Source organism: Cetorhinus maximus, chromosome 8, assembly GCF_964194155.1.
Source record: "Cetorhinus maximus chromosome 8, sCetMax3.hap1.1, whole genome shotgun sequence".
Classification (NCBI taxonomy): domain Eukaryota; kingdom Metazoa; phylum Chordata; class Chondrichthyes; order Lamniformes; family Cetorhinidae; genus Cetorhinus; species Cetorhinus maximus.
The window spans coordinates 54,547,114-54,619,202 of record NC_135886.1 but is presented as its reverse complement, the minus strand read 5'-3'; the positions used below and the strand labels follow the sequence as shown (position 1 = coordinate 54,619,202).

The window sequence follows — 72,089 nt, the reverse complement described above, 5'->3', positions numbered from 1 at the left end:
AGTATAAGATAGCTTTGTAACTTGTGTTATCCTTACAAATCTGTATATATCTGTAAAGGTATAGCTGTGGGTGAAGGAGTACTGTAATATAGTTCATTTTTTTCTTGTTTAATAAATGTTTTATTCTTTTGTTAAAGGTTTATCAGCTGACCCCTGTGACTCTGTTCAGTAGCCAATCTCCAAGTATCTAAGCAAAAAAATAAAAGTTAGAATCTAATGAGCCGGGTTTCATCTTGGGATTTGGCTTGTCCAGTGGTAATATTAGCTGGGATCATAACAAAGCTGGGGCTCTTCTGGGTTATAAGGTGGGATCACTTGTGGGATTAGAAATCCTTGACATTGGTGGGATCTGTGAATCCTTAAAAAAATGAGTAAGTAGAGGTACTGAGGTACTGTACATAGGAATTGGAGTTGCTGTGAGGTATATTATACAGGTTGGCGTTTGAAATGGCATTGGAAGTTGCCAAGACTTTTTTACAGATGGAAGGTGTACCCCTGACTGATTTACAAAAATTGTTCAAGAGTAAACTAATGGTGGATAAACTGGAGTTAGGATTACCCAGAGGGGCGAGGAAAGCAGACATAGTTAATAGCACAGCATTTAAAATTGCAAGGGATACCAGAGGGTTCTCTGGCGGGGTGAGTCAATTCAGTTGCGAATGAAGCAACTTGAACATGAAAAGGAATTGAAAAAACTTGAATTAGAGGTGAAAGAAATAGAAAACGAAAGGGAAAGGGCAGAAAAGGAAAAAGAGAGAACAAAAGGAGCAATCAGAAAGGCAGGAGAAAGAAAGGGAGCGAGAGAGGTTAAGAGAGCTTAACGTCCAGAGGGAGAAGTTAGCAATGGAGGAAAGAGAAAAGAAACGAGAAAGGGAATACTGGCTTAAAAGGCTGGACTTTCAAAAAAGGACCTCGGATGCTGAGGAAGGTTCTGATGGTGAAACAGCCACCTTCAACACAAAGCCTAGTGGGGAGATGATTAAAGTTGTGCAAGCTCTCCCAAAGTTTGAGGAAAGGGATGTAGAGACATTCTTTATTTTACTTGAAAAGGTAGCTAAGCAAATGAAGTGACCAAAAGAAATCTTACAGAGTAGGTTGGTGGGAAGAGCTCATGAGGTTTATGCGCCACTGTTAAAAGAGGTATCGGTAGACTATGATGAAGTGAAAAAGGCTATTCTGAGTGCTTATCAGTTGGTCCCTGAGGTGTACAGGCAAAAATTTCGTAACATAAGGAAACAGCCTGGGCAAACCTAGATTGAATTTAAGAGGGTAAAGCAAAGTAATTTTGACCATTGGATTTAGACATTAAAGGCAGTGACAAAGTATGAAGCTCTTAAGGAAATAATTATCTTGGAACAATCTGAAGATTCACTTCCTCTGGTAGTTAGAACCCATGTTGAAGATCAGAGGGTTAAACGGCTAGACGGGCAGCGGAGATGGCTGACAATTATGAACTGGTCCATAGATCTAAACCCTTTTTCCATCATCCCCACAAACCCGAGAAGAATAGAAGATGGGAAGGTGAAAGGAAGGCAAATGACCAAGAAAGAGAAGGGACAGTTGGGAATTCCCTGCAAATTTCTCCTCAGACCAGAAAGGAGGGTGCTGACGGTGGAAGTGAGAATTGAAAGCCTAAGTGTTTCCATTGTAACAAGATGGGACACGTTTAGGCAGATTGCTGGAAACTAAATAGTAGATCTATTGCAGTAGTAGAGATGCCTAAGGAATCCACAGGCAAGGTAGCATCAGAAAAGGAAATAGTTGGTAAAACTTTAGCAATGGTACAGGTGAAATGTGTTCCCTCAGAACCTACAGGAAAGGGGGATTTGGTTCAGGATAGGCCAGAGAATTCCTCTTTGCTTACTGGGGAAGGAAGTCAGACTATTAGAGGGTCTTAATGTTTTGTTTCGAAGGGAGAGGTGTTCCTTTATTCCTCCAACAAACTAAGTAAAACTTTGAGAGATACTGGGGCAGACCAATCATTGATGGTGGCTGATGATCCAATTTGCATTCTGGATAGTTTTATGAAGGAAAAAAGTATTAAAAAGGGGTAGTAATGGAACTTATGAATCTTTTTCTTTATGCACAGTCATCTTACAAAGTCACTTTGTAAACTGAATTGTTATGGTTGGAATTATTCCTAAATCATCTATTGAAGGGTAGATTTTATTCTGGGTAATGATTTGGCGAGTGGAGACTGTAACGTGGCAACGACTATTGCAGCAAGAAATTGATCATGCTGTTCTTAACATACTTCAGGAAATTACTGTGGTCAAAAATGAAACACTTACTACAGATAATAGGCAATTGAAGGGAAACCTGATTAACATAGAAAACCAACTTTCATGCGTAAAAGAGAAGTTCGTTAATGAACAAAGAGAATTAGTGAGAACAATTCAGAGGCAGTCACAGAAAGTAGAACACTTGACTGAGGACTTGAAATGTCTAAATGATAAACTTGTAGAAGCAAACTTAACAAAGGTCAATCTTCAGTTAAAACTTGATGAACTTCAAGCATCAGAAGTTGCTTTGAAATATCATGGAAAATGCCTTGAACAGGAAAAGGAATTGTTGGTAAATCAGACTAATTAGTTGAATACAGAATTAAAAACCAAAACTAACGAACTGTTATAACTTCTTCGGGAAAAGGGTAATGAGATTCTCAAGCTTCAATGCAAACTGGACAAAATGAAGGGGAAGATGTGTGGTATGGAGTGTCACAGCTCCAAAGTTGTTCCTGAGTAAAAATGTCTTGCCATATTGTGGTCCAGTTGAGCAAAGGACTGATCCAAGTAAAATTACTGATGTATCAACTTCAGTAATGGATAATATGAAAACAACTAAAGTGCCTGCAGAATTGGAAATCAAGAATTGTCAACGAAAAGGACTGAAAGTGCAAAAGGACCTTTCCAGGTCAATGACCAGAGACACTAACTTACAAGTGCTTGCCAGCGCTAATACACAAAATACAGCAGTTGGAATCCAGGCAAGTGGACAGTTTGCAAAAGATCATTCAAAACCTGTAAAGGAGTGGCATGATATAGTTCATGGATTATGCAAAAGAGATGAAAGGTTAGAACAAACTATGAAACTCCAAAGAAAGAAAATAATTGATGCTGCTCAAAAAGAAGTGGAAAAGACCTGTTTGAAATGGGATTGAGAGAAACAAGAAGATCTTAAAAAGTTTTAAGATCAAACCAAGCAGAAGTACAAAACCCTTTTGTGTGAACATATAAACCATCTCAACAACATCCTTGAAATGGCGAAAAGAGATTTTGATCAGAGGAGAAATGAGCTGTTAATGCCCAAGAATGCCACTTTGACTTTGCTAAATCAAAATAAGAATTTACCACATTTGAGTTTGTAAAAGGAGCTTAAAGATGGAATTATGCCTACATCTCATGGACTGCTGTCCCTTAGGCAACAGGGTACTTCAAACTATGAAATGTTGCCAATCTTCCCAGCTGCAGCCTAGAAGGATGAACACATAAGCCTTCATTGCCATGTCACCTTCTCAGCCACCTTGTTCTGAAGTTGGAGTTGGGACTGCAGCAGGTGGCAGATTTCAGTGATGAACTCCGAGTAGTGAGGCTCAGGTAAGAAAATAGCTCACAGAAGAACCAGGCAGCTATTACTTGCCCAGGGATACATAGAACATATGGCACAGAAACAGGCCATTCACCCCCAACCAGTCCATGCTGGTGTTTATGCTCCTCTTGAACCTCCTCCTATTGTTTCTCATTGAAATCTACCATTATAACCCTCTATTCCCTTCTCCCTCTTATGCTTGTCCAGTTTCCCCTTAAATACATCAATACCATTCATGCCAATCACTTCCTATCAGAGTGAGTTCCAAATTATTACCACTCTTTGGATAAAGCAGTATTTCTGAATCTCCTATTGGATTTCTTGGTGACTATCTTATATTGACAACCTCTAGTTATGCTCTTCACTACAAGAGGAAACATTCTCTCCGTATCCACTCTATCAAAACCTTTCATAATTTTAGGTCACCCCTCAGCCTCCTTTTTTCAAGAGAAAAGAGACCCAGCCTGTCGACCCTTTCCTGATATGTATACCCACACATTTCTGATATCATCCTTGGACATCATCTCTGCACCCTCTTCAGTGCCTCTATAACCTTTTAATATGGCGACCAGAATTGCACGCTGTGTTGTAAGTGTGGTCTAACCAAGGTTCCGTTGAGGTTTAGCATAACTTCCCTACTTTTCAATTCTATCCCTCTAGAAATAAAACCTAGTGCTTGGTTTGTTTTTTTCTAATGGAATTTTTAACCAGTGGTGCAACTTTAGTGATTGATGTATTTGTACTCCGAGATCCCTTTGTTCCTCTATTTCACCTAGATTTGCTCCTTCCAAGTAATAAGTCACCTCCCTATTCTTCTTACCAAAATGTACTACCTCACATTTGTCTGTGTTGAACTTCATTTGCCAAGTATTTGCCCATTCTGCATGTTTATAAATGTCTTCCTGTAATTTGTCCTCCTCAGTATTGACAATTTCCCCTCCCCCACAATATCGCTGTTGCTTCACTGTAGTTGGGTCAAAATCTTGGAACTCCTTCTCTAACAGCACTATGGGTGCAGCGGTTCAAGAAGGTGTCTCAGCACCACCTTCTCAAGGGCAATTAGGATGGGCAATAAATGCTGGCCTAGCCAGCGATGCCCACATCCCGTAAATGAATTTTTTTAAATAGTCAAATTTAGGAATTGTAGTTTTGATTCTAAAGTTCAAATTGTGAATGTAAATTGTGAACAGCAGTGATCCCAGCACTAATCCTTGTGGAACTCCACTTCCTACCCTCTGACACTCTGAACAGACACCCTATACTCTCACTCTCTGATTCCTGAATCCAACTAGCAATCCATTCTACCACTCATCCCCTGATTCCTCATTCTCTGACCTCATTCATTCTCTTCTTCTTAGGCAGTCCCTCAACTCAAGGATGACTTGCTTCCACTCTGGTTTGATGGGTTCTGAAATGGCAGATAAGCCCAATGCCTGATCTGCAGACTCTGCCACATCCGGGACAGGTGGTGCATGAAGGGTCAGGTAAGTGAAGTGTTTGGAGGTTTATGCATTCTCTCTGTGCTCATGGCTACAGCTCTTCCAATTTCATAACCAACACCTAAGAAAGGTTGGGTGCCACTATAACGTCAGCCTTCTGCAGCCACTCCAAATCTCTATCACGGCTATATGCCTTTACTCATCAGTCTTTACTTCATCCTCAGCTTTCTTGTTTAAAGCAGGTTGCCCATATGCTCTGCAAAAACTTTTCCAAATTTCTTCAAGTAACCAATAATCTGGGAGTAGACTTCCACATCCTCCTCCCTCCCCTGATACTACCACAGAAATCAATCCCCAGACTCATCCTCCTCTCTGAACTTCACCTCTGCCTGTTCCCAACAAAGTTTGTAAAAGTATTCAGTGCTTCCCGAACGGGCCTTCTTTTTTGGCTTGGCAGGGATTTTTGACCTCTTCAGGAATGCTTTGAGGACATCCCTAATGTGTTTCTGCTGTCCACTTGGGAGTCTCCTGCTGTGATCAATTTCTGAGTAGAACAGTTAGTTCAGGAGTCTGGTGTCAAGCATATGAATGGCATGTCCTGCCCAGCAGAGCTGGTTTTGAGTGATTAGCACCTCAATGTTGGGCATGTTGGCTTGGGAGAAGATGCTGCTGTTGGATCCGAATATTGGACTCAAAGAGTTAACACAGTCTCTTTCTCCACAGATGCTACCAGACCTGAATTTTTCCAGAACTTTCTGTTTTTATTTGGGATCTCCAGCATCTGCAGTATTTTGCTTTTATTCTACTGTTGGATTACCTTTCCTGCCATCGGACTTGGAGGATCTTGTGAAGGCATTGCTGGTGGTACTTCTTCATGCTTTGAGGTACCTGCTGTAGGTTGTCCAAGTCTCTGAAGCATATGGGAGTGTGGGGATCACTGTTGCCCAGTAAACCATGACCTTACTCTCTGGTTTAGGACCTTGGTCCTCAAAAACTCTTTTTCTCAGTCAGTTGAAGGTTGATCTGACACACTTCGAGGCGATTATGAATTCCATTGTCCATGTCCGCCTTCATAAAGATGAGGCTCCCAAGATAAAGAAAATGGTCCATATTTCCCAGGATCTTGACACTGATCTAAATCGATGGGGGAAGTGTTGTGCTGGGGAGCTGGTTAGAAGAAGATCTTGGTTTTTCGGGTGTTCAGTGAAAGGGCCATTTTTTGTTATGCTTTGGAAAAGGAGTCGACAATAACCTGGAGCTTAGTTTCTGAATGAGCGCACACACAAGAGTCACCTGCAAACTGGAGCTTAATGACTGAGGTTGGAGTGACTTTGATTTGGATTGAAGGTGGTGTAGGTTAAACAGTTTCCAATCTCTTCTGTAGATCATCGCCACACCTGTGAGTAGTTTGCTGTAGGTGAGATGTAGTATTACAATGAGGAAGATGAACAAGAAGGTTGGTGATGACACAGCCTTGCTTGACCCTGGTCTTCTCTGCAATAGGGTTTGTGGTGGTTCCATTGATAAGGATCACCACTTGTCTGTCATCGTGGAGTGAGCAGAAGATGGAGACAAATTTCTGAGTGGACAATTTTGTGGAGGATATTCCATAAGCCTTCACGAATGACAGAGTCAAAGGCTTTCGTTAGGTTGAGAAAGGTCACGTACAGCGGTTGATGCTGTTGTTTGGATTTGCCACACAGTGAAGTTCATGTGTGTGGTGCCTCTCAATGGGCAAAATTGCACTGGGACTCTGGAAGGAGCTTGTTATAATCAGGTGAGGAGAGATAGGATGGCTCCCCTCTTTTTCCACTCCTTTTTGGACCACAACAGCTTTCTTTTTCAAAGGATAAGCTTGCCAATTGCCGACTAGGCCTGTATTCTCTGGAATTTAGAAGAATGAGAGGGGATTTCATTGAAACATATAAAATTCTGACAGGACTGGACAGACTGGATGCAGGGATGAAGTTTCCTTTGGCTGAGGGGGTCTAGAACACGGGGTCACAATCTCAGGATACAGGGTAGGCTATTTAGGACTGAGATGAGGAGAAACTTTTTCACTCAGAGGGTGGAGAACCTGTGGAATTCTCTACCACAGAGGGTTGTGGATGCCAAGTCACTGAATATATTTAAGAAGGAAATAGATAGATTTCTAGACTCTAAAGGCACTAAGGAAATGGGGAGAGAGCGGGAGTATGGCATTGAGTTAGAGGATCAGCCATGATCATATTGAATGGTGGAACAGACTCGAAGGGCCGAATGACCTACTCCTGCTTCTATTTTCTACATTTCTATGCCAATTTGGTGAGTGTATAACTGTTTAAGTGCTGTGACTGTAAAAGAGACACACAGACAAGTTTCATTGATTTTTTAAACAGAAAAGAGGATTGTATTTATTGTACTTAACCCGATCTAAGAAAAATAATTTAAAAATGCTCCAACTTTCACGCACACACACACTCGAAGTTCACACACAAACACCAATGACATATCGAGTGGGAGGATAGATAAACAGGATTTTCAAAGCCTGATGAAAGTTAAAGATACGTGGCTCTTGTAGATTGATGACTTGGATGGTTTGGTGGCCCCTAAGGATTTGGCGTTGAGGAGGTCTAAAGATGTTGATGGTCGATGTATCTTTTCATCCAGAGACAGAAGCTGCTGGTTTGATGTTTTAAAAATCCCTGCCTGTAAACACTCAAACAGCAGACAGGGTTTTAGCTTGCAAGATGGGTAGGAAGAGAGGGAGAGAGAGAGGGTGTCCACTTGGGACCTTCTTTCCCTTAGCTCTTCTGTGCTGTTAGTTTCCAGACTGGCTAGTTTCTCCCTGGTTCTTGGAGTAATAAGATTTGTCATCGGAAGTCAGTTTTGATCATGTGACCACATGATCAATACTTCAGTTGTCCACATAAATGATTCAAAGTTAGAAGCCATTGTTACACAATGGGGAAATGCATGGTAGTTGTTCACACCTACTTATGATGAACTGGCTTTCTGGACTTTGAGTATTGGTAAGTGCACAGACAATAGGAGGTGTGAATTCCACAAATGGTTTTGTCTCAGCATGCCCATCCAAGTGAGGGAACCGCACCTGGGGTCATTTAATTAAGAACCTTCTGGAGACTTGAGATAATTCTGAGTCTGTGCAGAAATTATGAAAGTCACCTGTCTCTCGGCAGCCATCTAAACAGCTATTTTAGTCATTTTTTAAAGCGTAGTCAGTAATTTTCAGCCACTAAATATAAAAAGTCATTTTTTATAAAGCATGGCTTTGTAATACCTCCCCACCAGGCAGAATGAAATGTGACACGCATTTCATTACAACTTTGTTAAAAAAAAAGATACATATTCATGTTCAAACACTCACCCATCAATCTTACACAGTTACAGCTATGCTCTATTCAGTTCAAATTTCTTATCACCCTCTTTGGATGAGATTATAATTAAATCTCCTGATGTTGGGGACTGGCCGAAGGAAGGCTTTTGTTTTGGAAACATGGTGCCTTATGGCCTTTGCCTCCCATCTAAATCCCATTTAGATGTCGTGGGTTTGGATTTTGATTAATATCTGTTTGTAGTGCTTTGGGAATTTTAATACCAATGGACATGTGGTCATTGGTGAGCTTTGGATTTAGTGGAAATTCAAGTTCAATTCTGGAGTCCTGGAGGAAATCAAATTTCACAGGCTGCTGAGTAGAGAACTTTTCTGCTCCTAGACTTGGACTGTGCAAACTTCTCTTACTGTATGCTTGCACTGCCTATAAAATTCTTAACCCCTTAACTGCTGTTTCCACAACAAATGGGTTTCATAACTTTGTTTCTGTTACATTGATAATTCTTATCTCTAGGGTATCAGTGGATGATAAACTGTTTTGGGCCCCTGCAAGACATCTGGCTTCTCCTCCTGCACTTTACCTTTAGTGGGTTCTGAAGCTGGATTGTTGGGTTGAGTTAGATTTGAATTTAGAGCCTGACCATTTGATTTTCCAGTAGGAAATTCCACACTGACTTCACTTGTATTGCCCTTGTGGTTTTCACAAATGCTATCCATCTCAGTGTGTACTACCTTCCCTTTTTCCCTTTTCCTTAGAGGTGGGGTTTCTCTGAATCTGATGTTTCCTGGGACACTACTTCCCATAGGTTGTTGAGCAGCTTCTGCTGCACTCCCCTGTGACACTTCAATGAGGTAAAGCATCTCTCTCACTTGCTGCCTGCCTGTTTTGGAACTTTCCTTGTCCCTATTCAAATCTTGGAAGAAAGTCTCTGATAACTATACCTCTGCTGCATTTGCTTCAACCTCTGCTGCTTCTATTCCAGCGCCTTTGCTTTCCTCTGGCTCAATTTTGGCCTCTTTAAATTCTATTGGCTTTCCTCTAGCCTCTTTAACCTTCATTGACTCTATTGCCTCCAGTGGGATCTTTGGGATTCCCTCAGCCCCCTGCATCTGCTTGTTTTCCTCAGTCTTCCCAGCCTCCGTGGATTGTCCTGAATCCTTTAGGGATAATACCTTACATCTGGCTAAGTCATCACCTAATAAAAGGTCTACATCCTGCATGGGTAAGCCTGGGATCACCCCGATCATTTCTTGCCCCATAATTAGCTCGCTCTGCAAGTATATGTTTATTAAAAGAACCTCAACAAATTCTCCAGCAAGTTCCTTAACCTGGACGTTGGCATCCACTCTGCTTTCAGGCAGAAGATCTCCATACCCTGCTACAATCCAAGTTTGCAAACAACCAGTATCTCTGAGAATTCTGATCTCATTTTCTGGCTTTTTAGAAAACTAGGGATCATTTTCCCTTTCAACAAAATTCCTGTTAAGTATCCTGGCCCTCTGCTACACTGGAACACAGGCTAATGACCTCCATGGCGATAGACACTGTCTTAACTACAGTGCCCCCTGTTGTTCTTTTCAACAATTTTTCCTCCGGTGTCCTGGTTCTCCTCACTGAAAACACATTGAGCAGGCACCTACAGTTTACCATCTTGGTTCCTTTCTTTAAAAGTTGAGGACTGATCTGTTTTTACTTCACCATTCCCCTTTTCTCTTGAGCCTATTTCTGCATCATCTACATCCCTCCAAGCTCTCCCTAGTCCTTGAGAATGATCAGATCCCAGTTTACTTTGAGTTAGGGGGCTGTGTGTTAATTTATAGTCATATGATATGATAGTCGCCTGGCTGGCTTTGGAGACTTTTTTGTTTCCTGCGCATGGGTCTTTATGGAAAGGAGAAGTGAGTTTTTGAACTCCTTGAGGAGGATCACATCTCTGAGGTTCTCATAGGTGGAATCTTGCTTAAGCTCTATTATCCATCAGCTCTATTATCCATCAGTCGAAAGTGAGTTGTGTAACCCTTTCAAACTCGATGTAAATTTACTTGGGCCATTTTTGAATTGTTTGGAATTTTTGGCCAAACGTTTCCAGTACCAGATTGTATGCATTTCAGATAACATTTTTGGTCATCTTTATTTGATGAATTCTTGTCAGACAATAAGGAATAAACCTCGTGGGATTTTCTTGACAATCTGCTTCGCAGTAGAAGGATCTAAACCTCCACTGGCCACTTCACCATCTTTGCAAACTTTTTCAAATGAGATGAAAAATGTATCCACATCTCCGTCATCAAACTTTGGTATCAATTGGGAGAACTTTAAGAACTCAACATTCGGTCCTGAGCTAGGGGCAGTCCCCTCACTAGCAGTGCCTTCACTTGGTAGGGTGGGCCTTTCCCTCCTCAGTTCAATTCCCTTTCCTGCTTTTCCCTCAGGAAAGCTTGTTGTCTCTCTGTTTTCTGGAATTCTCTCTCCTCCTTCCTTTCCTGTCTCTCTCTCTCTCTTTTTCTTTTTCTTGGAATTCTCTTTTACTTTCTTTATCTTGGGTGGTATCTTCCATTCTGGAGTATAAATTGGATTGCCGGAGCGGAAATGAGAGTGACTTCTGCTCATGGGTGGGACGGCTGGCCACGTGCAACCTCATGCTGTTCAGTTCATTTCACATGCATGCATAAGGAACACAGTGAACCTCATAGCAGTGACAGGCAGGAAGTCACCATCCCCGCCCTTGCCTGTGTGGGGTGGGGGGCGTGGGTCGGGCGAGGGGGGTGGGTGGTTGAAGGTCCTGGCGCCATATTTAAAGGCACCCAGACAGCTATTCACTCACTGCAAACCAAGAGCTCCAGTTGTGAATCCCTCGTGATGTCCCAGGACACACAACATGTGATTGCACAGTTCAGCGATGCCTCCCTGCAGGTTTTCCTCCAGGCCACACAGGAAAGGCGGGAAGTCCTGTTTCTCAGGATGGCAACAGGAGGCCCTCCTGTCTGACCACGGTGGCCTGGATGGAGGTTGTAGCAGAGATCAGTGGTCATGGAGCCCACAAGAGAACTGCCCAGCAGTGTAGAAAGAGGATGAATGATCTTCTGCGCTCTGTCAGGGTAAGTGGCACAGTCAAAGTGATACTCATAAAGGCATCAGACAATGTAAGTATGCGAGTGCAGAGGGATGTCAGACAGGTGTTTGTGTTGCAGGACTCAGCAGCAGATGGGTCATTTGCACTGACTGTGTGGTAGCTCCTTCATTACTCGCAATGTTTTCTCAGTTGCAGGACACCCTGCTTGTTAATCACTTACTGGGGAGGGCTCAGGAGCTGGCATAGGCAGGCAAGCAGATAGCCAGGGAGGAGCGGGATCCTCCCTGTGCCAAAAGTGAGACAGGACCGGCAAGCCAGTCTGCAGTTATCAGATGTGCCAACAGAGTGAAACATTGTTCAGATAAGGGTGCCTGCTGAGGAATCCGCTAAATCTTTCTCTTCTCCATTCCATATACCAGCAAGGAAAAGTGGAGGAAACAAAGGCAGACCGCCCACAACTCCAGCTCCAAACCCACCTCAGTTCATCTTAAATGCCTCAGAATCCTCAGAGGATGCACAGTCAAGGCGTTCACCTGCACCCTTCACCAGCTCAGACACACTCGCCTCGGTGGGTCCAAATTCTACTGTAGGCTCTGGGTCACAATCTGACACAGGTCCACACCTGGTGAAGGAAGTGATAGCTGAGGTCTCTGACACTCTGAGTACTGCTGGAGACCAAGCCCCTGCTCAGCCCCATGCAGTTGAAAAGCCTCTGGACTTGGCCATAAGAGGCATGTTGGAGATACAGAGACAGGCAGGTGAACATCAGGCAGAGATGCCAGAGGCCATGCGCAGGCTGGACTGAAGCTGGAGGAATCCATCCACGTTCTGTCTGCTGTCATGGCTCTGGCATCCGAGCGCTTGGCTGCCTCCATGGAAAGGGTGACGGCTGCCTTGGAGACCCAGGTCTAGTAGAACACACAGTTGCTGCGGGATATGCACTCGGACCTGCACTCTAGTCATGGGTGCAGTGTAGCAGTGGCTAGGCCAGAGGGGGATGCGGCACATCGCCTTCCCATCAGGCACCCACAGGGAGGGGCAAGGCACCCCGGGGCTTCATCCTGGGCACTCCAAGGGTGCCCTGATGCTCAACCTTCTCTCTGCCAGTGACCCCATTGCCACCAGCAGGTCAGGCCGAGGAGGGTGCAGCTGCACCTGTACAGGAGATCCTTCTCAGGCAGGAGCCTTCTAGACCTTGGGCCACCAGAAGACACCTGCCAAAATCATCACAGTCAACAGGGCATCACAGTCAATAGGCTGCCTCCACCTCAGCTTTGGTTGTCAGGGCTGTAGCTGTAGAAAAAGAAAGTTAAAGAAGTTTTGAAGACACACAGGTGGCACAGGTGTACAACCATTGTATTTAGTTTTGGCACTTGTAAATATATGTTCACTTGCCTGGTTAGAAGTGTCCTGGATTCTCATTTTGCTGCTAGTTCTTTCATGGTCGTGGGCATTTACGGATGTGGAACTTGGTCCTCCATCAGAGTCCGATAATGTTCTCCTATAGAGCCACTTTTCTCATATTATTAACATTGTGATTACTGAATATTCCAACATGAGGATGCTTAATCACTGTCCATCATTTGTAAGTGTGTGGCCTGGGTACGCATCATGCAATCCATTACTTGCAGCTCACCATGTTCTGAGCTCTGAAAATGATGTCTGCGCAGGTTATACAACAAAGTCATTGGACCTCCAGCTGCTGTTGCCCTGATGTGAAATGTGGGTGGATGTGAAGAGTCATCAAGGGGAGTTAAACAGGCTAAGTGAGTGGCAAAGAACACTTAGACACTAGAGAGCAACTTATGAAATTGCAAGAGAAGATGACCAAAATGCATGATAAAACTAAGGGTACAGAATTTCCAAGTTTACGGTTGGGACAACAAGTTTGTACCCAGGACCCCACAAAAGGTACTTGGCAACCAGCCGAGGTGACAAGGATTTGTTCGGAACCAAGGTCCTATGAAGTCATTACAGACAAAGGTGCAACGGTGAGGCGTAACTAAGGAGTGTGCACAACAGTTGTGCTTGAGGTATTGTGCAATAATCAAATAATGGGTTACCTTGTAAAGCAGTCGACGATGACAATGCTGTCAGTGCTATGGACATGAAAGAGGTCGGATGCAATTTCTGGCCAAGGATGGATAGGAACCTCATGTGGAATCAGTGGTTCTTTGTGCTGACTTGACATATGCTCTTGACATGCTTTGCACTTCTTAACGACGACATTAATGTCATTGTTTGTACCTGGCCAATAGACTGTCTCTCTTGTCCCATCTATGCCCATGTCTGAGTGATGAAGTTGTTGAAGAATATCAGATTGCAAAGAATTCTGTATGATGACTTACCTGCCTTTAAAAATCACTCCCTGGGAGATACCTAGCTCATCCCAGTAAGGCCAAAATGGTCTCATGTATCTGTGGACATGCTGAATTGAATCAGGGCATCCTTCAATGATGGTTTTCCACAGTTTCTGTAGCGTAGAATCTTTTACTGTTTCTTTTTGGAGCTGCTGGCATTAGCGTTGTACAAAATGTACCAGATCAATTTGGAGAACATCTTAAAGTTCAATGTCAATGAAATCAACTTGTAGATCCCAGGACACATCTCCAGTTTTCGCTGGGTTAGGCAATCTGTTGAGCTGCCAATCCTGCCCTTCTTTTAGGTAAGTCTTGGTCATAGCTATGATATCATACTCCCATGTGCCTATCTGTGCCCTCAGCTCATCTGTCTTATTCTTCAGGCTCCTTGCATTAAAATATATTTCATTTAGCCTTGCTAAACTCACTTCTTTCTTATCTAGCCTATGTTTCCTCTGCCTTCCAGACTCACTTACTAGTGTTTTAACTTCCAGTTCCATCTCAGCTTCTCTCCCCTCTGAACTACTTTTCAGGATCCCACCCCCCTGCCAATTTAGTTTAAATCCGTCCCAACAGCATTAGCAAACCTCCCCGCGAGGATATTGGTCCCGTTCCTGTTCAGATGTAACCCATCCACTTGTACAGGTTCTACCTCCTCCAGAAATGGTCCCAATGCCCCAGGAATCTAAAGCCCTAAAGCGTTGTAAATCTCCTCGGAAAGACTCTGAGGGCAACACCGGTGTCATCAGCCAGCATTTCAGTGGGTACCCCTTAACGCCAAACAGCCATCTTGCAGATGTAATGGCCCCTCGAAAATCTCAGGCACCTAGGAGTGACTCAGGATGCAGGAGTCATGGCAATTCCCAGGTAACCGTGTATAAATGTGCAGTATGTGCTTCCGCGGATCACACACCAGTTGTACATTAGTGGAATGATAGCCCTTGCAGTTTATAAACATTAGGTGCTGCTGCCAAGGAGGCCGTATCGGCACATGGGTACAGTTTATTGCACCCTGCACTCTTGGGAAGTCTGAGATGCCGGCAAAGCCGGTGAATCTCGCAGCCTGGCTATCTTTGTCCATGGCAAAGTTGACATAATGATGAGCCTTCCTGTAAAGGGAATCTGTGACCTCCTTTATGCATCAATGTATTGCGACTGAGAGACGTCCTGTTGATCCTTAGAAAGAACCAGAGGCAAAGACATTTAGCGCTGCGGTCACCTTCAAAGCCACTGGCAGGGGCTACCCTCCAACTCCACTTGGCGTCAGGTCTTCACCAAGAAACTGGCATATGTGATGTACCAGAGCTCGGAACAAGTGCAGTCATGCACTGCATTGTCTCTCACTCATTCGTAAATAGGAGACTCTTCTACGATAGACCCGTTGTCTGGGTCTCTCCTCCTGACCCTCCTGTTCATTCTGCGGCTTGACCATGTCCCCCCTGCTGGAGCTGTGCGCAGAGTTGCCTCTCCCTCCTTTGCCTCCTCCATTGTATTAGGACACTGACAAAGGCAGCATTGAGTCCTGGATCCATATGTGCTTTTGCCTTCTCTCTGAAAGGAAACATTGAAGACGTTAATGATTCAAGGGGCAAGAAAGTGAAACGTATGGAAACTGTAAGGGTCCATAGTTTTTTCTGCCCTACTTGCACGGTGGCTGATGCCGCCTTGTCCCTAAGACACTAGCACACACATCGAGGTAAGCAAGATGGCACACAGATGTGTAACATCTTGAACCCTGCGTGGGATGCTAAAATTTAATTGAGATGAGTAACCCAACCTAGCTCTGTGCCCCAGTCTCTGATGTGGCATATTAATGACCAATTAGTTTTTAATTTTATTTATTTACAGGATGTGGGCATCCCTGGCTGGGCCAGCATTTTTGCCCATCACTAATTGCCCTTGAGAAGGTGGTGGTGAGCTGCCTTCTTGAACCGCTGCAGTCCATGCGGGTGTAGGTACATCCACAGTGCTGTTAGGGAGGGAGTTCCAGGATTTTGACCCAATGACAGTGAAGGAACGGTGATATATTTCCAAATCAGGATGGTGAGTGACTTGGAGGGGAACTTCCAGGTGGTGGTGTTCCCATCTATCGGCTGCCCTTGTCCTTCTAGATGGTAGTGGTCGTGGGTTTGGAAGGTGCTGCCTAAGGAGCCTTGGTGAGTTTCTGCAGTGCATCTTGTAGATGGTACACACTGCTGCTACTGTGCGTCGGTGGTGGAGGAGTAAATGTTTGTGGATGTGGTGCCAATCAAGTGGGTTGCTTTGTCCTGGATGGTATCAAGCTTCTTGAGTGTTGTGGGAGCTGCACTCATCCAGGCAAGTGGGGAGTATTCCATCACACTCCTGACATGTGCCTTGTAGATGGTTGACAGGCTTTGAGGACTCAGGACGTGGGTTACTCATCGCAGGATTCCTAGCGTCTGACCTGCTCTTGTAGCCACAGTATTTATATGGCTAGTCCAGTTCAGTTTCTGGTCAATGGTAACCCCCAGGATGTTAATAGTGGGGGATTCAGTGATGTTAATGCCATTGAATATCAAGGGGTGAAGGCTGGATTCTCTCTTGTTAGAGATGGTCATTGCCTGACATTTGTGTGGTGCGAATGTTACTTGCCACTTGTCAGCCCAAGCCTGGATATTGTCCAGGTCTTGCTGCATTTGGACATATACTGCTTCAGTATCTGAGGAGTTGTGAATGGTGCTGAACATTGTGCAATCATCAGCGAACATCCCCACCTCTGACCTTATAATGGAAGGAAGCTCATTGATGAAAGTTGAAGATGGTTGGGCCGAGGACACTACCCTGAGGAACTCCTGCAGTGATGACCTGGAGTTGAGATGACTGACCTCCAACAACCACAACCATCTTCCTTTGTGCTAGGTATGACTCCAACCACTCCTACATAAAGTTGTAGAGCCCCAATTTTCATTTGAGGTAGGGGTTTTAAAAAAGAATACTTGCCATTCTACAGCATTTCTCACAACCACATGACAACCCAAAGCGCTTTACAGCCAATGAAGTACTTCTGAGGTTTAGTAACAGTTCTGATGTTGGAAACACGACAGCCAACATGGAGGTGAACCCATGGCTTTCCTGGCCATTCCCAGGGATGCAACAGAACCAAAGGGGGCAATTTCTGTACCTGTTGGCACTGTATGCAGCTCTTTACTAAGTTTGTGAATTCTGTATCCATCCCTGGCCACCATAAGTAGCTGCGCACCAACATTTTCATTCTAGAGATGCCAGGGTGAGCACTATGCAATTCGGGCAATAATGGTTTTCTTCCTTTGGGGGGCACAATGACTCTCGTTCCCCACAGCAAGATGCCACCCTGGCAGGTGAGCTTGTATCTCCTATTAAAATAGGGCTTCATTTCATCAGACTTTGGCTCGTTAGACCATCCCTGTAAGACTTGTTCCCTTACATGGGGGACAAAACTGGATTGCGGTTTGTCCAGTCTCTTATTTGTTTGGCATGTACTGTTGACAAATACAGGAAGTTTAATACTAAGACAAGCTCTTGAGGAATGGGGATGTTCACATTACTGTCTTTTAGAGTAAATGCCGGCTCAGTGCGTCGGCATTTGAAATCTGGCTTCCCGGCCAGAGGATATTTGTAAGCAGCTAGAATCAGTGCCTACCTTTGGATGCGTGCTGAGGCAATTGGGGGTATTGCCTTATCTTCGCTGAGCAAGCTTAGTAGTGGCTTGTGATCGGATACAATGGTGAAGTAGCGACCATGGATGTATTGGTGGAACTTCTTAACGTCAAATATAATGGATAATCCTTCTTTCTCTATTTGTGAGTATCTTCATTCTGCAACACTGAGTGTTCTTGAGAAGTAACCAATGGGCCATTCGGAGCCATTTGCCATCCAGTGGGAGAGTGTTGCCCCAACTCCACAAGGGGATGCATCGCAGGTCAAAATTAATTCCTTCTTTGGATTGAAGTGTACCAACAGGGCAGATGAATGTAGCAACTGCTTTACCGTCATAAAAGCCTCTTGATGTGGAGCTTGCCAAGTCCACCAGTGTTTCTTCCTGAGCAAATCGTATAGTGGAGCCTGTACTGTTGACAAATTTGGGAGAAAACGACCATAATAGTTAATTATTCCCGAGAAGGACTTGAATTCTATGGTGTTTTCCGGTGCTAGTGCTTCACAAATAGCCCTCACCTTTTCTTCTACTGGGTGAAGGCCCTGCAAATCCTATGACCCAGGTAAACCACTTCTTTTGCTTGGAAGATACATTTTTCTCTTTTCAAATGTACTCCAGCTTGTGAGAAACACTTCAACACCTCTTCCAGGTTAGCCAGGTGTTTTTCATCAGTTAGTCCTAGTTACTAGGACATCATCGAGATAAACTACAACACAGGGAAGCCCTTAGAGTAAATTTTCCATGGTTCGTTGGAAAATGGCACAAGCTGATAAGACTCCGAAGGGTAACCAGGTAAATTGGTATAATGCACTATATGTGTTGATAGTCACAAAGTCCCGAGAGGACTTTTCTAGTTCGACGTGCTGGTAAGCTGAGCTTCGTATATGCAGTTCCCCCTGCCAGCTTGGATTACAATTCATCAATTTTCAGTATAGGATGCCTGTCTAGTCTGGCCACTTTGTTAATGGTCAACTTGTAGTCCCTGCATATTTGCACACTCTGGTCAGGCTTTAATACTGGAACTATGGGTGCTGCCCATTTGGAAAATTGTACAGGTTGTAAGACTCCCAACCTTTCCAGCCTGTCTAATCGACATCAACTTTTTCTTGCAGTGCATAGGGCACTGGTTTCGCCTTCAAGAATCTGGGGGTTACCTCAGGATCCACGTGGATTTTAGCCTGCAGCCCCTGAATCTTTCTGAGCTCCTTCCTGAAAATGGAAGCATGTTTCTGTAGTAATTCTTGCAGATCTTTCATTCTGAGTTCAAAAATCTCGGTCCACTCCAATTTTATTTCCTCAAGCCAGTTCCAACTGAGTAGACTTGGAACCTCCCCTGCTACCACTATTAGGGGTAGATTACTAGACTGATTTTCATATTGTACTGGAACCTTGCATATACCTCTTATTCGTATGTCTTCACCAATATACGAATTTAATTTAGCATCTGAGTTTTCCAGATTTAATGGGTGGTCTCCTCCATTCAGATATTTGAACGTATGTTCCCTTATAACTGTCATGGATGTCCCTGTGTCCACTTTCATTCGGATGGGTTTCTTGTTGACTCTCACTGTCACGTAGATGGGCTCTGTTTTACCCATTTTTAAGTTGTGTAGTGAGTAAATGCCTGACTCTGTTTCTTCTGGTTCCTCTATTATGTGGATTTCGCGGTTCCTACCTTTTTGCTTAAAGTTTTGTCTTAATAATATCACATAATGTGCCCATTACGATGGCAGAAGAAGCATTCAATTCCTTTAAATTGTTGTTTGTTTGCAGGCTGTCTGGTTCCATGTCTGTCGTTATTATTGTAGGTTTTCTCTGTTAAAACCAATGCCTTTTACTGGTCTGTTAATGGGGGCTGTTTTGTGCCTTTCCGTGAAGCCCTGAGCTTTCGCACCATTTCTAACCGGTGCTTCTCTCCGGACGTGAAGGATGGCGCCATTTTATGCTCCCTCGATTGTTTCTGAATCCCTGACTGCGCTCTCCATTGTGAGCGTCAACTCCAGCGGGCCTTGCTAAAGTCTAAATTCATTTCTGACAATAGCCTGTTTTGAATGGCATCTTCATTAATCCCACATACTAATCAGTCTTAACATGTCATTAATCAACGTCCCGAACTCACAGTGCCCTGTCAGTTGTTTTAAGGCTGCTACATAGCAAGCGTCTGTCTTTCCAGGGCATGACACCTCGAATTAAATTTAAAACGCTGCACTGTTGCTGAAGGTTTTGGCTGAAAGTGGCTTTTCACAAGATTTACTGACTCATCAAAGCTCTTGGAGTCTGGGGTGTTGGGTGCCGTTAAACTATGAATTCGGCTGTATGTTTTACTGCCATGTGTCAATAAGAGGATCGCTCACCTCTTCTCCTCCCCCGATATATCATTGGCCAAAAAGGAGTGCAAGGTGTTCAACGTAATATGACCAGTTGGTCTGATTAAACGGTTCAATCCAGCCAAACTGTGGCATACTGGAGGGAGATAGCTTCGACGACTATGATGAAGGCTGCACTTACAATCACCTTGCAAGATACAGCTGATTTACTTTTGTTTAATTTTCGCAGCTTTCTTGGGTGTCGTCGACTGGTTGTGTTTTTCCTCGCCGCCAGCTGTTATGTCCCTTCTATCGGGTCACTTTGCTCAGCGAACACGGTTGCACGCCTATCTACTGATGAGTGAGTTGGTAAACAAGATGATGCCGATGAAGAGACCATTGTAAGATGAAACACAGGTTGTTTATTAACATAGTAATCGGGCACTAACCTATGTCTGCTTCTCAAACCCAAACGCTATTCTACAACTATTGATTAACAATGTAGCCCACACTACACAGCAATTGGGTAATACGATCATGTGGTCAATCTGCTCACATTCTCTTAAAGGTGTATTGTACCTCAGATTACCACAGCAACCCCCAGGATTTTGATAGTGGGAGATTCAGCAATGGTAGTGCCATTGAATGTCATGGGGCGATGGTTAGATTCTCTCTTGTTGGAGATGGTCATTGCCTGTCACTTGTGCGGTGCGAATGTTACTTGCCACTTATCAGCCCAAGCCTGGATATTGTCCAGGTCTTGCTGCATTTGGACATGGCCTGCTTCGGTATCTGAGGAGTCACGAATGGTGCTGAACGTTGAACGTTGTGCAATCTTCAGTGAATTGGTTTCCTGAGGGTGCAGTGAGAGAGCAGGGTGGGCTGCGGTTCTCGCAGAGTGAGTAACCTGCACTGAAGAGGGTCGAACAGAGAGCGAGGGAAATATCAGAGGGAACCATTATAGTGAGGGGTGTGGCGGCGGCAGGAGACTGTGGGGAGGGGATGCTGAGCAGCCTGGGGGAGGGGGATTGGGCCAAGGGGGAGACTGGGGGAGGGGCAGACTGTGGGCTGGGGAAACTGGGGAAGGGGTGCTTGGGGAGGGGAAGACTGGGAGGGGTCTGGGGGAGGCGGAGACTGGGGGAGAGTGGCTGAGGGAGGGGGAGACTGGGGGAAGGGTGCTGGGGAGACTGGGGGAGAGGGGTCTGTGGGAGGAAGAGACTGTGGGAGGGAGGCTGGGAGGATGGGGTGCTGGGAGGACGGGGGTTCTGGGGGAGTGCGAGACTTGGGGAGGGGGGCTGGGGAGGCTGCGGCATCTAGTGAAAGTGAGACTGTGGGAATTGGGGAGGGCTGTAGAGTGTTGGAGACTGGGAGGAGGGAGAGACTGAGGAGGGGTTCTGGGGATGGGGAACAGGAGACCAGGTGCTGGGGGAGGGGGAAGGATGATACTGGAGGGAGAATGAGACTGGGGTGCGAGGGGGAGTAGACTGCAGGGAGGGGTTGACTGAAGGAATGGGGAGGGACTGACTAGGGGAGGGGTGATGAGGGGAGGGGGAAGGAATCACTGGTTGGGGGGGCTTTCACTGTGGAGGGAGACGGTAATGAGGGGAGTGGGGGTTGGGAATAGAGCCCTGAGACTGTGTACAATCAGATCTATTGTACACACAGTCAGTGCTGGGATAGTCAGTCATGTTATAATTACAGGTTAACTGTGTTTCCCATCCCAGAGTTTTCTTGCAGTCCTGACTGTGGTTAGAAAGTGGAGAGGTTGAGATGGTAAATGGCCAAGAGGAGACAGTTGGAGGTGAAGGTCCTGGGACCCACTCTGCTATTTGGATGAAGTATGATTTCAAACAGATTCCTGTCTTAAACACATCAAAGACTGCTCATCAATACAAACTATTGGGTTGTGATGTCTTTTGAAAATCACTTGAGGCTGCAATAAGGAACTAAATAATAACAAGTTCTTTCCTAAAGGATGTGGACTTTGACAGTCTTTGCAATAATAACCCGAAATCCCTTGGTATTACCAAGTATTTTGTTTCAAACTTATGACACTTCTTACTCGCCCCTCCAGTTACCCCATTACCCAGGCACAGCTCCAGTACCAGTTGTCTTTTGCTCTCAAGTATTTAACCCAAGCGGCTGTCATTTAACAGTTGAAGAAAAAAAAATTGCAGTGATAAGTGGAAAGAACAAGGTAGTGGGACTAACTAGACTGCTCTATAAAACAGCCGGCACAGACTCGGGGGTCAAATGGCCTGCTTCTGTGCTGTACTATTCTATGATTCTAACACCCCCACCTCTGGCCTTGTGATGGAAGGTCATTGATGAAGCAGCTGAAGATGGTTGGGCCTAGGACGCTACCCTGAGAAATTCCTGCAGTAATGTCCTGGAACTGAGATGATTGACCTCCAAACACCAGAACATGGTCAATGAGTGGATGCCTTTTGGCTCACTAAGAGTGTCAAATCTAGAGAACAAGTAACAGGCCTTCATTGATGAAATACCATATATGATACAGCTGTGCCTCCTTCACTGTTGCCTGCATCCCCAAATTCTAAATTCCTATGCATTACTCTTGAGATGCAGCGACTGTGATGTGAAGCCATTAAGTTCTGAGTTGCCCTTAATGGTGCTAATGAAGCCATTGGCTTTCAGTGGTTTTCATCACAAGGAGGTCTTCCTCCTTTCTTTCTAAGCAGACTCCTGCTCACTCCTGTGGCAACAAGAAGTTAAAGAGCAATTTCAGAAAGGCCCCTCATGTTCACCCTTTCCCCTCACTGCCATTCCACAGCTTTCCCTCCCCGTTCACCCTCCTCATGTTGGCCCTTCCCCCCCACTGCCATTCCACAGCCTTCCTTCTCTATTGCCCACCTTGTGTTCATCAACCCCACTCTCACCTCACAGCCCACCCCTAGTTGAAGTGCTACTTTCTGAAAGCGGAGGCCTGCATGAGTACCACAGCACAGTGGTGTGTTCTCCGGGACAATATAGGCAAAGAGTAGGAGCAGACCAACCCTACAGTCCCAGCAGTGTGGCATCTATTACAACAAGACTGGTGCAGCGCTATGGCAGGTAGGCCATGTATGTTGCACTCACCTCAAAGTAACCAATGAACTGAGGTCTGACTTGTGCATGCCACTCCTTTTCAAATGGGTTCGTGACAAGCTTCTGGTGAGCAGCTGTTTTAATGAGCATTCATGAGATGTTAATGAATGCAAAAGACGTTCACGCATCTAGTCGGTGGGATAACTGACCCGCCATTAACCCGCCATTGGGAGAATTGTAAGTTGTTTTTACGCCAGCAGATTTCCAACTTTTTGCCTGCCACTGGATTCTCCGCTCCCAACCGCCACAAAACCCGCCACGGGCGGGAAGAGAAAATTCCTCCCCATGCCTGATCTTCTGCTTCAACATCATTTTCCTGCACTATCCCTGCATCCCATGATGTTTTTAATATGTAGAAATCTATCGATCTCAGTCTTGAACATACTCAACGACTGAACTTCCACAGCCCTTTGGGGTGGAGAATTCCAAATATTCACCACTCCATGAGTGAAGAAATTCCTCCTCATCTCAGTCCTAAATGATCCGCCCCTTATTCTGAGACTGTCCCCTGCTTCTAACACCCCAGCCTAGGGAAACATCCTTCCTGCATCGACCCTGTCAAGGCCTGTAAGAATTTTGTATATTTGAATGAGATCACCTCTCATTCTTCTAAATTCCAGAGAGTAAAGGCCCAGCCTTTTAATCGTTCCTCTTAGGACAATCCCTCCATCCCAGCAATTAATTTAGCGAACCTTCATTGCACTCCCTCTATGGCAAGTATGTCTTTCCTTAGCTAAGGAGACCAAAATTGCATACAATACTCCAAGTGCGGTCTCAGCAAGGCTCTATATAATTGGAGTAGGACATCTTTACTCTATACTCAAATCATTTTGTAATAAAGGCCAACATACCGTTTGCCTTCTTAATTGCTTGCTGTACCTGCATGTTAACTTTAAGTGACTCATGAATAAGGACACCTAAGTCCCTTTGAAGTTCAACACTTCCCAACCTCTCACCATTTAAGAAATACTCTGTATTTCTGTTTTTCCTACCAAGCTAGATAACCTCACATTTCTCCACATTGTATTCCATCTGCTAAATCTTTCCCCACCTGCTTAGCCTCTCCAAATCTCCTTGAAGCATCTTTGCATCCTCCTCACAATTTACACTTCCACCTAATTTTGTGTAATCTGCAAACTTGGAAATATTACATTTAATCCCCACATCCAAATCATTGATATAGATTGTGAAAATCTGGGGCCCTAGAACTGATCCCTGCACTATCCCTCTAGGGGTACCTTGTAGAGTAGTTGACAACGATGATGAAGTCAGTGCCATGGACATGAAAGAGGTCAGACGCGATTTTGGACCAAGGATGGGGAGGAACTTCATGTGGAATCAATGGTACTTTGTGCTAACTTGGCATATGCTCTTGACATGCTTCGCACTCCTTGACGACGACTTTAATGTCATTGTTCATACCCCGGCCAATAGACTGTCTCTCTTGTGAGTTTTGTTGTCCGATCTATGCCCATGTGTGAATGATGAAGTTGTTGAAGAATGGGGTGCCTTGTAAACTAGGTGATGATGACGATGAAGTCAGTACGCTGTGGACATGAAAGAAGTCAGATGCAATTTTGGTCTGAGGATGGGTGGGAACCTCATGCGGAATCAGCGGTCCTTTGTGCTGACTTGGCATATGCTCTTGACATGCTTTGCATGTCAGCTTGAAAATTACCCATTTCTTCCTACTCTCTGTTTTATGTCCATTAACCGGTTCTCAATCCATACCAATATATTACCCTCAATCCAGTGTGCTCTAATTTTGTTTACTAACTTGTTGTGTGGGATCTTATTAAAATCTTTCTGAAAATGGAAATATACCACACCTACCGGTTCCCCCTTATCTATTCTGGTAGTTACATCCTCAGAAAACTAAACATGACTTCCCTTTCATAAATCCATGTTGAATCTGCCCAATCCTACCATTATTTTCTAAGTGCCCTGCTATCACTTCCTTTATTGTAGATTCTAGCATTTTCCCTGCGACTGACGTCAGGCTAACAGATCTATAGTTCCCCATTTTTCTCTCTTCCATCTTTTCAGGGGATTTATCTACTTAAAGTCCCACAAATTTCTCTAGTACATTTTATACTAATATTAATATCTTGCAGTTCCTCGTTTGCACCTGTCCCTGGATAGTTAGATAGGTATGAAAGCACATGATTCCAAACATTAAAGTTAATGTTTCCCGATCGATGTTGGAGTAGTCGTCTCCATCTATCACTGGCCCTCTATACAGCTCAAATTGTCCCACCCCACCTTAAACCAGCTTATATTTCACCTCTCTTCTATTTTTACTTAGTTCTGTTGAAGGGTCATTCAGACTCAAAACGTTAACTGTGTCCCTCTCCGCAGATGCTGCCAGACCTGCTGAGTTTTTCCAGGTATTTTTGTTTTTGTTTTGGATTTCCAGCATCCGCAGTTCTTTGCTTTTATATTATATTGGAGTAGTTGGGATTGTGTTACAGACGGAGATTTTGAATCAAATGCAATCGGTTTGTCTTTTTGTAGTGTGCATGCTCCCAGACGTTTCTGTGAGGCATCTATCTTCAGGGTAGTTGCCTCCATAGGATTGTAAAATTGCAATGCCAATGCTTCGATAATGACTGTTTCAGTGCTTCAAAGAGGTATTGCTGGTCTTCATGCCATAGAAAAGGCACATCCTTTTCTCAACAATTCCCTTAGCGATGAAGATTTTTGAGTGTAATTGAGTGGAGATAAGAAATTAAAGAGATCGAAACACCTTTGAATCATCCTTATCTTGAGGATGGATTTAAAATTCACTGTTTTACTTGGATACGGACATATGCCAACACTGGAATAAATAGAACTGAAGAAATTGATCTGCTGCACGTTGAAGGTACACTTCAGACTGTTGAATGTCAATCCTTCATTATGTGCTGCTTGCATCAATAAGTGCAGATTATTGCTTTTGCTTTGTTCTTCCCACAATGGCAATTTCATTGGTTATACAAATGCATCCTGGAACATTGCATGTAATGTGGTCCATGTGAGCTTAAATGAGTTCCTGGCTAACAGATAACCCAAAAGGAAGTCATTGAAAACAGTATCGTCTGAACGGGGTACGAAATGTAGTAAGCTCTAATTGGGATTTCTCCGCAAGATGTACCAATCAGTAGCCATGCTTGGCATCAAGTTTCGAGAAGAATTTTGCACCTGCAAATCTCGGATTTAACAATTCTAATGTGGGTATTTTGTAAGGACAATGTTTAAATGCAGTATTTAAATGTTGTGGCTCAAGGCATACTCTCAATGATCTGTCTTTCTTTATGACACACATAATTGAACTGCATTAGCCTGTGTGCTCTTGTACTCTTCTAATGATTCTATCTTTCTCCATTTTGTCTAGTTTGGCCTTTAATTTATCTTGTAAGTGGATGCTGCACTTAAATGAAGGATCAATGAACAGACTTGCATTCTCCTGCAAATGTAATGTTTCAGCTCCCTTGAAACTGCCAATTTTGTCGGAACATTTTGGATATTCCGATGTTAGGTCATGAACTGAGGTAATAGGAGTAGTTTCTGAGGTTGATCTACCATATGAGGTCTGACTAATTCCATGTATTGTTACTAGTGTGAGGTCATGGCATACCAGTAGATGTGCAATTGCTTGGCCTTTAGTCTCCACAATGTAGAACATCTGTGGCATCCAGGAGCATTGATTGTATTTGCACTCCAGGGCTGTGGATCCTGTGCATGGAATCAATGAGCTGTTGTATGCTGAGAGTTTCACAACAGTAGGTTTCACCATGGCCTTCCATGTCTGTGGATACATGTATTTTAGGATTCGCAGGGGTAGTATGTTGGCACTTGCCCCTGTGTCAATCTTGGCCAATAATTAGTAGTTACCAACTTTCTTAGGGCAGATAATTTGAATCTTGGCAAACACTCTGGACAGTGAGATGGTATCTATGTTTACTATGAGATTGACGACAACTGCTATTTGCCTTGTCATGCACATCATTGTCATTTTCTGGTTGGTCAGTCACCTCATGTATATGTTTCTGACGGGATACATAGAAACATAGAAAATAGGAGCAGGAGTAGGCTTTAGTATTAAATCTTTTATAATGGACTCTAGAATTTTCCACACTACTGACATTAGGCTGACTGGTCTATAATTTCCTGTTTTCTCTCTACCTGCCTTTTTAAATAGTGGGGTTACATTAGCTACCCTCCAATCTGTAGGAACTGTTCCAGAGCCTATAGGATCTCGGAAGATGACCACCAATGCATCCGCTATTTATAGGGCCACTTCTTTAAGTACTCTGGGATGTAGATTATCAGGCCCTGGGGATTTATTGGCCTTCAACCCCATCAATTTCTTCAACATCATTTTCCTACTATTACTGATTTCTTTCAGTTCCTCCCTCTCACTAAACCCTGTGTTCCCCAACATTTCTGGTATGCTATTTGTGTCCTCCTTTGTGAAGACAGAACCAAAGTATGTATTTAGTTGATCAGCCATTTCTTTGTTCCCCATTACAAATTCCCCTCTTTCTGAATGTAAGGGGCCTACATTTGTCTTCACTAATCTTTTTCTCTTCACATACCTATAGAAACTTTTACAGTCAGTTTTTATGTTCCCCGCAAGCTTACTCTCGTACTCTACCACATGGCCATTCTTATTGCCTGAAGATACCTGTTGTTTACAGTCTGTTTGGATCAGTGTACAGCTCTTTGTAGCTGCATCAGCCTTTGCTCTAATTCACTGCCACTGTTAATGGTCCTTTCTGCCACATGCCTTGCAGAATTGAAAGAAAGCTGGGCATTTCCTTGGTGCATGCAGAAGGCCACTGCTCCCACATGTCCTGCTAGGTTTGGGTGTTCTAGTAGGTGCGTTAACAATTGGGGCTGTACTTAGGACCTGCAAGCTTTGTTGACCTGCGAGGATCACTTTGGACTTACGTCCATCCTTGAGTAGCTTTTTGATGCTAAACGTTTTGGGCTTGTCTGGCAGATCTTTCTGGAATTCTTCCATGGGAATGGATGCGCTCACCAACTCAACAATTCTGTCTGTGAGCTCTGCATTTGAAAAATCAGTCTATACCCTTTTCTCTGCATCTGCTGACGAAGTGGTCTATGGATTCTGTAACTGTTGTCAAAATGATGTGAACTCTAGTTGATGAATATAGAAGTTTAACTTAATTCTAAACTGGTCTTCTAATGTAGTCCATATCTTTTGGGGATCCTTTGGCTCTTCTGCTTTTAATCCTGGATTGTTCAGCCTTTGTAGACCATCATTCCCAATTGCTAGGTCTATTTTTATGGCTTGCTTATCTGGTTCAGACACATCTGAATCAAGAAACCATAACTCTGCATGCTGTTTAAACATTTTGAATTCGGATATTAGGCCAGATGCATTCCAATTCAAACTGGGGAATTTTGTGGACATTTTAACAATATCCCTTTGACTTTCTTTCTCCTATGGTACTGGGATGAGTGACATTGGAGCCACTTTCACATGCTTTTCCGAAGCTTCACCCGTTATAATCGCAACCTTGTCTGGCCCAGTTTTTATGAATTTTTTTTGTTTGGTTGACACTCCCTTGCTCGTTATCAATCCAGCCCACACTTTGGTCACTCACCTTTCCTGACTGAGCTAGCCCAGTGCTGGTTCTCTCCACACACTGTCCCACTCACTGAACTGACAGGCTATGCGCTGCAATCTCACTGCAAGGGATCCATCTGCTTACCAGTTCTTTATTCGAAAACTAGCTCAGCACTGTATCTTCAAAGCTTTTCTGTGCAATCAGCACACTGTGGTTTTAATGCTGTCTGGTGCTGTGGCTTCATTACGGCCTGACCAAAATGTTGAGGGTCAGTTGTTTACCATGTTGTACCTGCAGTTAATCTTGCTACCAGATTGAGCACCATGTCACTTGGAAGGAACCACTGTTGCAGACTATGTCCTGTGTGTTATAAAGATATAATGACACCAGCAAAGCTGTATGCTGTGTACTCTGCTTAAAGGCAAAAGCAAAACTAAAACTGGATTGCATGACTCACTTCCTTCTAGTGATGTCATGCTACAATCCCTTAAAGGCATATTACAATATAATTAACTGTATTGGTCCATGTGACCATTAATTTTGTCCTGAATTATTGTTTCTAAGAGTTTACACCACCTAAGTTAAACTGACTGGCCTGTAGTTGCTGGGCTTACCTTTCTTGAACAAGAGTGTAATATTTGCAATTCTCCAGTCCTCTGGAACCACTCCTGAGTTGAAAGAGGACTGAAAAATTATGGCCAGTGCCTCTGCAATTTCCACTCTCACTTCTCTCAGTATCCTTGGATGCATCTCATCTGGTCCCGATGCCTTATCAATTTTAAGTACAGATAACCTATGCAATATCTCCTCCTTTTTAATTTCGAATCCATTTAGTGTCTGAATTACCTCATCTTTCACCATGGCCTTGGTAGCATCTTCTTGCTTGGTAAAGACAGATGCAAAGTATTCATTTAATATCTCAACCATGCCCTCTGTCTCCATGTGTAAATCCCCTTTTTGGTTCCCAGTTGGCCCTACTCCTCCTTTTATCACCCTTTTACTATTTATATGCCTATAGAAGACTTCGGGATTTCCTTTTATGTTAGCTGCCTGTCTCTTTTCATACTCCATCTTTGCTTCTCTTATTTGCTTCTTCACCTCTTCTCTCAACCTTCACGACTCAGCTTGGTTTTTAATTGTGTTTCCTGCCTGATACTTGTCATAAGCACGCATTTTCTTCTTTATCTTAATTTCTATCTCCTTCATCATCCAGGGAGTTCTGGATTTGTTTGCCCTACCTTTACCATTCAAGGGAATATATCTCAACTGTGCCCAAATTATCTCTTCTTTGAAAGTAGCCCATTGATCAATGACAGTTTCTCCTACCAACTTTTGACTCCAATTTATTCAGCCCAGATCCGTTCTTACCCTATTGAAGTTGGCTTTCCTCCAGTTAATTTTTCTCACTCTGGACTGTTCTTTATCCTTTTCCATAGTCAGCCTGAACCTGATGATACAATGATCACTGTATCCGAAATGTTCTACTGCTGACATTTCATCTAATTGGCCCACCTCATTTTCAAGAACCAGGTCTAGCAATGCCTCCTTCCTCATTGGGCTGGAAAGATACTGCTGAAGAAAATGTTCCTGAGCACACTCTAGAAACTTTTGCTTCTCTCTGCCCTTATACTACTACTATCCCAGTCTATATTTGGATAATTAAAGTCCCTCATTACAAGTACACTATAATTTTTACACCTCTCAGTAATTTCCTTGCAAATTTGTTCCCCTACATCCTTCCCACTAGTTGGTGGCCTACAAACTACACCAAGCAATGTAATTGCATCTTTTCTAGCCCTTAGTCCCAGCCAAATAGATTCTGTCCTTGACCCCTCTGGGACATCCTCTTTCTCTGGCACTGCAATGCTCTCCTTAACACCACCCTCCTCTTTTTAAAAACCCAGGGCGGGATTTTCCGCACCCACCCACCGCTGGGATCTTCCGGTCCCACTGCAAGTCAATGGACTTCTGGCTGGGGTTTTCTCTGACCCTACCTATTAACCTACTATTCCCTACTCTGGTGCTATTTATCTCTCCCAGCGTTCTGTGCACCTTTCTATTCCTCCCTGATATTATCTCCTGGTTCCCATACCCCTCTCCAACAACATTAGCAAAACACCCCACAAGATACTCCCGGCCCCGCTCAGGTGCAGCGCATTCGGCTTGTACAGGTCCCATCTCCCCCAAAGCCAGTTCCAAGGTCCCAAGAATCTAAAGTCCACCCTCCTGCACCATCCTTCCAGTCACACATTCATCTATCTTATCCTCCTATTGCTGTACCCATGCATTATACTGGGAATAATCTGGGAATTACATCTTTTGAGGTCCTGCTTGCTAATTTTCTATCTAGCTCTCTAAATTCAGACTGCAGGACCACATCCCTCTTTCTACCTATGTCATTGGTACCAATGTGGCCCACGACCGCTGGCTGTTCACCCTCCCCCCTCAGGGTGCTCTGTAGCCCCTCAGTGACATGCTTCACCCTGGCACCAGGGGGCAATGCACCATCCCAGATTCGCATCTGCGACCACAGAAACACCTATCTATTCCCCTAACTATCAAATCCCCTATCACTATTGCTCTTCCAGACTTTCTTGTACCCCTTTGTACATCTGAGCCATGTGTGTTGCCATGGACTTGGCTCCAGCTGCACTCCCCTGATGACCCATCACTCTCATCAGTACTCAGAACTGAATACTTGTTCGACAGTGGGATGGACTCAGGGGCTCCTACTCTTCCTGTTCCATTTTGACTGTCTGGTGGTCACCAATTCCCTCTCTCCCTACATATTCTTAAGCTGCAGGGTGACTACAACTATAAATGTACTATCCACGTAGTTCTAAGCCTCACAGATGCACTGCAGTGATACAAGCTGCTGCTTGATGTCTGAAACCTGGGGGCTCAAGCTGCTGCAACTGATGACATTCCCTACATAAATGCTCATCCAGGACACGGGAAGCTCCCTGGAGTCCCCACATCGCACAGGATGTGCATTCTCGAGGTTTAAGCAGCCCTACCATTTCTCTATTTATAAACTATTACTGTGAATAAAGCTTATTATTGGTAATAAATCTTATCAATACTAATAAAGCTTTACCAATACTAATAAAACTTACTATTATTAGTAAAGCTTACTAATACTGATAAACCCTACCAACACTTAGTACATCTTACTAGTACACCTTGCTTAACAATAAAAAATAAGACTCACTACTTGTTACTTATTTCTAATAGTTAATATTTTAAACATTTTTAATCTCCTAGTTGTTTAGATTTTGTCCCGAAGCAGCAATACTTGCCAGCCAATCACATTACGACCTTCCTGTGATGTCACTGTTCATTTTTTTCAGGTCTTTCCTGGACCTCTCTGCCTCTCTCCCAAAGATAAGTGCTCTAGGCCTCACTCCTCAGACTGTATTTATCCACTCCTTGCTGTGTATCTCCCAGAGGTCTGCCTGTCTCTGCCTCTGTCCCCGAATGGTAAGTCTTTTGTTTGAAATTCTAGTTGTAGTCTCCACTTCTCCAGCTGCATCTATGCTAATGCTAGCATGTCCATTTCAGATTCCACACCTGCCTCCTACCCTTCTGGTTCAATTGCAAAATGGATGGCCATAAGTTTTAGGATTTTGGTTTTCCCAGCTTTTGGACAGAACTTATTTCTAAATGTCTAGCTATATTTCTTAACCTAGACCTAGTAATGTGTAACAAGATAGGATGAATTAATCATAGTAAAGGATCATCTAAGTAGGAGTGATCATAACATGATATATTTCTCACCCTCAAACTGAATGTGAAATTCTGAGTCTGAAACTAGTGTCTTAAACTTAAATAAATGCAATTACAGGGTATGAAGACAGATTTGGCTAAAGTGGAACAGGAGATTAGGTTAAAAGGTTGACAAACAGTAGCAGGCATATAGGAAAATATTTCATAACTCTCAAAAAGTATATTCTATTTAGAGTGGAGTCCCACAAGGGTCTGTATTGGGGCCTCAACTTTTTACGATTTGCATCAATGACTTAGATGAGGGCAGTGAAGGCATGGTAGCTAAATTTGCAGATGACACAAAGATAGGTAGGAATGTATGTTGTGAAGAGGACATGAGGAGGTTGCAGATGGATATAGTTAGGTTGAGTGAGTGGGCAAAGATCTGGCAAATGGCATTTAATCTGGCAAAATGTGAAGTTGTTCACTTTGGCAGGAAAAACAACAAAGCGGAGTATTACTTAAATGAAGAAAGGCTGCATAATTCTGAGGTGCAGAGGGAGCTAGGTGTTCTAGTACATGAGTCACAAATAGTTAGTATGCAGGTACAGCAAGTAATTAAGAAGGTTAATGGAATGCTATCCTTTATTAGGAGAGGAATTGAACATAAAAATAAGGAAGTCATGCTTCAGTTATACAGGGCATTGGTGAGACTGCACCTTGAATACTGTGTGCAGTTTTGGTCTCCTTATTTGAGGAATGATGTAAATGCATTGGAAGTGGTTCAAAGGAGGCTTACTAGATTGATACCTGGAATGAGTGGATTGTCTTATGAGGAAAGGTTGGACAGACTGGGCTTGTTTCCACTGGAGTTTAGAAGAGTGAGGGGTGATTTTATTGAAGTATACAAGATCCTGAACGGCTTTGAAAAGGTGGATGTTGAAAGGATGTTTCCTCTTGTGGGTGAGTCCAGAACTAAGGGGCACTGTTTTAAAATTAGGAGTTGCCCTTTTAGGACAGAGATGAGAAATTTTTTCTCTCAAAGGGTTGTGTGACTTTGGAACTCTCTGCCTCAGAAGGTGGTGGAGGTGGGGGTCTTTGAATATTTTTAAGGCAGAGGTAGATTCTTGTTAGGTGAGGGAATCAAAGGTTATTGGAGTTAGATGGGAATGTGGAAATCGAAACACAAGAAGACTAGCCATGATCTTATTGAATGGAAGAGCAGGCTCCAGGGGCCGAATGGTCTACTCCTGTTCCTATTTCTTATGTTCTAAGTAAATAGTCTATTAGTAGGTTACACCATCCGTGGCTAACTGAGGAAGTTAAGGATGCTATCAAATTGAAAGAAAAGATATACAATGCAGAAAAGATTAGTGGTAGCCCAGAAGATTAGAAAAAAATTAGAAGCCAAAAATAAAGAGGGCGAAATTGGAATATGAGAGAAAACTTGGAAGTGCAGTAAAGAATGAGGAAGACCGTAATAGACTTCAAGAGGACACAGACAGGCAGGTGGACTGGGATCACACATGGCAGATGAAATTCTTTCTGTAAAGTGTGAGATGATATATTTTGTTAGGAAAAATGAGGAAAGACAATTCATGGAAAAATGGTGTAATTTTAAAGGGAGAGCAATAAGTAAGAAACCTGGGATTGTTTATGCGCAAAACCTTGAAGGTGTTAAGATAGGTTAACAAGCAATTAATTAAACATATAAGATCCTGGATTTATAAGTAAAGGCATAAAGTACAAAAGTCAGGGAGTTATTCTAAACCTTTATGAAACACTAGTTTGGCCCAAGGTGCAGTATTATGTCCAATTTTGGACACCACACTTTAGAAAAGATGTGAAGGCTTTGGGAGGATGTGGAAGAGAGTTACTGGAATGGTTCCAGGGATAAAGGATTATGGTTCTGTGGATATACTGGAGAAGCTGTGGTTGTTCTCCTTAGAACAGCGAAAGCTAAAAGGAGCTTTGATATAGGTATTTAAAATCTTGAAGGATTTAGATAGAATAAATAAAAATAATCTGTTTCAATGACTCAGGGATCAATGCCAGAAAACACAGATTTAAAATGATTGGTAAAAGAACAAGAGGTGACATGAGAAAAACATTTTTACTCAATGAGTGGTTCATATTTAGAATTCATTGTCTGAGTGGTGGATACAGATCCAATAGTAACCTTCAAAAGGAAATTGGATAAAACCTTGAAGAAGAAAGAAAATGGTGAGATGGGAAAAGGATGGGGACTGAAATAACTGAATTGCTCTTTGAGAGAGTTGGCGCAGACTCAAGGGATGAATGGCCTCGTACTGTACTATTCTACGATGCTATGATTCCATCAGTATACTCAGCCCCAGCACAACTCAAAGCTTGGGTAGCCCCATTTATAAACAACTACTTATCTCTTAACTTTATATTCCCTCAGTCTTAATCTTTGCATACTGCAGACAGAAATAATGGAATGTTAGTCTTTTTCTCTAGTGGCCTGGATGAGGAGGAGGAAGGCATGCTTCAGTTGTACTGAGCCTTGGTCAGACCCATGTGCAGTATTGCATTCAGTTCTGGGCACTACACCTCAGGAAGGATATATTGGTCCTGGAGGGGGTGCAGCATAAGCTCACCAGAATGGTAACAGGGCTTAGATGGCTAAATTATGAGGACAGGTTGTATAAACTTGGCTTGCATTCCCTTGAGTCTAATTGGTTGAGGTAGATCTGATCAAGGTAGTTGAAATTTTAGAAACATGTGATAGAATAGATATGGACAAACTATTTCCTCTGGTGGGGGAAAATCAAGAACCAAAGAATGTAATCTAAAAATTAGAGTTAGGCAGTTGAGGAGTGAAATCAGGAAGTACATTTTCACACAGAGGGTAAAAATTTCAAACTTTCTCCTGCTGAACTCCAGGAAGCCAGGCAGTGAAGGATAGAATGGGAGCCTAAACTTTTACACACTCAACAAACTTTTATTTACTGAGATACACATTTCAAACATGCACCTCCAAATCTTATAACCACAGTTTCAGTCTTTTCCTTTATATATAGGAGCACAAGTGAATCCCCAATTAATAAGCAACATTTGAATATAATTAACATCTCCCCAAAAGGCTCTGGATGCTAGGCGGCAATTGGAACTTTCAAGAATGGGATAGCTAGATTTTTATTAAGTAAGTAACAGATTCCCTCCCTTTAAATAAAAATTAGACTTTATAGGTGGTGTTTATTGGAGGTGATGGGGGTCTCGCCTGCTGGCTGGAGAGCCAGCGGGAGCCATGCATTGCCTCTTTCAGGGAAGGTCTCCTGCATTAAGTGCCACTCAGGCACTTATCTAGACAGCGGCAGACCTTCTCCAGGATCAAGGACCCCGGGGACAGAAGACCTGCCCGCTGAGAGCTGCCAGTTAATCTGAGGAATTTAATTAATTCAATTAATTAATTTAAAAAATGGAATTAAAAGCTAGTCTCAGAAATGGTGTCATGAAACTATCATCGATTGTCGTGAAACCCATTGAGTTCATTAATTCCTTTAGGGAAGGAAATCTGCTGTTCTTACCCGGTTTGGCCTTCATGTAACTCCAGATCCACAGCAATGTGGTTGACTCTTAACTGCCCTCTGAAACGGTCTAGTAGGCCACACAGTTGTAGCAAGCTGCTACAGAAAAGTCAAAAAGGAATAAAATCAGATGGGCCACGTGGCATCAATTTAGGCCCCAGAAGCAACAATGGCACACCCAGTTCTGTCAATCCTCCTTATTAACATCTCAGGCTCATGCTAAAATTGGGACAGCTGTCCCAGAAATTAGTCAAGCAACTGCCTGACAGAGTTATAGCTACTGAATTATTCCTTACAGCCAATGTCCCAGACACCCAGCAGAACAGACCCAGCAGAGGTGGCAACACAGGGGTATCCACTTGGAGTGGCCCTGGAAGTCCTGGGAGTGGCCCTGGGAGTCCTTAACATTGACTTTGGACCCCATGAAGTCTTATGACATCAGATTAAACATAAGCAAGGAAACCTCCTGCTGATTACCACGTACTGCCCTCCCTCAGCTGAAGAATCAGTGCTGCTCAACTGATCACAACTTGGAAGAAGCACTGACAATGGCAAGGGCACAGAATATACTCTGGGTGGGGGACTTCAATGTACATTAACGAGAGTGACTTGGTAGCACCACTACTGACCGAGCTGGCCAAATCCTGAAGGACGTTTCTGCCAGATTGGGCCTGCAGCAGGTGGTGAGGGAACCAACATGATGGAAAAACCTATTATACCATGTCCTCACCAATCTACCTATCACAGATGCATCTGTCCATGACAGTATCGGTAGGAGTGACCACCGCACAGTCCTTCTGGAGAAGATGTCCTGCCTTCACATTGAGGATGTCCTCCATCATGTTGTGTGGCACTACCACCATGCTAAATGGGATAGATTTCAAACAGATCTAGGAACTCAAAACTGGGAATGCATGAGGCGCTGTGGGCCATCAGCAGCAGCAGATTGTACGCAATCACAATCTGTAACTTCATGGCCTGGCATATTCCCCACTCTACCATTACCATCAAGCCAGGCGATCAACTCTGGTTCAATGAAGATACAGGAGAGCAGGCACAGCACCAGGCATACCTAAAAAGGTGTCAACCTGGAGAAGCTACAACACAGGACTACTTGTATGCCAAATAGCAGAAACAGCATACAATAGGCAGAGTTAAGTGATTCCTCAGCCAACGGATCAGATGAAAGCTCCACAGTCCTGCCTTATGCAGTCATGAATGGTGGTGAACAATTAAACAGCAAACAGGAGGAAGAGGCTCCATAAATATTCCCATCCTCAATGATGGGGGAGCCCAGCGCATCAGTGCAAAAGACAAGAATGAAGTATTTGCAACCATCTTCAGGCAGAAATGCCAAGTGGATGATTCACCTTGGCCTCCAACTCCCCATCACCGCAGATGCCAGTCTTCAGCCAATTCGATTCATTCCATGTGATATCAAGTAACGACTGAAGGCATTGGATACTGCAAAGGCTATGGGCCCTGACAATATCCTGGCAATAGTACTGAAGACTTGTGCTCCAGAACTTGCCACGCCCCTAGCCAAGCTGTTCCAGTACAGATACAGCACTGGCATCTGCCCAATCATGTGGAAAATTGCCCAGGTATGTCCTGTGCACAGAAAGCAGGACAAATCCAATCCGATTAATTACCGCCCCATCAGTCTACTCTCGATTATCAGCAAAGTGAGGGAAAGGGTTGTTGACAGTGCTATCAAGTGACACTCACACGCAATAGCCTGCTCACGGATGCTCAGTATGGGTTCTGCCAGGGTCACTCAGCTCCTGACTTCATGGCCTTGGTTCAAACATGGACAGAAGAGCTGAACTCAAGAGGTGAGGTGACAGTGACATCAAGGCAGAATTTGACTAAATGTGGCATCAAGGAGCCCTGGCAAAATTGAATCACACCTCCCTAGAGAACTGGTCCAGGCTGTATCTTTGTATTTTTAAAGGATCCAGAGGAATGTATCATAATATACAGGGAGTAACCGAGAAAGTATCAATATTTACAGAAGTTCCAGGAATTGATCAATATTTACTGGAGTTCTACTTGGCTGTATCAATGTTGACAGGGTGTAACAATATTGACAAGAGGGTGTCCAGGGTGTGAATCAATATTGACAGGAGGGTGTCCAGGGAGTGAATGAATATTGATAGGAGGGTGTCCAGGGATTGAATCAATATTGATGGGAGGGTGTCCAGGGATTGAATCAATATTGACGGGAGGGTGTCCAGGGATTGAATCAGTATTGACAGGAGGGTGTCCAGGGATTGAATCAATATTGACAGGAGGGTGTCCAGGGAGTGAATGAATATTTACAGAAGGGTGTCCAGGGAGTTAATCAATATTGATGGGAGGGTGTCCAGGGAGTTAATCAATATTGACGGGTGTCCAGGGAGTAAATCAATATTGACAGGAGGGTATCCAGGGAGTGAATCAATATTGACAGGAGGGTGTCCAGGGAGTTAATCAATATTGACGGGAGGGTGTCCAGGGAGTGAATCAATATTGACAGTTGGTTCCAATGCAGAATGGTTGCAGTCGATGGGGATCAGTCAGTTGACTCTGGGTGAACTGTTGTCTACCCTTCAGTGCGAGCCTTCGCAGCTCTGAGAGGTGAACTGAGGCGTTCAGGTTAAGGAGCAGATGGTTTCGCTTCATAGAGGTTGCCCTCTCCGATCTAACATTGACATCTGTGCAGCCACGGTTAAACAATGTGCAGAACTTGTTTGTTGGTGGCGGGGGTTTTTTTTGCTGTACTTGACGCCACGTCCGGTTGTAGTGTGGGGCGGAGCGCCACGTCGGCAGCGCTGATCCAGGGCAGAGCTGGAACTGGAGTGAGTGAGAGAGAGAGCGAGCCGGACCGGGATAGCAGCATTATCCCGATCACAGGAACAGTCAGCGAGGGGAGGAAGGCACAGAATGGTGAAGGTAGGAGCAGGAGGGTCGCCCTCGGCTTTGTGTCTCTCAGATTTTTATTTTCTCTTATCACAAAGAGAAAAACACAACTCTTTGTTTGAAGAAAGTTCTCAGATTTGCAAGTTTAAAATGTTCCTTTTTTCAAAAAAAACCTGATCAGCACAGTTAGTTGCAATATTTAAAAAAAATTCCCGAATGTTTTTGTCACCGTGGTTCCAAAGAATGGGAGAATTGGTAGACTGTTTGCCCAGGTTTAAGAAGCTGAGGATCTTCACGAGGGACATATTGCCAAATGTTTACTTTTGTTTGGAGTGGGAGAGGAGGGTATTTGTCAGTTTTGCGGTGCTATAACTCGAGATGAAAGCGACACGTCTGTGCATTTCAGTGTACTTTGCATTTCTGCGTGGTGTTTGCGCCAACAAGTGAAATGAGTTTACGCAAACACTTAGATTTTGTGTCCAGTTCAAACGCAGTTTGCCCCATTCCGTCATCTCAGCTCCACAGTGACAAGTCAGCAGTGCCATGTCACCAAGGGGAAGATCCGACCGGGCTCTGGCGTTGAAAGAGATTTCTTTCCTCATAGAGAGCCCTTGTGCCGGAATTGCCTTTGTCTGTTTCGGTGTCTCATCTCTTTGTTTTGTGCCCCATATTTTTTTTTTACACCGAGTTTACAGCATCTGCTCTTGGATTATTCTGGATCCTGTTATCGGTGGTTGAAAGCATTACACAGCTCAACATGGGATCTCAGCTATCAATTGACAGATGTCTACCTCAGTTGTTAATCCATATTGCTGGGGGATTGGGAGAAAGGGGTGTCCTAGTTGACGATTGTACTTCAAAACAGTTCTTTGGGACCCAGTTATAATGGCCTTTCTTGCATAGATAAGGGGAACCAGTGGATGTAGTATACAGTATTTGGATTTTCAAAAGGCATTCCATAAGATGGCACACTAAAGTTTGGGGTAACTTATTAGCATGACAAAAGAATTGGTTGAAGGACAAAGAACAGAGTAGTAGGAACAAACAGGTAATTTTCAGATTGACAAACTTATGAGTGGGGCACTGCAAGGATCAGTGCTGGGACTTCAGCTATTTACAATCTATATTAATGACTTAGATGAAGGGACTGGGTTTAATGTATCCAAGTTTGCTAATGATAAAAAGCTAGGTGGGAAAGTAAGCATTGAGGAAGACACAGACTCTGCAAAGTGATATAGACAGGTTTAGTGAGTGTGCAAAAAGGTTGCAGATTGAATATAACGTGGGGAAATGTGAGGCTATTCATTTTGGAAGGAAGACTAGAAAAACCTAGTTTTTTTTAAATGGTGAAAAACTGTTAAATGTTGGTGTCCAGAGGGGTTTGGGTACACAAAATGCAGAAAGTTAACATGCAGGTACACCAAGCAGTCAGGAAGGCTGGTACTATGTTGGCCTTTGTTGAAAAGGGGTTGGCAACAAGAATAAGGAAGATTTGCTACAATTGTACAGGGCTCTGTGAGACCAGACCTGGAGTAAGACCATAAGACATAGGAGCAGAAATTAGGCCATTCAGCCCATCGAGTCTGCTCCACCATTCAATCATGGCTGATAAGTTTCTCAACCCCATTCTCCTGCCTTCTCCCCGTAACCTTTGATCCCCTTACCAATCAAGAACCTATCTATCTCGGTCTTAAATACACTCAATGACCTGGCCTCCACAGCCTTCTGTGGCAATGAATTCCATAGATTCACCACTCTCTGGCTAAAGAAGTTTCTCCTCATCTCTGTTCTAAAGGGTCTTCCCTTTACTCTGAGGCTGTGCCCTCGGGTCCTAGTCTCTCTTACTAATGGAAACATCTTCCCCACGTCCACTCTATCCAGGCCTTTCAGTATTCTGTAAGTTTCAATCAGATCCCCCCTCATCCTTCTAAACTCCATCGAGTATAGACACAAAGTCCTCAAACGTTCCTCATATGTTAAGCCTTTCATTCCTGGGATCGTTCTCGTGAACCTTGTCTGGACCCTCTCCAGGGCCAGAACATCCTTCCTGAGATACGGGGCCCAAAATTGCTCACAATATTCTAAATGTGGTCTGACCAGAGCCTTATAAAGCCTCCGCAGCACATCCCTGCTTTTATATTCTAGTCCTCTTGAAATAAATGCCAACATTGCATTTGCCTTCCTAACTACCGACTTAACCTGCAAGTTAACCTTAAGAGAATCCTGGACTAGGACTCCCAAGTCCCTTTGCACTCCAGATTTCTGAATTCTCTCCCCATTTGGAAAATAGTCTATGCCTCTATTCTTCCTACCAAAGTGCATGACCTCACACTTCCCCACGTTGTATCCCATCTGCCATTTCTTTGCCCATTCTCCTAACCTGCCCAAATCCTTCTGCAGCCTCCCCGCCTCCTCAATACTACCTGTCCCTCCGCCTATCTTTGTATCATCTGCAAACTTAGCCAGGATGCCCTCTGTTCCTTCATCTAGATCATTAATGTATAAAGTGAAAAGTTGTGGTCCCAACACTGACCCCTGCAGAACTCTACTAGTCACCGGCCGCCATCCTGAGAAGGACCCCCTTATCCCCACTCTCTGCCTCCTGCCTGACAGCCAATCTTCTATCCACGCTAGTACCTTGCTTCTAACACCATGGGCTGTTATCTTACTGAGCAGCCTCCTGTGCGGCACCTTGTCAAAGGCCTTCTGGAAGTCCAAGTAGATAACATCCATTGGCTCTCCTTTGTCTAACCTACTCGTTACCTCCTCAAAGAATTCTAACAGATTTGTCAGGCATGACCTCCCCTTGATGAAACCATGCTGACTTTGCCCTATTTTACCATGCACTTCCAAGTATTCTGAAATCTCATCCTTAATAATGGACTCTAAAATCTTACCAACGACCGAGGTCAGGCTAATCGGCTTGTAATTTCCCGTCTTTTGTCTTACTCCCTTCTTAAACAGGGGGGTTACATTAGCGATTATCCAGTCCTCTGGGACCCTCCCTGACTCGAGTGATTCCTGAAAGATCACCACTAACGCCTCCACTATCTCTTCAGCTATCTCCTTCAGAACTCTGGGGTGTAATCCATCTGGTCCAGGTGATTTATCCACCTTCAGACCTTTCAGTTTTCCTAGCACCTTCTCCTTGGTAATGGCCACCATACTCACCTCTGCCCCCCGACTCTCTTGAACTTTGGGGATGTTACTCGTGTCTTCCACCATGAAGACTGACGCAAAGTACCTATTCAGTTCCTTCGCCATTTCTTTGTTCCCCACTACTACTTCTCCAACGTCATTTTCCAGTGGCCCAATGTCCGCTTTTGCCTCTCTCTTACCCTTTATATATCTAAAAATACTCTTGCAATCTTCTTTTATATTACTGGCTAGTTTACCCTCATAGTTAATCTTCTCCCTCCTTATTTCTTTTTTAGTTGTGCTCTGTTGGTCTTGTGTACCGTTATGATCTCTGTACCTAAGGAAGGACATACTTGCCTTCAGAGGGAATGTAATAAAGATTCACTAGATTGATTCCTGGGATGAAAGGTTTGAGGAGAGATTGAGTAAATTGGGCCTATAATCTCTTGAATTCAGAAGAATGGGAGATGATTTCATTGAAACATGCAAGATCCTGAGAGGGCTTGGCAGGATAGACACTGAGAAGTTGTTTCCCCTGGCTAGCACATCCAGAAGTAGGAGGCACCATCTCATGATGAAGGGGTTGACCATTTGGGACTGAGATGAGGGAAAGTTTTTTCACTCAGTGGGCTGTGACCCTTTTGAATTCTCTCTCCCGGAGAGCTATGGATGCTTAGTCATTGAATTATTTAAGGCTTAAGATCAATAGATTTTTGGACTCTAAGGGAAAAAAGGAATACGGGGAACAGGTGGGAAAGTGGAGTTGAAGCCAAAGGTCAGCAATGATTTTATTAATGGCAGATTAATGCTGAAGATATTTCTTATCTTCCCCCTGTGGTGACAGTAAAGATCCTTTCCACGTTACATTTATTCAATTCATGTTGACAGTTCAAAGAATCTAGGCATTGAATAGGAGAACTTTCTTTAAATTACCTGCAAGATTCAAGGCCAAAGTGCAAAATGGATTGATGAGATAAAGGGAAGGTGGCAGTGATGGTTGGTCGCTGAGTTTTTTTGTCAAGACCTCTCCTTACACTTCTATCTGGGCTGTGCAGTTGGTGAAGATTATGTCTATTGTACAGCACTATGGACATCTGTGTTGAACACGTAGAATGTCAGCAACTACAACAACTAGCATTAAGATAGTACTTTTAATGTATTAACATGTCTTAAGATGCTTCACAGGAGCATTATCAGATAAAATTTGATTCTGAGCTACATGAGGCGATCTTAAGACACATGACCAAAACCTTGGTCAGGTAGGGTTGTGAAGGAGGAAGGAGGGATAGAGGTGAGAAGAGCTTTAGGGATGTAATCCCAGAGCTTGAGACCAAGACAGATGAAGGCATGACTGACAATGGTGGTGCAATGAAAATTTGAGATACACAAGAGGCCAGAATGGGAGGAGCACAGAGTCCGTTGAAGGATTGTGTGGCTGGAAGAGGTTACAGAGATAGGGATGGATGAAGCCATTGAGGTATTGGAACATGAGAATAAGAGTCTTAAATCTGAAGTATTACAGTGTGGCTGACAAGTTGCATGTTCCTCTACATGGGCCTTCTATCCTCTTGAGAGCAGATCCTCTTGAGACTTATTTGTGTTTCAGACAACTAGTGCACTTCCCAATACGACTAAGTGCATTGTTTCGTACGCCTTGCACAAACATGGGGCTTTGCGAGCTTCCTTGCTGGGAGGGAGTGTGTCATCCATTATTACTTAATGTGGAATGCTCAACACTTTGGTTTGTTGACTCTTAATCCTGGCAATATTGGGTTTCTGCACATAACCATGATGAAAGGAAATAAATTTCTGTTAGCCTTCCATAACTCTTAACCTATGAGGTGTTGAATAGATGTTAGCTGTTTCAGTGCTTGGGTTTGTGGAATGAGCAAATTGGCGGTATTTTTTTTTGCCAGTTGCTTTTGCCATGGTCTAATTGAATAGTGGAACAGATGCAAGAGGCAGAATTATGTCTTCTAGTCATGTGTCCCATTCAGTCTTGTGCTGGTGCAGTTGAATATCAGCGTATGGCAATTAAACAAAGGTGAGGTCTGCTGAGTTCCCAATGCTCCTGTGTTTGCACTGTGACATGGGGTGAGGGGCATTTGGCTCTTGCTGGGTTCACAGCAACACACCTGCCTACATATTTGGAGTTTGTTGTGCACAGATCAGTACATGATACAGATATGTCACATGGCTAGACAGTGATAGATCAGACCTTTGGGACAAGTAGTCCCTTCTGTCCCAGCCCCAGCAGAACATTGCACAGTAATAATTTCACAAATGTTTAAGTATGAGCTCTTTGCAAGAAGAGAAGCATTGGCCTTTGCTGCTTTGTTTCACCATGTTAGTATATTGGAGGGGAGGGGGCACTTTTGGGTGCTAATAATAAACTCTGTCATACTTGACATCATGAATGCATCTGTGTCTTTTCTTTTCAGTGTGTCCCCCACTTTCTCTTCTTCAAAGGCACTGATTTTCACTGGGGCTATGTTCCATTATTGGTTCCCAGTTCAGGCAGTTCTCTCAGCCCCATTCCTCATCCAAGTGGCCGTTCCTCACATGTGAGTGTGGCAGTCAAGTGTGGGGCAAGTTTTGATTATGGGTGCAACGAGAAAGAAGAAAATAACAAAATAGCTAAGCTCAATGCATCTAAATCTGCCTATCTCTCTCTCATACACTTACATAACACACACAAATACACACTACATGCGTACACACATACACATAATATATGCATAAATATAACACACAGACATTCACACACTCAGATGTGCACATATTTACACATACTCCAACAGGGATGGTGATCAGCAGCAGGATCTTTGTGCAATTGGATGTTTTCCTACCCTCCCTTTCTCAGTTTTAATTTGGCCATTTATGGTGCCTGCAGTCGTGCCCTCAGGACAGATCAGGGATTCAATCTGGAATCTTCCTGCTCTCTATATAGTCATTGCTGCTATCACCAACTGAGCCATTGGGCCAGTTAGTCTTGCTGTTCTGGTTTTAATAAGATCCACCCACTAGTTAGCAGTATTTAACCAGGATACAAATAAGCTAACTAGTGAAGGTCGTCACATTTTTTGCATTTGAATTCAGTTTTGAAAGATCATAGGTATTACCTCTGCACTACACATCCCACCATTTCAGAGTTAAACTGTCACAGAGGTTAGTGCTGTGGGAGTCAGTTCCCATACACTACTGTGAATACATGAATACCTTCATGATGTCACCATGCGCTATGAGTTTAAATAGCATTTTTTAATTATAAAATTACTAATGCACTCTCTGACTCTTGTTTATCTGATAAACGATGAATTTTGTGTGTGCTGTAGGGAGCTGTTGCTCTAAAATGTAACCAAGGGACTAATCTGTGAAGCTGAGAGTTTGGAGATTTTGGCTCGGGCACTTGTTCATGAGTGCTCCACGTGTACAGGAGCACTGAGCTTTAATAGTTATATGGGTAATCCCATGTAGGTTTGGAAATAAGCTGCATGTTCATGCAGGCAAACCCAGTGGCTCTCAACTCTACAGTATATTTACTTCCCATTGTTGGAGGAATTACCTCGTGCTACTGAGACTGCTGCCATCTTAATTTTCCTCCACCTCTTAACTTTGTAGAAAGCATTACTGGTAGCACCATTGCCTCTGAGTCAGAAAGTCTCACTCCAGTGACTTCAGTTTATCATCCAGGCTCTCACTCCAGTGCAGTATTGAGGGAGTGCTGCACTGTCAGAGGTGCTATTTTTTGAATGAGACATTAAATTGGCTTCTATCCTTTTGAGTTTGTGATTGAGTAGAGGTCTAACCAAGGTATTTAAAATGATAGAAGGATTCAATCAGGCAGATATCGAGAAACTATTTCCTCTGCATGAAGGAATCCAGAACAAGAGGACACCATCTTAAAATTAGAGCCAGGCTTTGCAGGAAGGAAATCAGGAAGCACATTCGGGTTCACAAAGAGTAGTGGAAATCTGGAACTCTCTCCCAAAAAGACTGAAGGCCGAGGGGCAAATTAAATGTCCAAGGCTGAGGTCAGTAGATTTTTTGTAAGTAGTGATATCAAGGGAAATGGAGCAAAGGTTCTAAAAACTGTGCTCCTCAGCCAAGCACTGAAACAACTAACATCGATTCAACATCTTATAGGTGCGTGATGGTTTGCACTGGATGCTTTTTTGGACGTGCAGTTGAACAAAGAAAGGGATTTGGAGGGTAATTTTTACCTTCACTGCCTGGACACTAACCTGGAGAAGCAGATTAACTATTATGATACAAGCCACCTGATTTTTCATCCCGTTGTCTCCAATGAGATCCACATTGAACAGGTTACATATGTTACATAAGAAATAGGAACAATGGTAGGCCATTCGGCCCCTTGAGCCTGTTCCACATTTCACTATGATCGTAGCTAATCTTCTACCAAGTCTGTCAACAGGCGAGAGATCCACTCAAATAACAACAGCAAGAACAATTTACATTAACATGGCGTCTTTAATATAATAACATTTCCCAAAGTGCTTCACAGGAACATTATAAAACAAAATATGACACCAACACTCAAAAGGAAATATTGGGTCAGATGACCAAAAGCTTGGTCAAAGAGGTAGGTTTCAAGAAATGTCTTAAAGGAGGAAAGTAAGGTAGAGAGGCAGAGAGGTGTAGCGGGGGAATTCCAGAGCTTGGGGCCCAGGCAACTGAAGGTACGGCTGTCAATAGTGCAGCGATTAAAATCAGGGATGCTCCAGATGCCAGAATTAGAGGAGTGCAGATATCTTGGGAGAGTTGTGGGAATGGAAGAGACTACAGAGAAAGGGAGGTTAGAGGGTATGGAAGGAATTGAAAACAGGGATGAGAATTTCAAAATCAAACATTGCTGGATTCAGGTCAGCGAGCACAGGGATATGATAGGTTAACGAGACTTGGTGCGACTTAAGACAAGGGCAGCAGATATTTAGATGACCTCAAGTTTACAGAGGGTAAATGATGGGTCAAAGATATATTGGGAGAGATGTGGAAAGGCTGAGGTTACTGGGGGAGACTGAAGCTGTTGAAATGTTAGTTTAAACATTATGACTCAGTTTCCATTTCTGCCTCTGTCTGGGTCACCTTGCTGTTGCAGTTGTCTGGCTTGAATGACTGTGTAACCTCTGACTCTGTCCAGAACAGTCCAATGCTTCACATAACAAACATACTTGGAATAGCGTGCACTCGAATCCTGCAGCAAGATCTGAGTTTTATTATTTTCCATTTTAGAGCAGCCTCATTAAACCCAATATCAACCAACACATCGGAACTCTCATCAACATCCCCTGAACACCATCCCCACCCCCAAGTCCCCACACTCTGAAACCCCCACACTGAACCAGCTTTCTTCAGGGATGTTGGTGTATGGCTTGTATCTAGTTCTTTCCACTTTGGTGAATGGGCCGATCATGCTCGGGTACTGGTCTTTGTTGCTTGCTAGACTCATAAGTCCCCCAATCCACACAGTAAACAGAGTGCGGCCATGTTAGCCCTGATTTATTTTCTTCAGAATGTCTACACACATTGCCTTCAATCATTTTTTTTCTAAATACATTTCATTCTGACTCTTTCATAGCCCAGTGTTGCATGTGGAGCGTGCAAACATTTTTAATGTCTGTTGTTTCTGCTTCAGGGCTGCCGCAGAAGCGCCATGTTTCTGGGATGCTTTTAAAGAAGGGTGTCAAGTTTTTTTCTGGATTAAATTGGAGTCTAACATTATTATGAATAACACTGTCGTGATTTTTAATTCTATGTTTAGCTAAGTGCTGCAATTTAGCTTTAAGGAGGAGAACATACCAATGTTCTGCTGTGTTGTCCTGTGAGGTTTGCGTTAGTGTTACTATATACCATTGGCCTATGAGGTTTGGATTAATTTTCTATTATTTGTTCATAAGCATGACTGGCAAGACCAGCATTTGTTGCCCTTCCTTAGTTGCCCACAAGAAAGTGGTGGTGAGCTGCCTGCTTGAACCACTGCAGTCCATGTGGTGTAGTTACAACCACAGTGTTGTTAGGAAAGGAGTTCCAGGATTTTGACCCCGTGACAGTGAAGGAATGGCAATACAGTTCCAAGTCAGGATGGTGTGTGGCTTGGAGGGTGGTCGTGTTCCTTGCATCTGCTGCCTTTGTCCTTTCAGGTGTAAGGCTGCAGGTTTGGAAGGTGGTGTTGAAGGAGTTTTGGTAACTTGCTGCAGTGCATCTTGTAAATGGTACACACTGCTGCTACTGTGTGTCGGTGGTGGAGGAAGTGGATGTTTCAGTTGGTGGATGGGATGCCCATTAAACGGCTGCTTTATCTTAGATTATGATGGAGCTACATTCACCCAGGCAAGTGGGGAGTATTCCATCACACTCCTGATTTGTGCCTTGTAGATGGTGGACAGGCTTTGGGGAGTCAGGAGATGAGATAGTTGCTGCGGAATTCTCAACCTCTGACCTGCTTTTGTAGCCACAGTATTTATGTGGCTGGTCCAGTTAAGTTTCTGGTCAGTGGTAACCCCCAGGATGTTGATGGTGGGGGATTCAGTGATGGTAATGCCATTGAACAGCAAGGGATTATGGTTAGATTCTCTCTTGTTGGAGATGATCATTCTCTGCCACTTGTATGGCACAACTGTTACTTGCCATTTATCAACCCAAGCCTGGATGTTGTAGGTTATGGGGAGAGGGTGGGAGAATGGGGTTGAGAAACTTATCAGCCATGATTGAATGGTGGAGCAGACTCGATGGGCCGAATGGCCTAATTTCTGCTCCTGTGTATTATGGTCCAGGTCTTGCTGTATATGGGGGCAGACTGCTTCATTATCTGATGAGCTTTGAATGGTACAGAACACTGTGCAACCATCAGTGAACATCCCCAATTCTGAGCTTTATATTGGAGGGAAGGTAATTGATGAAGCAGCTGAAGATGTTTGGGCCTAGGACACTGCCCTGAGGAACTCCTGCAGTGATGTCCTGGGACTGAGGTAATTGACCTCCAACAACCACAACCATCCTCCTTTGTTCACTGTACCATGTTGCTTGAGATATGGGTTAGAGTTTAGATTTATACAGCTGAATCGGATTGCTCTTGCCTACACGCTGCCCCACTGCACGTCACCAAAAATATGTCAGATGCACAGATACACTGACGTTACATGACTCCACCTCACCATAACCTCTTGTGAACCCTCTATCATTTCTGTGTGCCAAACTGCTTGATTAACCTCCAGCACAGGATAAGTTGCAGCTTCTTCCAATTAAACATTGATAAGACTGAAGCCATTGTCTGTTGCCCCCTTTCCACAAGTTCTGTTCTCTTGACATTGATTCCATTCCATTTGCAATCTTGATGTAGTCCATAGTACGAGGACTCAGGCACACTGATTTAATTTATTTGGAAGAGATACAGGTGGAATGTGAGGAAGAACCTCTTTATGCAGTGAGTGGTAATGGTCTGGAACTGGCTGCCTATGAGGGCGGCGGAAGCAGTAATGATCGGTGACAGCAAAATGAAATCGGATAGGCAGTGGACACTTGAGGGAAATAAACTCTCAGGACTATGGGGACAGATTGGGATGGGAATGGGATTGATTAGATTTCTTTACAGATGGGCTGAATGGCCTCCTTCTGTGCCATAATGACTCTGTGACTCTATGATAATTTGATCTGAGCTGGGTTCCTGACCACACATCATCTCCATCACCAAGACCATCCACTTGGTAACATCAGCTGTCTCTGGCCCTTCCTCAACTCTTCTCCTGATGAAACCCTCATTTGTGCATTGTTACCTCCAGACTCAACTATTCCAATGATCTCAGTTCTGGCTGAACTCTCATCCTCATTAACTTGAGCTCATCCAAAACTCTGCTCCCTATCCTAACTTGCACCAAGTCTCGTTCACCTATCACCCTGTGCTCACTGACCTGAATTGGCTTTTGGTCAAGAGATTCTAAAATTCTTGAACACATTCTTGAGTTTAAATCCCTCCATGGATAGGGTCATAGGCCAACTGTGATTAAACGTATTCCTGGAGGTTTCGTCACATGACTTGCCCCCCCACCCCGTTCCAGCTTTTTAAAAATTATTCATTTACAGGATGTGGGCATTGCTGGCTAGGCCAGCATTTATTGCCCATCCCTAATTGCCCTTGAGACGGTAGCGGTTCAAGAAGGCAGCTCACCACCACCTTCTCAAGGGCACTTAGGGATGGGCAATAAATGCTGATCTAGCCAGCAACGCTGACATCCCGTAAATGATTTTTAAAAATCTATCCTTGTGATGTACTGCCTTCCTACACCGATTGGAAAGCAAAAAGACTCATTAACCAATTGTCAGCCAACAGCCTTTTCCCGTTTTCAATATTTTGATATCTGGTAAAAAAAAATGTTCAAAGAAAAAAAAAATCAGGTCCCGATGATTTTTCTCCAGGATTGCACACAGCAGTATCCTGGAGATTGATCTTCAATTTCTGGAGTCTCCAGACCAATCCTGGAGTGTTGACAACCCTACCATGGCCTCTATCACCTATAACACAGCACCCATCTGAGATCACTGTGTTCCTCCAGCTCTGATCTCTTGTGGATCCCCTGTAACCTTCATTCCACCATTCGCCATGCCAAATACCAAGGCCCAAAGTGCTGGAAATCCTCCTTCTGCCTCCACTTCAGTCTTCCATCTTAAGATCCTTCTTAAAACTTGCCAAGATTTTAGTCACCTGTCCTAGTGTCTGTTTTTGGACTCTGTGTCAGTCTTTGTCTGATTACACTCCCAGGCAGCACCTTGGGCATTTTACTACATTAATGGCAAGCTGTTGTAGTGTCATTATACAGTGGTTAGGACTGAGAATTGGGTTAGCATGTAAATCACTTCCAGTGTTCGACTATAATCTCCAGTTCTGCACCCTAGTTATGCAGCTGAAAATCCTTCAACACCAGTGTCAAAGGATAGGGTGTTCATTCTACTGCTTAGAACTTTTCATGATTAACCAAAAAGTCTGAAAACTTGACAGGATACTGAAATCCCAGTGATATCTTTGGTGGTTGATGATGTGGTGCACTGAAAATGTGGCTCTGTTTTCCCTGTTGAAGGCCAGAGGGAATATATGTAAAATGTGACAACACACATTCTCATAGTTTTCCAATTTCTTTAGATCACCTTTCTGCTTAACTATTTAAGTGCAGTCACTTTGAGGCATTTCAGAGTTCCAAGACAGATTGCAACACTGTCTGCCATATTTTGTTATCACTGGGTGCCAGGCAAGGTTCACGAGTTCCCTGCTCCACAGGTTTGTTGGCCATAGATAAAAGGTGGCCTTTGAGTTCAGTTAATTGTGGGACTGCTGATTAGAAAGTAATCAGGACAGCTTCCTGCTTCTGTAGCCGAGAGCTTGTTAAAGCACAGGTTGTATTTCACATCTGAACAACTGGAAAAACACAACAGCTCTATTACTCTCTGACAAGACAGTTCAATGTTTCATCCTTCATCAGAAAAGGTATTTGGTACACATGAGAGAATGACCAAAGCAAAGGGGGATAGGAACATAGGAGCAGGAATAAACCATTTGGCCCTTTGAGCCTGTTCGGCCATTTGGTAAGATCATGGCTGATCTGATTGTGGTCTCAACTCCACCTTCCTGTTTGCCACCCCCCGCCCGCCCCATAACCCTTGACTCCCTTGTCAATCAAAAATCTATCCAACTCAGCCTTGAATAAATTCAATGGCTCAGTCCCACTGTTATCTGAGGAAGATAATTCCACAGACTAATGGCCCTCTGAGCAAAAACAAATTTTCCTCATCACTGTCTTAAAAGGGAGACCTCTTATTCTTAAACTGTGTCCCCTCATTCTAGTCTCGCCCACAAGATCAAAATAAAAATACAACAGGCCCCAAACTACATTTGTGTAGTACCATCTAAACAGAAAAATACTCGAGATGCCTCCCGGAAGCACAGTCAGGCAAAAACTAATGTTGGACAAAGGGAGATATTTGGAGGGGTAACCAAACATTTGGTCAAAGAAGAGATTTTTTTGAAAGGAGGAGAGCACAGAGTTCCTAGATCAATACTCTAGAAATGTGTTTTTTTAAATTCCTTCATGGGCTGTGAGTGTCGCTGACCATCCCTAATTGCCCATGAAAAGGTGGCGGTGAGCTATCTTGAATGGCTGCAGTCCATGTGATGTAGATACACCCACAGTGCTGTTAGGGAAGGCGTTGCAGGACTTTGACCCAGCGACAGTGAAGGAACGGTGATATATTTCCAAGTCAGGATGATTTGTGGCTTGGAAGGGAATGTGCGGGCAATGGTGTTCCCATGTGTCTGTTGCTCTTGTCTTTCTAGGTGGTAGAGGTCATGGGTTTGGAAGGTGCTGATGAAGGAACCTTGGTAGACACTGCTCCCACTGTGTGCCAATAGTCGAGGGAGTGAATATTTAAGGTTGTGCATGGGGTGCCAATCACGTGGGTTGCTTTGTCCTGGATGGTGTTGAGCTTCTTGAGTGTTGATAGAGCTGCAGTCATCCAGGCAAGTGGAAAATATTCCATCACACTCCTGACTTGTGCCTTTTTAGATGGTGGACAGGCTTTGGGGAATCGGAAGATGAATTACTCACTGCAGAATTCTCAGTCTCTGACCTGCTCATGGAGCCATGTGGCTGGCTCAGTTAAGTTTCTGGTCAATGAAATACCCCAGGCTGTTGATTAGTGTGAGTTTCAGCAAAGGTAACACCTTTAAACATTGTGGGAAGACAGTTAGATCCTCTCTTGGTGGAGATGGTCATAACCAGGTGCTGCAAATGTTACTTACCACTTCTTAGCTGAAGCCTGAATGCTGTCCAGGTTTTCCTGCATGTGGATACAAATTGTTTCATTATCTGAAGAGTTGCGAATGGTACTGAACACTGTGCAATCATCAGCAATAATCCCCCATTCTCAAGTTAAGATAGAGGGAAGGTCATTGATGAAGCAGCTGGAACCCTGCCCTAAGGATCTCCTGCAGCGATGTCCTGGGACTGAGATGATTGACCTCCAACAACCACAACCATCTTCCTTTGTGTTAGGTAGAGAGATTTTCCGCAGATTCACATTGACTTCAATTTACTGGAGCTCCTTAACCATGCTCAGTCATATGCTGCCTTGGTGTTAAGTGCAGTTACTCTCACCTCACCTCTGGAATTCAGCTCTTTAGTCCATGTTTGGATCTAGGCTGAAGTGCTATCAGGAGCCGAATGGCCCTGGTGCAACACAAACTGAACATCAGTGAGCAAGTTATTGCTGAGTCAGTACCACTTGATAGCACTGTCAGTGACACCTTCTATCACTTTGATGATCGAGAGTGGACTGATGGGGCGGTAATTGGCCAGGTTGGATTTGTCCTGCTTCTTGTGGATAGGACATACCTGGGCAATTTTCCACATTGCTGGGTAGATGCCAGTGTTGTAGCGGTACTGGAATAGCTTGGCTAGGGGCGTGGCTAGTTCTGGAGCACAAGTCTTTAGTGTTATAGCTGGGATGTTGTTGTGATACGGTTTTTGCTGTATCCAGTGCACTTGGCTGTTTCTTGATATTTTGCAGAGTGAATTGAAGTGGTTGAGGTACAGTTTCTATGATTGCTGGGACCTCAGGTGGAGGCTGAGATGGATCATCAACTCGACACTTCTGGCTGAAGATGATTGCAAATGCTTCAGCCTTGTATTTTCCATTGACATGCTGGACTTTGCCATAATTGAGGCTGGGGATATTTGTGGAGCCTCACCCTCCTGTTAGTTGTTTAATTATCCACCACCATCTATGACTGTATGTGGCAGATCTGCAAAGCTTAGATCTGAGCTGAGATCTATGGTTCAAGGATCGCTTAATTCTGCATATTGCATGCTGCTTCTTCAGTTTAGCATACAAGTAGCCTTGCATTGTAGCTTCACCAGGCTGACGCCTCATTTTTAGGTATGCCTGGTGCTGCTCCTGGCATACCCTGCAGCAATGTTCATTGAAGCAGTGTTGATTCCCCAGCTTGATGATAATGGTAAAGTGAGGGAGATGCCAGGCCATGAGATTACATATTATGGTTGAAAACAGCTGCTAGATCTTATCTGACTCTATCGCGTTTAGCACAGTGGGAGCGTCACACAACATGATGAGGGATTTTGACTCCACAAGGATTGTGTGGTGATCACTCCTACCAATACAGTCATGGGCAGATGCAACTATGACAGATAGATTGGACGCGATTGAGTAGGTTTCTCCCTCATGCTGGTGTTCTTACCACCAACCACAGGCTCAGTCCGGCAATTAAGTCTTTCAGGACTCAGCCAGCTTGGGTGAGTAAGGGTGATACTGAGCCATTCTGGGTGGTGTTCTTCAGTGTCCATCACCAAGAGTACATTCTTGCCCTTGCAACCCTTAGTGCTTTTTCCAAGTTGAGTTCAATATAGAGCACAGATTTATCAGCTGGGGAAAGGTGGTAATCAGCAGGAAGTTTCCTTGCCCATGTTTGAGCTGATTCATTGAGACTGGGGGTCTGGAGTCAATGTTAAGGAATCCCAGGGCCACTCCCTCCTGACCATATACCACTGTGCCGCCACCTCTAGTGGATCTATCCTGCCAGTGGGACAGGGCATAACCAGGGATGGTGATAGTGGTGTCTGGGATATTGACTGTAAGTTATAGTTTGGTGAATCTGACTATGTCCAGCTGTTGCTTGACTTGTCTGTTGACAGCTCTCCCAATTTTGGCACAAGCCCCCAGATGTTTTGCAGGGACTTTGCAGGGTCGACTGGGCAGAGTGTGGCTTTGTCGTTTTATTCTTATTTATCTTCTTTGTAGCAGTTTTGATACAACTGAGTGGCTTGCTGGGCCATTTCAGGGGCAGCTAAGAATCAACCACATTGCTGTGGGTCTGGAGTCACATGTAGGCCAGACCAGGCAAGGACGGCAGATTTCTTTCCCTAAAGGACATTGGTAAACTAGATGTGTTTTACAACAATCTGGTAGTTTCATGGTCACCATTACTGAGACTAACTGTTTAGTTCAGATTTGTTTAATTAATTGGATTTAAATGCCTCCATCTGCCCTGGCCCCTGCAACATGTACAGTGTATTGAAAACATATTTGCCACAGTAGTGCCCACAGGAGAATCTCACACTTCCTGCATCTCTTCCCAGCCTGATGAGTGACCATCAGCACGTCAGACTGTTTGACCTTTGAGGTGTGTATTCCAGATATTTCTCCATGCAATCCTCATGACTTATGGTTCCCCAACCTCAGTAAAACTCTGAGTTTGGGTTTTGCTGTGTTAAAGGCATGATATAAATGCAGATGCATGGGATCACCTCCACATGCCTGCAATTTCCCCTCCAAAACACACATTATCCTGACTTGGAACTATATTGCCATTCTTTCACTGTTATTGAGTCAAAATCCTGGAACTCCCTCCCTAACAGCACTGTGTTGTACCTACAGCACATGGACTGCAGCGGTTCTAGAGTGCTCATCACCACCTTCTCGAGGGCAATAGGGATGGGTAGCAAATGCTGGCCTTGCCAGTGATGCCCACATCCCATGAAAGAACAAAAAAGGGAAATAAAACATGCATTTACATATCCCCTGTAACATATCAAGGCACTTCACAAGTGATATCAGACAAAGCTGACACCTAGCCACGTGGATATTAGGATAGATGACCTAAAACTTAGTCAAAGAGGTAGGTTTTAAGGAACATCTTTAAGGAGGAATGAGGGTCAGAAGGTTTAGGAAGGGAATTCCAGAGCATAGGGCAAAGTTAGCTGAAGGCACAGCCGCCAGTGATGGGGCAATGAAAATCAGGATGCACAAGAGGCCAGAATTGAAGGAATAAAGAGCTCTCAGGGTTGTAGGAGTTTATAGAGATAGGAAGATGTCAAAGCTGACATTGGTTTGTGATGTGCATTGCACTGAGTAAGATTAACACATGTTCAACTGCAGGCAGCCATTATTGAACCAACTTTATTTACACCTCCCCAACAGAGAGGGCAGCAGAGAGGGCAATATAACAAAATGCTCTCCCTCCCCACTTAAAAAACAAGGTATACATTTAAAATGTAAAATGGCGCAGAATACAATATGACAAAACCAACAACCACTGCCTACCAGTAAAGATTTTTTTCTGATTTAGCAAATGGGAAGGTGTTCAATAAGATAGCCTTGTCAAATGCATACTTACAATGTAGAACTAACTGACAAGAGCAAGTAACTTCTGACCATTCATACATACAAAGGGTTGTATCAGAATTAAAGGATACCATTTGGGGTGCCTACTGCTCCCGCAGAGTTCCAGAGACACATGGATCAGGTGCTAAGTGGGCTGATAGAGAGTATGCTGTTTAAGATGATATTCTGATTAGCAGCAAAACAGATGATGGGCACGTTGCAGGGTTGAACAAAGCCCTAGATCGATTTCAAGGGTACAGCATTAACACAAAAAAGCACAAGTGTTGCTTCATTCTGTCAAGTGCAACATACCTGATCACCAAATAGTAGAGAAGGTATCCACCCAAAGGAGAAGTTTTAGGAGATTTTGAAAGCTGAGGCCAGAGAACAAAGAAGAATTTAGGATAATACACAACGATGTCTATGAATGTTCTAAGTTCACCCCTTGCTTAGCTAACACGTTCACTCTATAGTATTAACTGCTTAAAGATGGAACAGTTTCGGAGTGGTCTGTGGAGTGTCAGAAAGCATTTGAAGAAGCGGAGTGATGCTGCTTTGATCCATTATGATCCAAGGACACTTGGGTTTAGCATGTGATGCCTCACCATAGGGGTTATGTATGGTGTTATCTCACACAATGGAAGATGGTGTGGAGGAGCCTGTAGCATATGCTTTATGTACTTTAACAAAGTCAGAGCAAACTGAAAGGCTTATGTTTTTGGAGTTCAGAATGAGAGATGATCCCATTGAAGCCTACAAAATTCTGAAGGTGGTTGATAGGGTGAGCACTGAGAGATTGTTTCCACCGGTTGGGGAATCTAAAACATGGAGACACAGTCTCAGGATAAGGGGCAGATCATTTAGGACCGAGGTGAGGAGAAATTTCTTCATTAAAAGGGTTGTGAATCTTTGGAATTCTCTACCCCAGAGGGCTGTGGGTGCTCCATTGTTGAATACATTTAAGGCTGGGATAGACAGATTTTTGGTCTCACAGGGAATTAAGAGATATGGGGAGCGGGTGGGAAAATGGATTTGAAATCCAAGATCAGCCATGATCGTACCGATGGGCAGAGCAGGATCAACGGGCCAAATGGTCTACTTCTGCTCCTATTTCTTATGTCCTTGTGTTCTTAGCAACAGAAGGGGTAATATAACAAATGTCCAGATATTGCAGTTGATTGCAGTTTGGAGCATGTAGATTTTGTATGAGATGGGAGAGCAACTTTGTGTAACCTTGGGACAATGGGTAGAATTGCTGAACGGGTAATTTGTACCCAGACTGTCAAAGTAATGGCCTGATTGCTCAAGCAGCCTTCTCTTGATCTATGTATCTTACTGTTCCAAGGGAGTTCCTAGTAGAATTCACCCCTTCCTGTCCTTGTCATTTCAGGTTGTGAATGGTACAGAAATGAACCGATCACCATCCCAAAGCAAGCAGGAGCAGGAAGCTCTCGATAGTGAACCAACTGAAGGTAAGGAGGTTAATCTGCTAACTGAAGACAAGTGAAAAATGTGAATCAAATACTTAATTTTATTATCTCATTAACATTGTCTTGTGCTGTGCAACATGCTTCAGTTATGGAAACCAGATATTCAGTTACAGGCCCCAGCCCATGTAAAGCACCTTCCCCATCACTTGGCCTAGCCACTGGAATTAGCTGAGATAGAGAGTCATTTCACAATAAGCACATATTCATGAACAGGGTCAGCAATCGGCCATTTAGTCCTCAGTTGGATCATGGCTGGTCTGTATAGTAATTCCTCACTTAACATTGTAGTTGTAATCTTGAAAAGTATAACTTTAAATGAAACAACATTAAGCGAATCAGATTTTCCCATTACAACCAATGTAAAAATTGTATTTAGGTTCTGAGGACCTTTCTTGTCAGAAAAAAAATTAAAACATTATACCATGTTCTTTGAGGATATGACAAGCGGAGCTGATAAAGGGGAACCGGTGTATTTGGATTTCCAGAAGGCATTCGATAAGGTACCACATAAATGGTTATTGCACAAGATAGAAGCCCACGTTATTGGAGGTAATGTATTAGCATGGATTGAGGATTGGTTAACCACAGAAGACAGAGTTGGGATTAATGGGTCTTTTTCAGGTTGGAATGACAGTGAAGTGCTACAAAGGTCAGTCCTAGGGTCTCAATTATTTACTATCTATGTTATTGACTTGGAGGGGGCAGAGTGTAAGGTATCCAAATTAGGTGACAATACAAAAATAGGTGGAGGGGCATGTTGTGATGAGGACATAAGGAATCTGCAAGGGGATAAAGATAGGTTGAGTGAGTGGGCAAAAACTTGGCAGATGGAGTTTAATATAGGAAAGTGTGAGGTCATGCACTTTGGTAGGAAGAATCAAAAGGCAGACTATTATTTAAATGGAGAGAAACTCCAAAAAGTGCAGCACAGAGGGATCTGTATGTTCTTGTGCATGAAACACAAAAAGTTAGCATGCAGGTTCAGCAAGTAATTAAGAAGGCAAATGGAATTTTGGCTTGTATTGCTAGGGGGTTGGAGTTTAAAAAGAGGGAAGTCTTGTTACAATTGTACAGGGTGTTGGTGAGGCCGCACCTGGAGAACTGTACAGTTTTGGTCCCCGTATTTATAAAAGGATATACTGGTATTGGAGGCAGTTCAAAAGAGATTCACTAGGCTGATTCCTGGGATGAAGGGGTTGACTTATCAAGAACGGCTAAACAGGTTAGGCCTTTATTCATTAGAGTTTAGAAGAATGAGGGGTGATCTTATTGAAACGTACAAGATTCTGATGGGGCTTGACAGGATAGATGCTGAGAAGGTGTTTCCACCTTCGAATCTCGAACTAGGGGACATAGTTACAGAATAAGGGGACACTCATTTAAAACTGAGATGCGAAGGAATTTCTTCTCTGAGGGTAGTGAATGTCTGGAATTCTCTACCCCAGAGAGCTGTGGAGGCTAAATCAATGCAAGTATTTAAAGAGGAGATAGATAGATTTTTGAAATATCAGGGAGCTGAGGGCTATGAGGATCTGGCACGAAAGAGGAGTTGAGGCCCGGGACAGATCAGCCAAGATCTTATTGAATGGCGGAGCAGGCTTGAGGGACCGAATGGCCTACTCCTGCTCCTATTTCTTATGTTCTTGTTAATTTGGTCAGAAAAACAGAAATGCAGAGTATTTCTAAAATGGTGAGAGGCTGGGAAGTATTGAACTTCAGAGGGACTTGGGTGTCTTTGTTCATGAGTCACTGAAAGCTAACATGCATGTGCAGCAAGACATTAAGAAGCTAAATGGTATGTTGATCTTTATTACAAGAGCATTTGAGTATAGGAGTAAAGATGTCTTACTGCAATTATATAGAGCCTTGGTGAGACCACACCCTGAGTACTGTGTGCAGTTTTGGTCTCCTTACCTAAGGAAAGGTATTCTTGCCATAGAGGGAGTGCAATGAATGTTCACTAAGTTAATTCCTGGGATGAAGGGGTTGTCCTATGAGGAAAGATTAAATAGATTGGGCCTTTATTCTCTGGGGTTTAGAGGAATGAGAGGTGATCTCATTCAAACATACAAAATTCTGACAAGGCTCGATAGGGTAGATGCACGAAGGATGTTTCCCCTGGCTAGGGGTTTCTAGAAGCAGTAGAAACAGTCTCAGAATAAGAGGCAGGCCATTTAGGACTGAGATGAGGATGAATTTCTTCACTCAGAGGATGGTGGATCTTTGGAATTCTCCATGCCTGAGGGCTGTGGAGGCTCAATCGTTGAGTATGTACAAGACTGATATCGATAGATTTCTATGTTAAAAACGTCAAGGGATACGGGGATAGTGCAAGAAAACGGTGTTAAAGTAGAAGATCAGCAGAGCGGGCTCGAAGGGCTGAATGGCCCACTCCTCCTATTTCTTATGTTCTTATGTAAGTTGAAATAGTGTAATTGTTAAATTACTATAGTCATAAGTGGAATAACTTTAAAATAAAATAAATTTAAACATATAAAGGGAATACGCTAACCATTTCTACTATTCTCCCACATGCTGCCCCTCCTGGTCGCCAATCCTCCCATACACCACAGCTCCCACTCCTCGCATCTCCCGCTCCCTGGTCACTGACGATTGTGCTCCCGGACCCTCCCACTCCCTGACCCTTCCCCTCCCCAGCTCTACTGCTGACCGCTTCCCTCTCCCTAACCCTCGTTGTGAGCGAGGGCTGGGGAGGTGAGTAACAAGAGGCAGGAAGCTTTGGCCGAGAGCAGCTTCGTGTTGCAGAGCCGCGGAGGTAAGCCCTCAGCGGGAGGGTTGGGGACCAAGAAAGTTGGGGAATAGGAGGGTTGGCTAACGACCAGAAGGGTCAGCAAGTGTCGGTTCAGTCAGCGACTGGGAGGGTCAAGACTGCAAGGTTCAGGGACTGGGGGAATTGGGTAATGGGAAGATTGGCCAGCGACCAGAATGGAAGCAAGAAGGAGGTTGGCCAGCAACTGGGAGTGTTAGCCAGCGACCAGAAGGGTCAGCAAGAAGGAGGATCGGTCAGCGACTGGGAGGATCAGTGGCTGGGAGTGTCAATGAGAGGGAGAAGCTGCTCCAAAATGGCGCTGATTGGGTCACACGACCCTACAGAAAACCTGGCACGAAGCAAGATTCAAACAAAACTCACGATGCTAAACATGCATACCTGGCCCATTAACTGACCCTTAAAGGTTAAATTGAAACAGCTTAAAATGGGGCAACTTGAAGAGAGGGCTTACTCCATTCACCCTAGTATCCTAAGCCCAACCATCTTCAGCTACTTCATCAATGACCTTCCTCCCATCATAAGGTCTGAAATGGGGATGTTCGCTGATGATTGCACAATGTTCAGCACCATTCGTGACTCCTCAGATACTGATGCAGTCCATGTCCAAATGCAGCAAGACCTGGACAATACCCAGGCTTGGGCTGACAAGTGGCAAGTAACATTCGCGCCACTCAAGTGCCAGGCAATAACCATCTCCAACAAGAGAGAATCTAACCATCGCCCCTTGAAATTCAATGGCATTACCATCACTGAATCCCCCACCATCAACATCCTGGGGGTTTACCATTGACTGGAAATTGAACTGGACTAGCCATATAAATACTGTGGCTTAAACAGCAGGTCAGCGGCTAGGAATCCTGTGGTGAGTACCTCACCTCCTGATTCCCCAAAGCCTGTCCACCATCTACAAGGCACAGGTCAGGAGACTGATGGAATACTCTCCATTTGCCTGGATGAGTGCAGCTCCCACAACAATCAAGAAGCTTAGCACCATCCAGGAAAAAGCAACCTTCCACAAACATTCACTTCCTCCACCACTGACGCTCAGTAGCGGCAGTGTGTACCTTCTGCAGGTATTCACTAACCCTCCTAAGACAGTGCCATGCAAACCCACGACATCTAGAAGGACAAGGGCAGCAGATATACATGGGAACACCACCACCTGGAAGTTCCCCTCCAAGCCACTCACCATCCTGACTTGGAAATATATCGCCGTTTCCTTCACTGTCGCTGAGCCAAAATCCTGGAACACCCTCCCTAGCAGCACTGTAGGTGTACCTACACCACATGGACTGCAGCGGTTCAAGATGGCAGCTGACCATCACCTTCTCACGGGCAATTAAGGATGGACAATAAATGCTCGCCCAGCCAGCGATGCCTACATCCCTTGAATGAATATTTAAAAACCCAATGTACCCACCCATATTAACAATTTAACAATCTCTGTTTTGAAATTTTCAATTGAGCAGCAGAAACTTTGTTCAAAAGAGAGTTCCAGACTTCCTCTACTTTTTGTGTGAAGATGTGCTTCCTGACGTCAACCATGAATGGTCTGACTCTAATTGTTATGTTATGTCCTCCTGTTCTGGATCCCCCCCCACCAGAGGAAATAGTTTCTATCTATCAAATTCTTTAATCATCTAAGACACGTCAATTTGATCATCCCTCAATCTTCTAAACTCGATAGAATGCAAGTCCGGCCTATGTAACCTGTTCAAATATTTTAATAAAAACTCTATCCAGCTGGGTGTTTAAAACCTCATTACTGGAAAAACTCAGCAAGTCTGGCAGCATCTGTGAAGAGAGAAACTGAGTTAACGTTTGGTGTCCAGGAGTCATATTGGACTCGAAACATTAACTATGTTTCTCTACAGATAATCCCAGACCTGCTGAGCTCTTCCAGCACTTTCTGTTATTATTTCAGACCCTAGCATCTGCACTATTTTACTCTTGTTAACCTGCATATAATCCGTGGCACTGTCTGAGTCCAGGTCACAGCAGAATGCTAGAACTGAGTTTCATGTTGTCAGGTTTTCTTGTGACTGTGACGTCCATGGAGATGGTCTGATGGTGGTGAATGTGAGGCCAGCTGGATTCTTTGAAATGAAACATTCACCTTTATGGTTAAACAGAAAGTAAATCAATCCCTGGTTCCTGAAGTTAGATGATGATGACCCAGGCAGCTTTTGGTGAGGTTTGGCCAAATGTCAGTTGTGGCTCAGTGCTGAACACACTCACCTCTGAGTCAGGAGCTGGATTTAGGGCCCACACCAGAGACTCGAGCACATAATTCAGGCTGACCCTGCAGTAGTGAGGAAGTGATTCACTGTCATGTTAAACCAAGGACCTGTTTGCCTCTTAGGTGGACAAACAATATTCCATGGCGCCATTCAAAAAAGAGTAGAGCATTTCTCCCTGGTGGTCCTGGCCCAATATTTATCTGTCAGCTAACACCTAAAAACAGATTATCTGATCATTCTTTCATTTCTGTTCATGGGATCTTACTGTGCAGAAATTGTAATGTTTCCTGCATTTCGTAAGTATTTAATTAGCTGTAAAGTATTTGGGGATGACCTGGGGTTGTGAAAGGCAGTGTAAATATAAGTTATTTCCTTTCAGTTGGCCTTGGGTGAGGGAGAAATTAAAAGAATTGGTGGGGTTGTTGCTGCTGGTCACTCTCCAGTGGCCCTGGGCAGAAAGGCTTTGTTTTGACCTGGCCAATGACTTTCTTCTTTTCCAGTTCCCGACTCCTCAAAGGATCATCCTAAAACAGAAGGTGGAATGATCTGGAAAGTGACTGGTGGCCTCTACAACATCACCAAGGGAGCTGTTGGTGCCACAGTGGGTGGTGTGGTTTGGCTCGGCGGCAAAGGGCTAGCAGTAACCAAGACAGCCGTCACTTCAGTGCCAGCGGTTGGTGTGGGACTAGTGAAGGGTGGCGTGTCAGCTGTGGCAGGAGGTGTCTCGACGGTGGGGTCCACTGTGGCTGGTAAAGTGCCTTTCACTTCCAAGAAGAAGGACAAATCTGACTAAAGAGCCAATGGAAGAGGACTTGATATGGACACACATCACTTGGACTGTGCTAGACCTGTTGGGTAGGGGAGGGGTGCGGGCGGGGAGGGATTGCTGCGTTCATCCTTTTGGCTGGGAGCTTGTAGTCGGATCTTTTAAAGTATCAGCCTCTCACACTGGCTCTTGTTTGCAGTGTACAAGTTTATCTGAGTGGAGGTACACAGAGGAGCATCAATCTGGGTCACCTGGGGAGCTGATCCCTCCATGGAACCAAAGCCAATTGCATAAGAGAAGCTTAAATCTTTTCAAAACACCCAAGAGGGATAGGGGCAGGGGGCGTTCTGAGCACTGCCGTTGCCTTGGGAGATGTGCCCTGCCTCACTCCCAACTAACACACTCCTCCCCCACCAAGCCCCAAGATGAAGTATACTGGCGTTGACTGGATTCGCATGTTTGATTGCAAGCTAGATGCTGTAACAATTAAAGTGCTCAGGCTTAATCACACTCTGTTCTGGATGAGAGTATAGTGTGGGTTTCCTAATGTTAAAGAGGTGCAGTGTGTGAGGCTGAATACACCACATGAAACTATGGTAAAGTTTAAAGAGCTACAACCCCAGCGAGTTTTGACAGGGAATTAATTTTGTTCAAAATGAATTGTCATCCTTTCAGTTTCTAGCTTCTTGTTTTGCTTTTCCTCACCTTCACTGAGGAGGTCCAGTTAACCAGAACTGCCCTCAGCTGTCAATCATTGGGACTGAGCTGTCAATATTTCAGTCTTATCTCCATGGTCAAAGCTGTAGGAAAACGTTTTACTGTTGCTTTTGTTTTTGGTGAATTTTCTAGGTGACCACTGTTGGTGTTGGGGAAGGGGACACTCCATTTCACACACTGAGTGTCACTCTCAACTACAGCATGATTGAAGGCAAAGCTCCCTCTGCTGCAAGCAAGCAGTGGGTTGAACAGGATTAACCCCCTCATCCACCCAGCTAGCAATGTTCTTGGCCCTTATTCAAAGATGTCTGTAAGTTAACAGAAATACTCCCCCTAATATCAGAGCTGTTGCTTCCCACTGCCCGTGCATCATAAATAACAGAATTGGACAAAAGGTGAGGCTGTCTCCCAGGGGTCAGCTGGTTTGTGCAACGTTCAGCCTGGTACTCAGCTGGTCTGAAACGCGGCAGCCTGTCTAGTTAAAGTTGTTTGTATGAAAACATGTTCTAAGGTTGGGTTTTACACAGTGCTTATTGAAGCTCGAGCAGGAATTGCAATAGACTGGAACATTGGATTGAGTTCTGACATTACCAACTTCAGAAGCAGGAAAGGAAATTATATTAATAGCACAGGAACAAAAGTAGTTCATTCAGCCCCTCAAGCCATATCAAATATAAGTAGGAATTGCTGTTTGTTTAAATGACCAGTCTGTCACTTTGAAGGCCAAAGTAAATGGTAATCCAAAAAAAAAACACTCCTCTGTCTGCAATTGCCTCAATATTGCGTGTTTATATGTAATAATATTGAGGGAAGGTAGGTTACCTATAGGTGGCTGTGCATAGTTCCTGACCTCCAATGTGCTTGTGTTGTTGTCAACTGTGCTTGGGTTGTATTCTGGAAAGCTTTATCACATGACCTCCTTCTTTCATTGCCCAGCCCCCACCCTCCAGTTATTGATCATCCTGTGAGGCAATTGGTCAATAATGGTTACTGCAATACCCACAATCCTCCGTGCTCCAGAAACTGCTCTATCTATCATGGTTTTACATAGAGCACTCATGTGCCAGGGCCTTGTTCTGAGCCTGTTGTTTATTGTGAGTCCAACCAATACTAAAGAGAAGAGAAAACCCCAATGATTTTTCTCTCAGATGGTCTGGGAGATTAATCATTAATTCCAGGAGACTCCAGGACAATCCGAGAGGGTTGGCAACCCTGATGTATGTTAAAGCAAGTGATCTGCATTTGACAATCTCACTATTGGCCTGATGCTCTGATTTTCTTCCTCCCATCTCTGAAGGTCATGAATGATCTGTGTGTTAACCGTGAGTCCGTGACGTGTGTGCCTAGCTGGTGTTACTGTCCCTTAAGATTGTGGAACATATTCCTTGTGGTGAACTAGTTTGTGATCTAAGATGAGCTGCGACTGAAAAAAAATTAAATTCTGTTTTTATGGCGCAAGATCTGGGATTTTTGACACTGTTTAGCATTTGTAAAAGGCAGTTCAGTCATTTCTCTTTCTGCGAAAATCTCAGTGGTTTTAAAGATTAACCACCATGCTCCTGGGACTGCAGCAATTGATAGCCTACCAGGTATCATCACTCAATCACCACAAACCTTTTACGGGAGCATACCTGATGTGTCGCAGCTTTGTAGGGACCTGACTTCAATGGAACTCCTTTACACTACAGGCCTGACCATATTGGGCTTACCACCTAATGCTGAGCCCTAAACATAACCCAATTAAGCTGAAAAGAACGTTCGGTTTACATTTTAAAGATTTCTGGATAACCTGCCCCACAGCCAGCCTTGCCCCAACAACAGTTGGGTTTTGATCAAGTTTCCAGTCATGGACACATTGGTTTGATGGAGGTGAAGTATGTATTTCCCGTTCTCGCAATACTTAACAAGGCAGTACGAGCTGCCTGCTCTTTATTGTGTCTGTGCTGATATGCGTTGGGATATGTGTAACCAAAATGAAACTAGAATTGGCAGAGGAATGTCTGATCTCTGTCTGTACTTTACTGTCCTTGCTCTTCAGCTGATGGACTGAGGCTCTATTTTGATAATGGGCAGGGTTGTATGTCTACACAAAACTCTTTTTAATCAGTATTGTATTTTACACATTTCATTGAATAAACCATTTTACAGAGCTCTATGCCTGGTGTCCTTCTTACAATTGGCTGTGCAGATCCAGAACCTCCAGACAGAGCCACAAGAGCTTTGCTCAGTCCCACTGGAGTGAGTGTGTTCATACTGGGGACTGTGTGTTGGGGAGTGAGAATGCTCATGTTAGGGAGTGGGCATGTGCACTTTGAAAGGATGGGAGTGAGTGAGTGAGTGAACAGATTAGAGAATGTCAGTGAATGTATGTAGTGACTGCATGTTGGAGTATGCTAGCGAGTGAGTGTTGTAGATTGAGTGTGTGTTAATGAGAGTGCAGTACAGAGTGTGTCTGTGCTCGAGAAAAAGCATGGAAGGAGGCCGTTTAGCCCCTCTTATCTAAGCTGGCTCTATGAAAGAACAATCCAGTTAGTCCCATTCCATTTCTCTTTCCCCCATATCCTTGCAATTATTTTCCCTTCATGTATTTATCCAATTCCCTTTTGAGAGTTACTATTGCTTCCATTGTCCTTTCAGACAGTGCCTTCCAGATCACAACAACACGCAACTTAGAAAAAGGTCTCCTCATAACTCCTCTGGTTCTTTTGCCAGTTAGCTTAAATTTGTGTCCCTCTGGTTGCTGACCGTCCTGCCAGTAGAAACAGTTTATTTTATTTATTCTATTGAAACTCCTCAGACTTTGGAATGCTCTATTAAACTTTAGCTTTACATTCTGTGCTCTAAGGTGAACAACCCCTATGTCACTAACCATTTCATATAACTGAAGCATCTCATTCCCAGTAACTGATCACAGCATCTGTCATATCAACAATTTCCAGTTCCCTGGCCCCAACCGCCTCCTCTTCACCATGGATGTCCAATCCCTCTACACCTCCATCCCCCACCGGGATGGTCTGAGGGCTCTCCGCTTCTTCCTTGAACTGAGGCCCAAACAATCGCCATCCACCACTACTCCCCTCCGTCTGGCTGAACTTGTTCTCTCACTGAACAGTTTCTCCTTTAACTTGTCTCACTTCCTCTAAATAAAAGGTGTGGCTATGGGTACCTGCATGGGCCCCAGTTATCTCTGTCTTTTCATGGGATATGTGGAACATTCCTTGTTCCAGTCCTAATGAGGCCCCCTCCCACAACTCTTTCTCCAGTACATCGATGATTACTTCGGTGCTGCTTCATGCTCTCGTCTGGACCTGGAAAAATTTATCAATTTTTCTTCCCATTTCCACACCTCCATCACCTTCACATGATCCATCTCTGACATTTCCCTTCCCTTCCTTGACCTCTCTGTCTCAATTTCTGGTGATAGACTGTCGACCAATATTCACTACAAGCCCACCGACTCCCACAGCTACCTCGACTACAGCTCCTCACACCCTGCTTCCTGTAAGGACTCCATCCCATTCTCTCAGTTCCTTTGCCTCCGTTGCATCTGTTCTGATGATGCCACTTTCCAAAATGGCACTTCTGACATGTCTTCCTTCTTCCTTAACTGAGATTTCCCACCCACTGTGGTTGACAGGGCCCTCAATCATGTCCAACCCATCTCCCGTGCCTCTGCCCTCACACCTTCCTCTCCCTCCAAGAACCATGATAGGGTCCCCCTTGTCCTCACTTTTCAACCCACCAGCCTCCGCATTCACAGGATCATCCTCCGCCATTTCCGCAACCTCCAACATGATGCCACCACCAAATACATCTTCCCCTCACCCCCCTGTTGGAATTCCATAGGGACCATTCCCTCTGGGACACCATGGTCCATTCCTTTATCACCCCCAACACCTCATCCCCCTCCCACGGCATCTTCCCATGCAATTGCAGAAGATGCAACACCTGCCCCTTTACCTCCTTCCTCCTCACCGTCCAAGGGCCCAAATACTCCTTTCAGGTGAAGCAGCATTTCACTTGCACCTCCTTCAATTTAGTCTACTGCATCTGCTGCTCCCAATGTGGTCTCCTCTACATTGGAGAGAGCAAACGCAGACTGGGTGACCGCTTTGCAGAACAGCTTCGGTCTGTCTGCAAGCATGACCCAGACCTCCCTGTCGCTTGCCATTTCAACACCCCATCCTGCTCTCATGCCCACATGTCCATCCTTGGCCTGCTGCATTGTTCCAGTGAAGCCCAACATAAACTGGAGGAACAGCACCTCATCTTCCAATTAGGCACTTTACAGCCTTCCGGACTTAACATTGAGTTCAACAGCTTCAGCCCATGAACTCTCTCCTCCATCGTCACCCCCTTTTTTATCCCATTTTTTCAATATTCATTTTCATTTTTAAATTATTTTTTCATTTTTATTTTTTATCCACTTGTTTTTAATTTTTATTTATTTTCATTTTTATTCATTGTATTATCCTCACCTTTTATCTTATTTTCAATCTTTTTTCCCACCACCCCACCCCCACAAGGGCCATCTGTCACTTGTTCATGTTGTTCTTTCCAGAGTGCTTACCCTTGTCCTGCTATTATCACATTCTGCTTTTTGACCTTAATGCCACCATCAACAACTCCTTTAGCCAGTACCACTACCATTAACACCCTTTTGTCCATGACATCTCTGGCAAACTCTCTTTGCCTCCACCTATCGCTGGGATGTATGATCAGTAAGTTCGCAGATGACATGAAAATTGGTGGTGTTGTAAATAGTGAGGAGGAAAGCCTAAGATTACAGGATGATATAGATGTGTTGGTAATATGGGCAGGTGCAATGGCAAATGGAATTTAAACCTAAGAAGTGTGAGGTGATGCATTTTGGGGGGGACTAACGCAGCAAGGGAATACACAATGAATGGTAGGACCCTAGGAAGTAGAAGATCAGAGGGACCTTGGTGTACATGTCCATAGATCCCTGAAGGCAGCAGCACAGGTAGATAAGGTGGTTAATAAGGCATATGGGATACTTGCCTTTATTAGCCAAGGCATAGAATATAAGAGCAGGGAGGTTATGTTGGAGCTGTATAAACTGCTTGTTAGGCCACAGCTGGAGTACTGTGTGCAGTTCTGGTCATCACACTATAGGAAGGATGTGATTGCACTGGAGGGGGTGCAGAGGAGATTCACCAGGATGTTGCCTGGGCTGGAGCGTTTCAGCTATGAAGACAGACTGGATAGGCTAGGATTGTTTTCCTTAGAGCAGAGAAGGCTGAGGGGGGACCTGATAAAGGTATACAACATTGAGGGGCATAGATAGGGTAAATGGGAAGAAACCTTTCCCCTTGGTGGAGGTGTCAATAACCAGAGGCCATAGATTTAAGGCAAGGGGAAGGAGGTTTAGAGGGGATTTGAGGAAAAGATTTTTTTCACCCAGAGGGTGGTTGGAATCTGGAACACACTGACTGAGGGGGTGGTAGAGGCAGGAACCCTCACAACATTTAAGGAGTATTTAGATGAGCACTTGAAACGCCATAGCATACAGGGCTATGAGCCAAGTGCTGGAAAATGGGATTAGAATAGATAGGTGCTTGATGACTGGCATGGCCATGATGGGCCAAAGGGCCTGTTTCTGTGCTGTTTTACTCTATGACTCTATGGCCTTCTATCCAGCTTCACCAGCTCCACCCCCTTTAAACAGTATAAATTTCATTACATTTTTACTTCTCTTTAGCTCTGAAGAAGAGCCATAAGGACTCGAAATGTTAACTCTTTTTCTCTCCACAGATGCTATTAGAGCTGCTGAGTTTTTCCAGCTTTTTCTGTTTTTGTTACAGCAGGGACAGTGTTTGGTATGTTACAACCAAGTGTCAGGTTGACTTGTTGGTAACGTTCTCACCTCTCTGAGTCGGTGGGGTCGGGGGGAATTCCCTCAGCCAGGAGTGTGCTCTTTTGCGCATGCCAAACACATCTTCCCTTCACCCCCCCTGGCGGCATTCTGTAGAGATCGTTCCCTCCGGGACACCCTGGTCCACTCCTCCATCACCCCCTACTCCTCAACCCCCACCTATGGCACCTCCCCATGCCCACGCAGAAGATGCAACACCTGCCCCTTCACTTCCTCTCTCCTCACCGTCTAAGGGCCCAAACACTCCTTTCAAGTGAAGCAGCATTTCACTTGCATTTCCCCTAACTTAGTCTACTGCATTCGTTGCTCCCAATGCGGTCTCCTCTACATTGGAGAGACCAAACGCAAACTGGGCGACCGCTTTGCAGAACACCTGCGGTCTGTCCGCAAGAAAGACCCAAACCTCCCTGTCGCTTGCCATTTTAACACTCCACCCTGCTCTCTTGCCCACATGTCTGTCCTTGGCTTGCTGCATTGTTTCAGTGAAGCCCAACGCAAACTGGAGGAACAGCACCTCATCTTCCGACTAGGCACTTTACAGCCTTCCGGGCTGAATATTGAATTCAACAACTTTAGATCTTAAACTCCCCCTCCCCCCATCCCCACCCCGTTTCCTCCCCCTCCCTTTTGCTTTTTTTTCAATAATTTATATAGATTTTTCTTTTCCCACCTATTTCCATTATTTTTAAATCTACAACTAATACCTTGTCAATCTTTCCACCCCACCCCTACTAGAGCTGTACCTTGAGTGTCCTGCCATCGATACTTAATTAGCACTTTTCTTAGATAATATCACCACCTTCAACACCTCTTTGATCCTTTTGTCTGTGACATCTTTTGATTATCTGCTCCTATCACTGCTTGCTTGTCCCTACAACCACCCCACCCTCAACTTCTCTCCCCCCGCCCCCCACCTTAAACCAACTTATATTTCACCCCTCTCCTAACTATACTTCAGTTCTGTTGAAGGGTCGTGTGGACCCGAAACGTCGACTCTTTTCTTCTCCACCAATGCTGCCAGACCTGCTGAGTTTTTCCAGGTAATTCTGTTTTTGTTTTGGATTTCCAGCATCCGCAGTAGTTTTTTGTTTTTAATTACTTTTTAAATGGCTTCAAAAGGTTGTTGACAGGTCGGCGGGTGCACAGCTGACTTGGCTGCACCCCCGCCGAACTGAAAATGGAAATGACGTTGGGTGAGGTCGGGAATTCCACCCAATGTCATCCCGCGTCATTTTACGCATTGGCAAGCGGGCCCCGCCCCCTGCTGGCCAACCAGAAGATCTTCCCCCATGTTTCTGCCATGTGTTTGTGTTGACTTCATTATTTTATGGAGATTGGGTTCTATGATTGAATAAGTTAAACATCACTCAGTCCAGCTAATACATAGTAATGTGATTTGGGAGACTGCTTCAAGTCCTAACGTTTATTGTTCACACTTGACAGACTAGCTCCCAATCACAGAGATAAAAACAAAAAGCTAAAAGCTACTGCGGATGCTGGAAATCCAAAACAAAAACAGAATTACCTGGAAAAACTCAGCAGGTCTGGCAGCATCGGTGGAGAAGAAATCAGTTAACATTTCGAGTCTTCATGACCCTTCGGCAGAACTGAGTATATTACTCAGTTCTGCCGAAGGGTCATGAAGACTCGAAACGTTAACTGATTTCTTCTCCACCGATGCTGCCAGACCTACTGAGTTTTTCCAGGTAATTCTGTTTTTGTTTTAGCTCCCAATCACACTGACTGGAGTCCCATATCACCCCAGAGTCTTGCCTCCTACTCCACCCTATCTCCTAGCTCAGTGTGCCAGCATTCCTGCAACCTTCTTTCATAGTAACTTGTATTTATATAATACCTGGAACACATGCAATGAGGCTGAAGTCTTTACTAAATAAAAAAAACAAATGAACTGAGCTTGATAGGGCTTTTCGCAACTTCAGGACATCCACATAATTTATTTAAGTGATGTTAACTGAGGGATAAGTATTGGGCAGTAGACTTGGGAGAACTCCCTGGCCAGAGTCTTTGGCTTGGCAAGCAGGGCCTGGGCCTGCTCGCTGAGGCGTAAAATAATGAGGGGTGACATCGGGTGTGCGTCCCTACGTCACCGCACGTCATTTAGATTTTCAATTCAGCGGGCGCACAGCCAACTCGGCTGCACATCGACCAAGCTGTCAAAGGCCAATTAAGGCCGTTTAAAAACTAATTCAATTAATAAACTGAGCAGCCCATCCAACCTTAAGGGTGGTGGGCAGGCGAAGAGCCCAGGC

At 44.1% G+C, this 72,089-nt stretch overlaps 1 protein-coding gene across 1 annotated transcript; it reads left to right on the top strand.

Moving 5' to 3' along the window:
• Positions 1-38,507: 38,507 nt before the first annotated feature.
• LOC144683637 (transmembrane protein 263) lies at positions 38,508-65,035 on the top strand. Its single transcript, XM_078546871.1, has 3 exons — positions 38,508-38,630; positions 57,310-57,391; positions 62,941-65,035. The coding sequence occupies exons 1-3, from the start codon at positions 38,622-38,624 to the stop codon at positions 63,231-63,233; spliced, it is 384 nt and encodes a 127-aa protein (XP_078402997.1). The 5' UTR covers positions 38,508-38,621; the 3' UTR covers positions 63,234-65,035.
• Positions 65,036-72,089: the final 7,054 nt, after the last annotated feature.

What these genes read in the sequence shown, in the direction of transcription:
- LOC144683637 (XM_078546871.1), top strand. An exon ending in CGATAGTGAACCAACTGAAG is followed by an intron (nt 57,392 to 62,940) that starts GTAAGGAGGTTA and finishes CTTCTTTTCCAG; the next exon opens with TTCCCGACTCCTCAAAGGAT.